Source organism: Lactuca virosa, chromosome 2, assembly GCF_052849685.1.
Source record: "Lactuca virosa cultivar CGN04683 chromosome 2, Lactuca_virosa_CGN04683_v6, whole genome shotgun sequence".
Classification (NCBI taxonomy): domain Eukaryota; kingdom Viridiplantae; phylum Streptophyta; class Magnoliopsida; order Asterales; family Asteraceae; genus Lactuca; species Lactuca virosa.
In genome coordinates, this window is record NC_136427.1 from 187,707,589 (window position 1) to 187,779,677 (window position 72,089).

General features: G+C 38.8%; 2 protein-coding genes and 2 long non-coding RNA genes across 5 annotated transcripts; 2 read left to right on the forward strand and 2 right to left on the reverse strand.

Moving 5' to 3' along the window:
* Window positions 1-19,203: 19,203 nt before the first annotated feature.
* LOC145159866 (uncharacterized) lies at window positions 19,204-21,538 on the forward strand. Of its 2 annotated transcripts, XR_013737952.1 has the most exons (4): window positions 19,204-19,487; window positions 19,790-19,884; window positions 20,915-20,973; window positions 21,401-21,538. It is a non-coding gene; the product is annotated as an uncharacterized LOC145159866 (long non-coding RNA). The 2 variants fall into 2 exon arrangements; XR_013737951.1 differs by lacking the exons at window positions 20,915-20,973; window positions 21,401-21,538 and having other exon boundaries at window positions 19,790-20,090.
* A 2,552-nt stretch (window positions 21,539-24,090) lies between these two features.
* Window positions 24,091-26,317, forward strand: LOC145159867 (uncharacterized). The gene is made up of 2 exons (XM_079078911.1): window positions 24,091-24,431; window positions 25,784-26,317. The coding sequence occupies exons 1-2, from the start codon at window positions 24,192-24,194 to the stop codon at window positions 26,033-26,035; spliced, it is 492 nt and encodes a 163-aa protein (XP_078935037.1). The 5' UTR covers window positions 24,091-24,191; the 3' UTR covers window positions 26,036-26,317.
* Window positions 26,318-26,706: 389 nt separating this feature from the next.
* Window positions 26,707-27,891, reverse strand: LOC145159868 (uncharacterized). Its single transcript, XR_013737953.1, has 2 exons — window positions 27,765-27,891; window positions 26,707-27,249 (listed from the first exon to the last, which is right to left on the reverse strand). It is a non-coding gene; the product is annotated as an uncharacterized LOC145159868 (long non-coding RNA).
* Window positions 27,892-34,313: 6,422 nt separating this feature from the next.
* On the reverse strand, window positions 34,314-39,863 carry LOC145159869 (E3 ubiquitin-protein ligase RKP). The gene is made up of 11 exons (XM_079078912.1): window positions 39,622-39,863; window positions 39,395-39,498; window positions 37,653-39,232; window positions 36,505-37,502; window positions 36,298-36,436; window positions 36,115-36,198; window positions 35,757-36,038; window positions 35,545-35,676; window positions 35,275-35,474; window positions 34,991-35,192; window positions 34,314-34,908 (listed from the first exon to the last, which is right to left on the reverse strand). Exons 3-11 carry the CDS (start codon window positions 39,126-39,128, stop codon window positions 34,597-34,599), a joined length of 3,825 nt encoding a protein of 1,274 aa, XP_078935038.1. The 5' UTR covers window positions 39,129-39,232; window positions 39,395-39,498; window positions 39,622-39,863; the 3' UTR covers window positions 34,314-34,596.
* Between the last annotated feature and the right edge of the window lie 32,226 nt (window positions 39,864-72,089).

Consider the following 72,089-nt stretch of genomic DNA (forward strand, 5'->3'; position numbering starts at 1 on the left):
TCATGCAGGATCACTCGAATCCTGGCATCCAACTCCTCTGTACCCATCTGCACCACCGGCTCAGGTGCTGTCGGCCCCTCCTGGCCTCTGTCCCCTGATCCTGATCCCGAACCGGATCCAGCCACGAAGCGCCTCGTCATCACCATTCTGAAACATACCACAAGATATCAGATAATCCATATAAATCACTGGGAACCAACTCCCTACTAACCCTAGGGATTGTGACTTACTTGACACGCGTATGGGTCCTGTGCTTTCAGTAGTACGGGCCCATACTACCTTCCACACCTACCCATATTTGTCTCAAGCATCATTACAATGCCCTAGCGGAATTCACAACATGGCGAGCGCTCAACCCTTACCCTAGAGGAAAGATATACATCTGATAACTGGCCTCCCGGCCTCACTCAACCCTCCTATCCATGAAACTTCCACCAACCCTGCAGCACTAGTGTATGCTAGCCATACATAACGCTGGACCCTATAGACTTTCGAATATCCAATCCTACCCTAAGCTCCCAATCAAACAAGCACAGAACATAAGGCCAAATCAAACATTCTCAGGCTATAAGATCTTAATTATGTACAACTGTGATGTATACACTAAGCAACTACAGTAATGATTTCAATCTCATATAAAGGAAACCCTAGGCTAGCAGGCATCATGTAATCAGGCAATTCTATCATGCAATTCCTGAAGATCCCTAGCTTAGCACTAACATGTTGTTCTGTCATATCACATAATCAGATAACTCGTATGGTATTTTGGGGTCTACTTACTGGCTCCGGCTGATCGTACGCCCTGCATCCTCCTTTATTTATTTTGAAAACCTTTTTGAAAAATCATTTTGAAAATCCTTTCCTTGATTTGAGACTGGCGTTACACGAGTGTTCCTCCAATTCACTCAAACCAAGGCTCTGATACCAACTTGTAACACCCAAAAATTTCGAACAAATTTAAACTTTCAAAACATGTCAAGTTCATCAAAACATTACAACTTTGTTTTCAAAATACATTCTATCAGAGTATTCCCAGAAACATAAACATAACATGAGGAGCTGTACGATCATGCCTTCGCCTTGCCACGATCCCCTGATGTACCTGAAACAATAAACTGAAACTGTAAGCCCGAAAGCTTAGTGAGTTACCCCCAAAATACCGATACACATACAGTCCACATAACCATGTCAGCAATAACATATCATAGCAAAACTGAACAGAACAGCACATAACGGGTCCACAACCCTACAGACTGTAATACCCCCGAGCCCACAATACGATTCTCCCTCAGACCGTAACTGGAATGCTCCCGAGCCCACAGTACGAGTCTCCCTTAGCCCGTAACTGGAATGCTCCCGAGCCCACAGTACGAGTCTCCCTTAGCCCGTAACTGGCATGCTCCCGAGCCCACAGTACGAGTCTCCCTTAGCCCGTAACTGGAATGCTCCCAGGGTTTGTTGGCTACCGCACGAAGCAGTACAACCTCAACCCATCCCATATAACAATAACATAACATAACATAACCACTGAGCATGCAATAATCATATAACATCACAGGTAGTCCTACAGATCTACCTAACTGGCATAACCACTAGCATGCAACACTAACTCATACCCAACATCTAATACTGCTAGGATAACATATCCAATGGGCCGGCCTTGGTGCCTTAGACCCCTTAGTATAGTGAGGATAACGCACCTCGCAAATGTCGACCCGGAAGATAAAACCCAACTCTCGAATCACTTGGCACAAGCTCCACCACCTAATACCATAGCACAATATACTCATAAGTCCTTAACCTTATAAGGTACTCCATAACCCACTAGTCAACCCTTGGTCAAAGTCAAAGTCCTCAGTCAAGATCAACAGTCCATGTTGACCTTACTCGCCGAGTACCCTCAGCTACTCGTCGAGTTCGTTGAAGCACTATCCCACTCGTCGAGTCATCGAGGTGACTCGTCGAGTTTCCCCGATTCTCGACCCACTCTAAGGCTACCCGTCTAGTTTTCCTTTTTGCACACGACGGACACACACACATTCATAACTTGGGGAAAACTCATCCGACTCGCCGAGTTGTTCTTCAACTCGCCGAGTTTTATGGTAATCTTCATCGGACTCGCCGAGTTGTTCATCCAACTCGTCGAGTCCACGGCCATCTTCATGTGACTCGCCGAGTCAACCTTGCGACTCGCCGAGTCCATTCAGTCCTTTTTCCATACAGACTTGTTTTGAGCCATGCAGCGGCTCCAAATCATAGATCCAAGCTTCTAGGGCATGCTTATCACGTAAAGTTGCAAACTTTACGTGCATGCATGGCTATAAAGGCTCTAAATGCCTATTTTAAGTTCTTAATGGAACCTCATGTTCAAGAGGGACCTTAATCATGACCAAAACTGCGACTTTATGCTTGTAGAATCCAAGGAAGGTCCAGATCTGAAGTTACAACCTCAAATCTAGCCTATAGCTCATCTTTCCAACTTAATATCTCATCAAAAACCCTAAAACTCAACCAATAGAAGAGATTCACAAAGAAAAGGCGATTTGGTTACCTCCAGAAGATGATAACTGAGATAAGAGTTGATTCCCACACTCTACTTGCTTCAATCTCCTTCTCCTCTAAGCTTTCCCCCTCCAAGGATCCTCTCTTCAAGCTTCAAACACACAATGGGCACACACACACGTATTAGGGTTTTATGAGCTCTCAAATGACTGCAAAGAGGCCAAAGGAGGCTTATCATTCCTTAAATAGGGTGCAAAACCCCGGGATTTAGGGTTTCATCTGCCAGCTCCTACTCGTCGAGTCAACCTTAGTGGACTCGTCGAGTAGGTCACTAAATACGCGTTCCAACCCCGCTTCTACTCGACGAGTAGGGCAACCAACTCGTCGAGTAGGACATTAAACCAATTAACCTTTTATTTAAATCCATACCTGGAATCGGGGCGTTACATTACGCCCAGTGTACGTTGAGGATCCCTTGATGGCGCGCACGCAGCAAATACGCCATGCGTACATAATGTACGCCCAACGTACTCACCATCCTTCCACCACCTTAACTTGAATGGAAAAATAAACTAAGTCAAAAACTTTATACCTGGCGACTCGGGTGCTACATTGTGAAATTGACCATTCTCCTAGTTATTTTTATTCCACTCTTTGGTGTCATTAGGTGTGATACCATTAGAGGGATTATGGTTTGGGTCCTCTCCTCCAAGAAACTTCATGGAGGATCAAGATCTCATGCACGGAGATCAAGGGCTAAATAAGAGGTATGTTTTTCTTTTTTATGTTTTATGTTTTCTAGGGTAGATGTGATTAGCATGAAACCATAGATCCATAGGTTGCATGTACACTTAGGTATATCGTAGTTTTGATTTTTCCGCTACCTAGTTTAAAGCGTATTTGATGCGTAGAAAACACAACATAAAGGACCAAGATAACTTGAATGGCTAAAAGGAAAGGCACAAGATCATAACTTTCCTAGTCCATGAGGTCCAAGAAACACTCCAAACTAATCAAAAGGTGTTGAAGTCCACTCAACTCCAAGATCACTCATAAAATGGACCAAAAGTGTCAAAAACCACATACGAAGAGATCTAAAGAACTAAAGAGCAATATTGGAACGTTATACTCACAATAGTCCACAAATGTTGTGCCTTTGATGGATCCAAGCTTGAAGCATCATTCCTTGCAACCAAAAGAACTTCCCTATTCTTTGTGCTTCATCAAAATATCACAAAAAGCATCCAAAAGAGGAAAGAGGAGAGAGGATGGGCTCAAATCTTGAAGGTGAAGGCTTGAGTTTATCCCAAGGGGTCTTAGAGGTGGTGTAGGATGATAAAATGCCCAAAATACGGAAACGTTAAAAAACCTAAAATCATGGGTTGGGTCTGACAGATCACCGCCTCGTGGTACAACTCACCACGTCGTGGTGACCACCACCTCGTGATCCCATCACACCACTCCGTGGTGATGGTTTTTGCCCAAATCATATCCGACTTCAAACAATCATAACTTCTTTGTTTCAACTTTGTTTTCGGCGATCCTAATATCCACGAAAAGGTATTGACTAGCCCCACACGTTTATCTAGTTAATTTTGGATTAACACATGCCGAACTAAAAACCATAATCCATAAAGGAAGCCTGAAACATCACTTTTCCCACTTTCGCTTTCGACTCCAAAACACAAAACTAAGGCTTAGATCACATAATCAATATTATCAACATCCAATATGTTCTAAACCCTATTCCCTTGAAGCCCAAGGCCTTTACTTGATCCATTTATTGTCCACAATACTAAAACAAGAAACTTCTCGAAATTGGATATTACAACTCTCCCCCACTTAAGCTGGATTTCACCCTGGAAATCCCTCTTGGTTAGAATATCTGAAAAGAACGCCAACATATCCTTTATGCTTCCTCTAACCACTTTGAAATCAAAGCATCTTATAAAGAAAAACTCGAGAGACCACTCGGTATCCCATAATTACCAACAAACAACTCAATAACTTGAAAATACTCAACCGCAACAACTCTCTTCTCTTCCTAGCTGAAGGCCCAACTTCCATAACCATACCTTATGACTGATGATCATCAATTTGTATTACCTACCCCAACCCAGACTAGGAATACCACTAACCCATGTAGAAAGGATACTCAAAACATACCGATCATGAATTTCAACCAGGACTGAATCCGGAAATTGTGCCCAAAAGTCTTAAATACACACTCGACTTCCTGCCAAGTCATCACCAACCCGCTACTCCCATGAGAATAATGATGGTCAATCCAAGAATTCTCACATTGCATCCAAATCCCTCATTGGCTCAAGTATACATCCACCTGAAAAAATTACTCGATACGTTTACAACGAACTCCATGACTCAAGATTTTAGAACCGATACCCAACACTAATAACCAAACTCCTAATAAACAATCCACAAGCAAACGTCGTTCATAATGTAAACAACTCAGCAAGTGGCTTCTGATGCACAATTAATACTCCCATCAACCTTTTACTTCCCACGTGATTCTAACCAGCTGGTCACTGAGTCTCCCGACTCCCACCAATGCACTAACACCCAAACATGCCAATAAGACTAACGATCTGATACCTAAGAGTCTCAATCAAATGACTACCGGGTTCCACCCATATGAATCATACATCCACTAGTCCACGATACATCGTGGAACCCTCTACTCGTTAGAACAATAAGCTCACGGTACTACGCCAACCTTGTCACTATTCCATCACTGTCCTGAAGACTCATGACTAGCACCACAAGGGCCTAGAGATACTCAACCGCCAATTCATCGACTTACAGGAACCCAATCAACATCCCCCACAATGCTAACTGAACACAACACGTGCCATACCCTTTTATCACACCTAATTCCTTTTACAGTACAGGCTGTTACCGATGCAAAATCAGACGAAAACATGGTCACATACAACCAGAGAATAAGATAGGCGGTCATACTCTTGTTCCAATTCAAAAGCTATAAACCAAAAAGAACCATGTTAATAATCCAAATCAAGTGCTCTCATGCCATCAGACTCAGTCCATATACATTACCTCGTGACCATAATCGAGGCACTACCACAATGTACACCCCCAAGGGGAGACACATAACCAGCCTTGGATCTATTGCATTCTTTCTTCCTCACAACCTTACCCAAAGGGTGAGGTACCAACAGATCTAACGAAATGACAAACCTCAATCGTTAACAGAAACATCCACATGAACGATCGAAACAAGATCCCACAACTCGATTGAAACTGAACAGATCCTATTATTACGTAACTAGCTCGATAAAACTTCCAAAATTATCCAGATTTGTTGTCAAAAACCCAGGTCGGATCGCTCCAACTACCAAACCTGACAGACCCCAGAATTGGATTCTAAGTTCATCTAGAGTTACACTTAAAAAACTAACGACGCCGCTCGCAAACTCCCAATAACCAAGGACAGTTGTTGAGCCTGAGCCCGCTATGAACAATACCTCCATAATCAACAACTGAGGGTACCTATACCCAGAAACCAGGATATACAACGTATAAAACTGTGCAATAGGTTGACACATCCATTGAGCTTCAACTGATACATATCGAAACCTTCGAAGAACCTCAACTATTGACGATGAACGAAATGACCAACGATCGAGAATGCATTAAAAACTAATCCACTGATCAAATACACTTCTGAACAAAGCGCATGAGGAGCTACACATGCCGAACTCTGAAGTTAATTTACCGATCAACAACTACCCATCCTAGACGATAGATAGCAATCTATAGTACGATCTAGAAAATCCCTCAACTGATCCTCAACCCAAGTGACCCGAATGCCTTTCGATCTATACATCGGCATTCTTGAAAGGAACCACTGGCTACAACGAGCTCACTGACCAACGACTTCCTGTCACGAATACAACTCATGCATTCTTAAGCACATACATCTGATGGGAACTTACTCCGCACCCCCGACTTGACCAACTCTTGAGCCAAAGTCTCGCATACTCGCACCGCAGATTTCTGCGACCCATTATTCTGAAACTAATTGTCTGAACACATCAAAAATCTCTCAGCTGAGTACCCAGTTCTCCCCGACTTAGGGTTCAAACTACCACCAACTGTCATGCAAACCAACCGAAACTCAAATTGACTCAGCCAGATGCATAGCATTCCTGACCCTTAGAATGTATAATACAACGCAAGATGATCTTCTAGATAAAGACCAAGAAAACTCACAGAGATTTCAAATCTCAGATGGAGACCTCAGAAACCTCCCAATCATAATCGCCTCTAATATAAAGAATCCCATGCAGATGCACACACAATAATTGACAGTCCATTCATAACACCGATTTCCTATCCAGGAACAAATAGACTACCATACTCCCCGCCTGCAAATCCCCAACCATTAATTCATCGTGAGGATCATTCGTAAATACAAGGGGCAATGTCCTCATAGTCGGGATACGTCGGAGACAACAAAAGTTGTTGCTCCCAATTCACCTTCCTTGATTACCTGGAACAATCAACTAGCACCCGACCTAACCAATCTCAAAGGAAACAGACCCCTGATCTCATCTCAAAGCCACCATACCACAAGAATTTTGTACCTGCTACTAACAAACTATAACCATCTAGCCCCATGCTGAGTCTACATCCCAACTCTGTAAATATCATGTATGCTCTCTCTTTCTTACGAATACGGGAGGTTGGACGAACATTCCCATCGAAGATAGAGGCATCCCAATCCATCTGTCAATCACTCATCCTCTAGCTGCAACCCTTGAGTCGATCTTCATAATCGTTTCCTTCTTTAGTCCTTCGACTCAACTGGAACTACCTCGAGCAAGGCCCTCGAGAACTCGAAATCAACTAATTCACCTAGGTTTGCACCATTTAATCCTAATATGGCAATGCCACAGAGGTCCAAACAATCACCAGGCCCATCCCTTACTTGAACAACCATGACCGAGAAACCGAATAAGACATAAACACTTGCAATGAACCATGGTACCAAACCATACAATCCACCTTCAATCATCTCCTCAGAGTCCCTAAAATTTTCCTCGATTTGAATACGGATCCTGTGTTTCTAGTAGTATGGGCCCAATACTACCTTCCACACCTATCCATACTTTCCTCAAGCACCATCTTGGGTCCTCTAAGTAACTAATCCTTTCCACATCCGTCCTATATAATCCCATACACCCGTTCCGAAACGATTACACACCGCTAAACAGCACGAGCATCGAGCTAAAGATACTCCCTAGGCTTTCCTAGGATTACCTTCACACCTCTCTCTGCTATCAGCTGCAAAAGAAACTCCCTCTAGTACATACTAACTACCTCACGAATACAACTACATGCCATAGGCACTGGATAATTCTCCGACTGCCAGGTCTCACCCTACATCGGTTGGACTCATACAAGAGTTGCGAAATAGAGTTAAACCTAAACTTCTTAAATTATCTAATCCATGTAACATGTAACCCTACGTATTCGCTTAATAGTTAGCTAATATTAGTGGAGGTCTCTAAAAGCACAAAGCAAGCAGCATTCGAGCATCGAGTTATCCAAACCAGAGCATAACCTAATCAGGCCATTCTATCCACTATATGAATCCATATTAACATGTAGTTCCAAAAGCTCAAATAATATGCATATATAGGCATCTCTCCTAGCATACTATCATACAGTCCTGAGCAGATCCTTAGCCTAATCTAGCATACAATTCTCATATACTCATATCAAACATCAAAATAAAATGTGTATGGGTATTTTAGGAAATACTTACTTGAGCTCGGCTGATTGCATGCATCTCACTCCTTTTTCTTAGAAATCATTTTCTTTTAAAATATTTTATAAATCCTCGATTTGAGTTCAGACACACCCAAGAGTATGTTTGAATCCCTCAAACCAAGGCTCTAATACCAACTTGTAACATCCCAAAAAGTTCAGACAAAAATCTCATTTTAAATTCATTTCAAAGCATCCAATAATCATGTCAAAACAACCAAAAGTGTATCATAGTGAAATAACATCATAGTACAAAATCCCAAAATCACATAATGCAGAAAACATGGGCGGATACGGTACGATCAAGCCGGGCCCTTCCCTTTTAAGTTGGAAGTACCTGAAACATAAACCAAAAACCATAAGCACAAAGTTTAGTGAGCTCCCCCAAAATACCCCATACCATACATAACATAACAGTCAAAACATAATTGGGTCTATTTCACCCCTCATTCGCTCTTTTTCAACCGGTATTGGGTATATTTCAATCCCTTCGGTCTATTTCCACCGGTACTAGGTCTATTTCACCCCCTTCGGTCTCTTTCAACCGGTACTAGGTGTATTTCAACCCCTTCGGTCTCTTTCAACCAGTATTTAGTGTATTTCAATACCTTTGGTCACTTTAAAACGGTATCGAGTCTATTTCACCCCCTACAGCTAGCATATAATCATAATAGTAAAAGTCACAGAGACAACAAGCATATATAGGCAATACAGGAAATTATCACAAAGACAATTATTATCCTACCAACATAATCTAGTGGGCCAGCATTGGTGCCTTCGACCCATGATTATAGTGACGGAAACTCACTTGAACTACTCAACAGAAGCTCACAGTTACCTCAGCAACAGATCAGCCAGCCCAAGCTTCCTAAAGCCAAACTGATACCAGACCTTTGTCAAATACTCCATGCTATCCAAAAGATGAGAGAAGAGGGGCTCAAATCTTGAAGGTGTAGACTAGGGTTTCTCCTAAGGGGTCTTAGAGGTGGTGGAGGCTGATAAAATGCCCAAAAGTCGAGATACTGCTGGTCAACCAATTAATGTGACTTGTGAGGTACAACAATTATTAGGAAACAATCGAGTTAGGGTCGTACCTATGAGTGCTACAGATGGTCTAACGAGAGGGATGGATGTAATTGATACGGGAGCTCCACTAAGTGTTCCGGTCGGTGGAGCGACTCTCAGACGAATTTTCAACGTGCTTGGCAATGTGGAACATTAAGCTTAAATATGTTGAGAACCCTAAAATCATGGGCTTGAGCCTGACAGATCACCACCTCGTGGTCCCGACTCATCACTCCATGGTGATCACCACCTCGTGGTCCGACTTACCACATTTTGGTAACCACCACCTCGTGGTCCCGTCACACCACTCTGTGGTGACGGTTTTCGCCCAAATCCTTTCCAGCTTCAAACAATCATAACTTCTTCGTTTCAACTCCGTTTTCGGCGATCCTTATATCCACGAAAAGGTATTGACGAGCCCCACACATATATCTAGTTAATTTTTACTTAACACATGCCGAACTAAAAACCATAGTCCATAAAGGAAGCCCGAAACATCACTTTTCCCACTTTCCCTTTCGACTCCAAAACACAAAACCAAGGCTTAGATCACATAACCAATATTATCGACATCCAATAGGTTCTAAACCATATTCCCTTGAAGCCCAAGGCCTTTAATTGATCCATTTATTGTCCACGATCCTGAAATAAGAAATTTCTCAAAACCGGATGTTACATTTTGTTCTTGATCATACTTGATTTGGCTGTTTTTAACATCCCATGAAGCTCCATGAGGGTCTTGTCAAGATTGTTCATATTATAGTTCATGATGAACTGATGATACAAACTAGAAATCGAGTTCAATACCATGTCAATGGCCAACTCCTTTGGAAACTCGATACCCAAGTTTCATAGTTTGTCAATGTACGACGTCATTTTCTAAACGTACGCACACACAAGATTCTCATCTTGATGTTTGCATGCTATCACGGATTTGACAATCTCGAAATTTTCTTGTCGAGCCTTCTCTTGGAACATTTCCTTGAGATGCTCATTAATTTTAAACGCCCCATATTTCTTAAAGCTCTTTTGAAGCTCTGATGACATGGTTGCCAACATGATGCATGCAACTTTGGTAGATTCTTCTTCATGTTTGTTGTAAGCAGTTAGATCTTCTGGTGAAGCGTTATCATCCACAAAAGTGAGATCCTCATCAAGGACATACTCTTTTCCCTTTACCTCAAGGCAATCCTTAGGTTACGAATCCAGTCTAAATAATTTTGACTTGTGAGTTTCTCTTTGTACAAGATCGAGATAAGCGAAAAGTTTAAGTTAGGTGTGAGGAGGAGGTGGTGGATTGTTTTCATTCGATATCGACAACATGAAATGAATTTAGTTAATTCGAGTTTATCTTTAAAATAATTTTCAACCCTAAATGAATTACTAACAATGTCAAGATCCGTATTTCACTTTGTAATTTGTAAAAAGCATGTCATAAACACACAACAAGGTTATTTATGTAGGTAAAGCAACTTGACAATTTCAAACTTTTGAAACTCCTAGATCATTCGAGATTCATTGACATTCAATAGCATGTTAATCTCGATTGTGCTCATCTCAAATTTAATGTGGGGATGCTGCAAACCATTAAATAGATGATGAATCAACCATGCAAAACTGCTTGAACCTTGATATACAATTATTCTCATATTAACATGTCGGTTAGCTACACACGCTCCATCAAAAGAATAACTTCACAAGCGACTCATCATTTAAAAATTATATTCTCACAAATGACGTCCCGGTTAACCACACACGCTCCATCATTAGAATATAACCAAAATATGTGTTTTCACTGGAAGCACACGACTCACCTTTTCGAATTACATAAAACGAGAATATTTGGTTTTATTACTTGATTAATACTTTTAATCTTAAAAGACAAAATCCAATCGATCCCTTTCGTTAAGTCCACTTTCAAAATACTATAGGCGGGGTAAGCATGAAGCATATTAAAAATCGACCTCATTATGAATCAAAGAGACCTCCTTAAACCGAGTATTAGAGCGGGTGATTCTAGTCTTGATTCAACGACAATGTCTTTTATTATTAACATGTGAGGACACACGTGGTATTAACGTTTTACGTATAGTAAATAATACCATATAATAAATTTAAGCTTTTAAATTTATGTTCTTGACTTTTCTAATTTAATTTTCTTATTAAGTAAAATTCAAGATAATATTAAAATTTTAATTTCAGTTTAAATAATATTCAAATATAACTAATTAATATTCAAATTTAAATTACAATTTGTAACATCCCAAAATACGAGCCAAAAAAAATTATTTTTGAAACATATTCTTAGCAAAACATTAGAAATAAAACATTCACTGATCATATCATTTCATAAAAATGTCGTGTGTCCGGAAACCATTTTATAAAAACATAATAATGTCAGAGTGCAAATCCCAGAATAACCCATGATGCGGAAATTAATGTGTGTGTATGATGTGCCGCTACCGCGCCAGCTCCTTCCCCTTCGACGAAGAGGTACCTGAAAACGAAACTATAAACTGTAAGCACAAAGCTTAGTGAGTTCCCCCATCATACCACATACCATACAGTTACATAACATACATATATTGTCCGGCATATCTGGGTGCCCGACCTACCCCTTCGGTCCTCCCGACCGGATACTGTCTAGCATATCTGGGAGCTGGCCTCCCCTTCGGTCCTCTCGACCGGGTACTGACTAGCATATCTAGGTGCTGGTCTCCCCTTCAGTCCTCTCGACCGGGTACTGGGGACTATTTCACCCCCTTACTACTACCACATAACACGTTTATCACATAATCTATCTAGCATGTCTGGGCACGACCGCCCCTTCGACCCTATCGGCCGGTAATCTGGGGACTATCTCCCCCTACCGTCACTAGTACATAGCATCATATCATTTTAGCACATATCATATCACAGGTAGTAACAACCCCAGATGAATGTCACAGAGACAATCATCTATCATGCAACTCCTACTGGTGGGCCGGCATTGTGGCCGTAGACCCACCGCTACTGGAAGGTAACTCACCTCGTACAAGTGGCTGCTGATAATCTGTGCGGGAAACCTCCGTCCGCTGCTGCTCCGGAAATCCTCCGGCTACAAACCCCATAAACACTCAGTTAGAAACTGATCTCTATACTTAGGGTAAAATGACCATTTACCCCCAACCAAGTCAAGTCAAAGTCAAAGTCAAAGTCAACTTCCAGTTGACCCGACTCGCCGAGTTGGGCCGTCAACTCGCCGAGTCCCTCACTCTCTGCTCGTCCTCATCCGTGACCCTACTCGTCGAGTTGGGCCGTCAACTCGACGAGTTCTTCTCTCATTCGAACGCCCCATGAAAACTCATCCGACTCGCCGAGTTGATGAACAACTCGTCGAGTTGGCCTTTATCTGAAGAACCAGATCTGTCCTCAACTCGCCGAGTTGATGAACAACTCGCCGAGTTCTAAGGAGATTGCCTTGGACTCGCCGAGTCCGTTCATGCACTCGCCGAGTCCCATGAACTTTCAGCACAATGGCTTAGTCCAGAACGTTGGGTCACTCCCTGGGACCCCCTTAAAACCTTTCCACACTCAACTGGGTTCTTTTGACCCTCAACAGAAAGGGCAAAACCCTTAGACTCGCCGAGTTCAATAGTGGACTCGCCGAGCTGGTCACGTCCATACCCTAAATCTTTGCTTTCTGATGTACATCCTTTGATCAAAAGATAGATCCAAGCTTCTACAATCGATCTAACACGTAAAGTTACAACCTTTACGTGCTTGCATGGGACTTTGAGCTCAAAAGGACATAAAACAAGCTCATATGGCACATGGAACCTTTCATGGGTGCAAAAGCAACCTAGATCTGACTTGTGACTCATAAAACGACATGATACAGAAGCCCAAACCCCCAACCATGTTTGCAAACATGGTTGGCCACCAAAAATGGCTTATAAAAGCCCTAAATCACCTCAAAGAGGGATCTAACAAATGAATGAGCAAGGTTCAGACTTTATACCTTCCAAATACTGCAAATGATGAACCAAACTCGAATCCTTCAGTCCCCTCTTGATCCTTCTATGCTCTTCCTTCTTCCTTGAGGTCAAAACTCACAAGAATCACTCAATAAGTCTTAGATCTTCTCAAAAACGGCTAGGGTTTGATATGAGGGGTTTCTGGAAGCATAAAGGGGCGATGGGGGCTGCATAAGGTTGTTTAAATAGGGTGCAAACCCTCAGATTAGGGTTTTTGTCCAGACAGAGGCTACTCGCCGAGTCCGGGGACCCGACTCGCCGAGTACATCACTTAAACCCCGCGTCCCATCCCGCTTCTACTCGGCGAGTTGGTCCTTCAACTCGCCGAGTCCAAGACCCAAAATGCTAAACATTTAAAGATTTGATAAAAAGAATACGTACCAAGAACCAGGTGTTACACAATTATATAATATGTCAAATTAATTATTATATTTAAATATTCTAATTTAAACGGTTAAAATAATATTTTAAAATTGAGGTTTATCCCCAGATTTTCAAAATCAGTAAAAATCCCAAAAACCATGAAAACCCAATAGAGCACGTCACGCTAACAATTGACAAGTTTCTTTCGATTTTCGTTTTTCACAAAGTTTTGTATCATAACTAAAACAATTAGGCTTTGATACAACTGTTAGGGGTTGTTGACATCAAGTACACATCACATAGATAGCGGAAAAATCAAAACTGATATACCTAAGTGCACATGCAACCTAAAGATCTATGTTTTACTATTATAGCATCATTCTTTGAAAAACGACATAGAGTGGAATTTACTAACCTCTTGATGATTCCATTGTGATCTCATACGTGTCGGCTTAGTTTCAAGATGGAGGATCCAAAAGGAGAATCCCTCTGTTGAAATTAGGCCCACAACACTAAAAGAAAGAAGGAATTAAACCAAACTAGGGTTTAAACGAAATCACCAAACTGTAGGATAGGGGTTTGATTTACATCCAGGGGGGAGGGGGGGGAACGATTTCTTGAGGTTATGATTAGCCTCTAGGGTTTAACCTTGTTAGTCTTTATATATGCAGGCAATGAGTATTCCAAAAGGATACAAACTCTAGGATTTTATCTTGATCATTTCCATATTTCAAACTTGTCGTATCCCTATCATAGGGACACATAAAAGTTAAAACTGTCCACCCCTCTCTCCAGAGGGTTCTGGATTATTCCAGTTAATCCTATGGATTAATTAATATTCAACCTTAATTAATATTCAACCTCTTTAATTAATTAAATCCTTTTAAGATATTTTATTAGAGTCAAATATAAGGAACGGAAAACAAACTTAAGGACCTATAAGGTAAGAAAAAGATTAAGAATTTTGGATTGAACTTTTAATATTCACCAATCAACATGAACTATTTATATAATCCAACATTGTTTGTATTTGTGATCATTCATGGTCAAATGGTTTAAAAAACAAAGACAAAATAAGTTAATCTCATTTGTCACTTTCAATAAATAATAAAAGAATTAGTCAAATGTAAAAATTAGTCGCTCATTTCATAGATACATCTAAAAAAATCAATAAATGAGTTAGAAAAGTTGTTTTGGGCTACGAAAAATGTTAGTGGGCTGTGAAATGGTCTCCATATGGCCTTATACATCTACAAGGCTTATGTTTCTCATCTTTAGTCATTTCTAGACTCAAATTTCTACATTTCTAGGTGAAAATCCTTATAATAATAATAATAATAATAATAATAATAATAAAAACTCCATTTTGCACCGTTTAGTTTTTCTTTTGTGGAAATGTTATTTGAGGATTTTTACCAAAAAAAAAAGGTTCAATATATATATATATATATATATATATATATATATATATATATATATATATATATATATATATATATATATATATATATTATTTTTTGTAGTTTAGATTTGAGAAAATTAAGAATTTGATGATTAGATCTACGAAATTCTCTGAATTATTATTATTATTATTATTATTATATATATATATTAAAGTTGTGGAAGAAAGGAATAGTAAAGTTGTGATACTTTGTCCTTGGTCCCTTCATTTACATATCCGGTCCTTGTACTTCTTTAATTAATTTATTCATGTCCTTTTGTTTGTGTTCCATTCAACTTCTCATTTTTTTGGCAGAATTGGTCCCTGTATTATTGTTGGAAGTTAGGAATACTAAATTTGGATGTTTTTTTGGCAACTTTGGTCATTATTCTTTACCCATTTTCACACTTTTGGTCCTTGCAATCAATATTTTTACACTTTTTTGAAACCTTTTAATATTTAAAGTTTGGCTACAAAACTTTAACGGTTTGACAATTTTGATCCCTTTTCTAAAAAGTTGCTAATTCCTACCCCTTTAATTCTTTAGCCATTTTCACACTTCTGGTCCTTGCAGTCAAAACTTTTACATTTTTTGTCCGGGGCAAAGCCCGGACTTTTCATCCTTGCACTTTCTATGTCTGTCATATTTATCAATTCGGAAACAACATTGAAAGCTTCTGGCCCCCGCGTAGCGGGGGTAACCTTTCTAGTTATTATTATTATTATTATTATTATTTGTAATTTTTCATGTTAAAACTACAATATAAAATTTTTGTTGTTGAAATGATCATTGAAGATTTTTACAAAAAAAAGTTTTTTTTTTTTTTTACCTTTTCATAGGTAAAAGTTCTATTTCCGCAGATGACATATATAAATTTTTCTTCTTACTAAAAACGATGTCGTTTGGTGATTTCTTAGCTCATTTATTGACGATCAGAAGAAACCATTTATCAAAATATCTGAAGAAATAACTGTGACACCATTTAACCTAAGGGCGGACGGAATGTACAGCCTTAGTTCGCTGGTGGTGGTATCGTCGGCTACACCGATCCTTGAAAAGAGGGTACGCCAAATTGGAAATATCACAGGTTATCCAACCCATTGCTCTCTCTCTCTCACACACACACACACACATTTGACCATTTGACCATTTGTCCAACAACTATTTTAAAGAAAAAAATTACCAATTATATATATTGCCCTCAGCAACTTCCAAAACTACACCTTATTTTCGTTACATTCCACCTTTCTCTAATCTTATTACAATTCTTTCTAATTCCATTTTCAAACGGATTATAGTCGTTCAATCTCATCCCATCACCCAAGCCCAAAATGGGAATCAAGCAACAAATCAACAAAATATCAAAAATCCATAAAATAGTCTAAACAATAAGAAGTAGTGTTAGTAAAGGCTTATATTTGGCATTTTGGAAGATAATAAACGTGGAAATCAACAAAGAGATGATGTTTTTTAGGTGTGAGTTATGGAACATTATACTACAACTTGGGGGTTCGGATTACGCCTAATATTAAGTTTGAGCTCGGCTTGGGCTCATTTAAAATCGGTCTTGAGCCGAGCTTTCATCGAGCCGATCTCAAGTAACTTGCGCGTAGCTTGGCTCATTTGCATCCCTATGTGGAATGTAGATTATTAATTATAGAGATTAAATTACACGTTTCATCCTTGGTTTAGGTGTTAAGTTACGCGCTTCGTCCTCATTTTCAAAAAAAATTAACTCGAAACATCCCTTATTTCCAAAGTTGTTGCATGCTTGCTCACTACGACATATAAAATACTATATTTTCCTTTTCTATTTTTTTTAAATTTATTTATAATTTAGCTTATATTTTTTTATAATTTTAGATAATAAAATAGCTTATATCATTATCATCTTTCTCTTCTTTATCCTTTTTCAAACCTCTAGGAACCACCTTTTTTCTTTTAAACTTCATCTCAGTCACCGGAGTCGGTAACCACATCATAGAAGAGACACACATACATATACCTTATGTGTGTGCATGTGTGATACCGAGAGAGATGGCAAGATAGAATGAGAGTTGTCGATGTCGGAGCTGCAAAAGAGGGTTCCAAATATGCACTCTGGAGAGAGTGTAGCAAAGAAACACCTCCCATCCTCTCTTATCTCTACTCCGTTCGCCATCATCGCAACTTGTGTGCCACCATCGTTGCACCATATAGGGTTAAGATCTTTGTTCGACTATCGGCTCCATCCTTTATTCTCTCTTCTTTGTTTGTAGATCTACACTATGACAACAACCCTTTTACTCTCTCGTTTTTCCGGCAAGAGAGTTGCAGATCCGGAAATTAGGGGTGGCAACTATCGACCCAACCGGTAACCTGATACTGACCCAACCCGAAAATAAACGGGTTTGGGTTGAGATTTTTACCCGCCAACCCGTTTATGTCATGGGTTGGGTTGGGTTACCTGTTTGGGTTCGCGGGTCAACCCGCCAACCCGTATATATATATATATATATATATATATATATATATATATATATATATATATATATATATATATATATATATATATATATATATTAATGAAATCTAGTTGCCTTCCATATTCGTACTAGGGATGGGTTGTTTGGAGAAAAAGGTAATATTTAATAATTTTCTTTTTTTGTATTAACTAAAATTTTGTATTAATTATTCTTTTTTTTCTTTCCTTATGCAGTTGATTTGAACGTGGCTATTGACAACCTAACTCAAAATTTAATGAATTTGAACATCAACGAAAACAATATGGAGGCTACAAATTCCATCATACTTTAAGTTGTCATTTGGTGAGTTTTTTTAGTAGAAATAGTGGAAAGCATAAAATTATTTATGTAGCTTTCAAAAGATCATAAATTTAATTTTGCATATTGTTTCTATTTCAAGGTCATCATGAAGAAGTCGGTGTTGGAGGAAGAAATGAGAATTCTAACATGAATGAATTATCAAATTGGTTTTTGGATATTTTTGAACAATTTCACTTTATATTTATATGAATGTTTTTATTTTTCAATTTTATTTGGATGTTAATGACTTTATGACTTTATGTTGAAAACCTTTTTTTTATGTTAATGACTTTATGTTGAAAAAGCATCATTTTTTTAAAACATGTTGTTTATTTATTAAATGAGTTATGCGGGTTGGGTTTGACCCACTAACATGTGAACCCACGAACCCATATACTTAAACGGGTATATAGGTTGGGTTGGGTTGAGGTTTTCAACCCGCCAACCTGTAACCCGCTAACCCAAATGTTATACGATTTGAGTTAACTTTGAGTTTTTTGACCCGTCAACCCGAACTCAACCCAATTGTCATGCCTACCAGAAACAACAATGGTCAATTTCAAGATATCGGGTTCTAGCATCGATATAAGGAAAGAGGATGGGTGTGGTAAATCTCTTTCTGAACGTGTAATAAAAAAGAAGGTATATGGGTGGTCTGACAGTGGAGGTCTAGCGATGGTGGTTCGACATGGTGGTACGACTAGTGGCGAAGGCAACCGATTTTAGTGGGGTGCATGGACCCCACTTAGAGGAGAGTTCTACCCCATTTATTACCAAAAAACCTCCAATTTTTACTATTTTTACCAAACGCCCCCTCTAAGTGGGGTGCATGGACCCCACTTAGAGGAGGGTTGTAACACCCCGTTTATTTAGTAAATAAATAAATAAATTAATAAATGAAAATAGCCCTAAAAGCAGAATAGTGCAGCAAAGAGTTAGTTTTGGGGGTTAAAATGTAATTCGTACTTAATTTGAAGAGATGTTGGGAGCTAAGGGTTGAATGGTAAGTATTGGACTAAAGTTGAAAAGATTTTATGGGGTCAGGGGCTAAAGTGTAAGTCTTGGGATTGATTTGAAAGGAATTTCAGGGGGCAGGGTTGAATTGGTAAATTAAGGACTATGTTTGAAAATGAATCTGGTGAGGGGGACTAAACTTGTTAAAACAATTAAAAGTTTGAAGGAAGAACACGGGTGAAGACCCGTCATTCCTCCCTTGTATGAAAACATCACCCAAGCGAAACCCTAAACCTAATCCTTAGCAGCCGCCACCACCTTATGACTCCCCAGCCGCCATCTCTTTCTTCTCCTTCGTTTGATTTCCCGATCAGATAAGCCGCCAAGCAGCCACCCCCGCCATTAAAGTGCCGCCACTAAAAACCTTGCTGTCGGAGACGTCGGGACAGTCGGATGAACCACCAAGAACGATTACGGGAGCGGGGTACGTCGATATGCAGATCGTAAGCGAAAGGGGAGCTCTCGGTAAGGTAAATCACCACTCATTTAACCCTTTTTCTTCGTTCTTCCTGTGGTTGCCGTCGAGTATGACGACTGTTGCCGCCGGTGATGGCAGCCACCTGTGAGGTGGCTGAATATGAGGATAGGCGAGTAGTAGGTTGTTTACGGCATTGGTGGTGTTATATGCAAGTTAATTGACGAAAAATCCACCACCACCTCAAGATGGTGGTTGTCGCCCCTGCCACCGCTCTCTGCCTCCACCAGCCACCGTGAAGGGTGGCTGTGTGTGTGATTTATTGTGTTTAATTGTGGGGATTTTTCTGTCATGTAGGAGTCGTGAAGAACCACCATGGCGGCCGTCCATGGTGGTTGCCGCCGTCAACACCGCCATCATCCGCTGCTGTTGTCGCCGCCGTACACCACCAGGTGGGTGGCTGGAGTGTAGTACGCAATTTGAAGTATATGCGTGTGTGTTTTGTCTAGCCGGAAATTCGAGAACAGCCACCGCAGCCACCGTGAGGTGGTGGCTGCCACCACATGCCACCGCCGACCACCACTAGGGTGGTTGTGTGTGTGTGTTTAGATTAGTTAGTATGTGTGTTTATTTTTGGATTAAAGCGTTGTAATTGTAATTAGCAAAAGAATAATGAAAAGAACCAAATCACCACCGTGAGCTGCCATTGACCACCACTACCCGAAGTGGTAGTGGTTGGTGCCCGACTAGTAAAACCCTAATGGGCTTAAAGATTTAGTTTTGGGCCTATTGGGTTATGATTGGGTGAGAAACCCTAATTAGGGTTTAGAAAACCCTAATATTGGATTATGGGTCTTGGATTTATCGGGACCCACATTTTGGGCCATTGGAATTGGACTATATATTAAGCCCGATTACACCATATGATTTATCTAGTAGAGTAGTGGACTTAATGGATTAAGTCCTTAATGGGTTAAGTGAGAAACACTTAACCCTAATTGTCATTTTATGTGAAACCCTAATTTCACTTGGGCCTGAAGTTGGGCCTTTATATTGGGCTTTGGTGATTGGGCCAATAATGGGCCACTCAAGGACAATCATATGGACTAGAATAATTTAATGGGCTTAAGGGTAATGCCCATGTAAGGGGTTTGGGCCCAATTTGGAAAATTGGGCCATAGATGGGCTATAGTTTGGGCCTTGATGAGCATGAGATATTGGACCATCAGAATGTCAGGTATTGGACCAAGAACAAATGGTTGGGCCTTAAGGCAAGACCATGTAGAGACTTGGGCCCAATTGGGAAAAATTGGGCCATGGTTGGGCCTTGGTTCATTATTAGACTTTTAGGCCTTTGGGATGGGGCCTTCGGCTTGAATCAAGCTAAGATAGGGGTAAAGCAGTCTTTTACCCCAAGCATGGGCTTATGAGTATATGTGATGGAACCCAATTGTTAATTGGGTGTTATTTTGATGTTGACAGATTTGGGAATCTGTCATCCAGCAGCTAGGGTTTTGTCAGCAGGACTTCAGTAATGTGAGGTGAGTTTCCTTCCAGTAGGAACGGGTCTACGGCCACAATATCGGCCCGTTAGATGATAGTAGTTCCGGATTTCGGTCCGATGCCGGGGTGGTCCCGAGAAGTAGTTATGTATGCTTGATGTCTTCGTGATTCATGCATGTTTATGATATGTGTTATATGTTCTGGACTTCGGTCCGATGCCGGGAAAGCCCGATGCAGTATATGTGATTATGTTATATGTTCATGTTTATGTTATGTTCAGTTTATTCCGGACTTCGGTCCGATGCCGGGCGGGGCCCAAGTTATGCCGGACTTCGGTCCGATGCCGGACGGGGCCCGATGCAGTGGGCAAGGCCCATTATGTGTTATATGTGTTATTGTATGGTATGTGGTAGTTTGGGGGAGCTCACTAAGCTTCGTGCTTACAGTTTTCAGTTTTGGTTTCAGGTGCTTCAGTTTTCAAAAGAGGAGCTCGGGAAGATTGCAGTGCACACACCATTTGTTTAGCCTGGGATGTTTATACTCTGATATATTTGACAGATGTTATGATATTCTTGCGATACACGATTTAGGATTTTTATATGTTGAAAGATAATTATGATTTTATTATTGAGTTAAAACGAAATTTTTTGGTCATATTTTTGGGATGTTTCAATGGTTCATCCCTTTTATTACCAAAACAACCTCTAAATTTTCCTATTTTTACCAAACGCCCCCTCTTTGGCACCCATTTTTACAGAAAATAGGCCCCATAGAAAAACAATTTGCTTAAAAAACCCAAAATACTCTAAACTTTCAAAATATTATACTTTTATATATTTTTTATGTATAAGACTATTGGTTGTCGAGGCCAACAAAATTAATAACCCTATATCTGTTACACTAAAATAGTGTATAGTGGTAAAGGGGTCGAATCCGCGGAGATTGGTTCGATTTTATAACTCTATGAAAAATCTCTTTGTAAAAGCACTTGTAAAATAACAATAAAAATAAAAATGGGGCTTTTGATCTTTTTAAAATACTTGAAATAAAATTAGAATTAAACTAAGATTTAAATGGACAATTCAACAAAAATAAGAGTTTGATGTAAAATCAATAAGGGCAAGATGGTTGACTTAAGGTTTCCTCACTTTGACTTTTGATGAACATATCATTAGAATCCAATGGTGTAATACTTGTTTTAAATCCTTAATTTGGCTATAGTAATCCAAGAAGCTTGAGATTACCTAGAGTTTTCTTAGTTTTTAAAATGGTTAGAGAAGCTCATAACAATTTCCTTAGTCAAAGTCACAATTTCCATTAAGCATGTAATTAGTGAAAGTCAACTAGCATTAGGAACCAAAAAGTCACCAAATCCAAGAGGAGTCAAATACTTTCACTACCACGTTGGAGAAAATCTTTTTATGATTGTATGAAGCAAAACTAACACAAAAATCATTTGTTGCTTGCTAATTTGAGGATCTTTTACTTAATCAAGAAATTATCCAACTAATCACCACAAACATATTTAAACTCATGAATAAAAACATACAAGTGGTGATAAGATGTTAAAACACAAAACATTCTTATAAAGATTCAAGAACTAGTTCATGGAGTCTTCAACATTCAACAAAAGTCAAAGGATTTCACCAAAGTCAACCAAGTTTTGTCTAGCCAAGCATGGCTAAACTTAAGAAAACAAAGTAAGTAAAGATTATACCAAACATTTTACAAGATTCAAGAGCAAAATGATGAAGTTCTTGAGGGTTCTTGGCCTTCAAAGTCTCCAAAAACTCCAGAGAGAAAGCTTCAAAATCGGATGTGCAAGTTTACAAAAGAATCCCACCAAACTTCCTCAAATAGAAGCCAAAAATAAAATCACAAATTTTCCCCTGCAGGAACTCATGCGGGCCGCACAATGGTCGCGTGAACTGATAGAGAATGGGCCTTTTTCATTTGTTGGGTCTGCACTGCTTAGTCCACTAGCCCAATTTGAGTCTGATCAGCTTCTAGGCTTTAGCCCGTTTTTCTTCAAGTTCTCTTCAATTTGAGCCCAATTTGACTTTTCCAAATCCTCCAAAGCTCTCGTAACCGCCCGATCATTAATTCTCACACACTTGAAAATTTCTTCCATTTTCGTTTAATTAAGAGACCATCTTCTTCCATGCTCCATCCATCTAAAGCCCAAATTATGCATCACCTCAACTAGATATTAAGCCCAAGATCCTTGTTGTCCTCTAAGTCCAACCGCTTTTCATAAGTCCCGAACATTCCCGCTCCGCTAGACTCCAAAAACCTACAATTATGCTCACGAAATTCGAAAGTACCCGAAAGTGGTCATAAAATAACAAAAAGGAAAAGATGCATGGAAATTAACTAAAATATGAATGAAATATGCTAAAATAAACTATAAAAAAAAAGTAAATGAAATGAAACTATCAAAGACCCTAGGTTTTGTTCTGGATCCGCCACTAGGTACGAGAGACCGAAGTTGTGGTGATGGTGATAGTTTTGGGAGTATAGAGAAAAAGAGGGAGAGATATATATTAGGTTGGAATTTTATAGGAGTGAGTGGGTAAGGTGAGGTTAGATTTATTTATTTATTTTTGTATAAATATAAAATAAATTATATGTAAATTAAAAATAAAATAATATAGGTAATATAATCATTTTATGTCTAACAAAAATTAAAAAGTATAAATTTAAACTAAAAAAAGATGAATCAGGTTTAAAACAAAATGAATAACAATTTAAATTTATTTTTAAAATAAAAACTAAGATTATATTTGACAGACGAGCTGAAAAGCTAGCTGCTAGCTTATCAGCTAACTAACAAAAAATGACGTTTGATAAAAACTAGCTAGCTGAAAGATATAAAATAACATAAAATGACATTTAAAAGAATATATTCTTTTTATTAATTAAGTGTATATTTGAAAAAAAAATAAAAACTCTTAAAAAAATACTCAAAGTAATTTTTTAAAAATTTATTTAATCAATTATTTTTTGTTTGACAACATTATAATTTAAAAAAACTCAAAAAATAAACTAATTGTACACGCCAAATACACCTAATTATACAATTTAGCATCTAAGCCAAGACCATGTCCCGTAATCCACAAATCCACATACTAATAAGCTAAATATAGCTAACAAGACGGCGAGAAGCTGTTGAAGTATTTTGGAATATTTGAAGTCGATTTCGGTCTTTTCTCTGTCTCTCTCTCTCTCTCTCTCTCTCTCTCTCTCTCTCTCTAAGATGTTTGAGTTTGGGGATGAACTAATTATTGACAGCTACAGGATTCCATGGCTGATTTGGATCCAACTACTAGCTATGTTTCTTCTCGTTATCCTCCTTTATATTTTCACCACCACCCCTTCCGATCTACCCCTCCATTTCTCCACCGCCACCTCCTCCGCCTCCGCTTCGCAGTCATCCCCCGCCCTATCTCGCTCTTTCATCACTCCCGCCGCTGCAAACACTTATCAGAATTACAAGGTATGCTATGAGTTCTTAGCTTGATAGTATAATATTTCACCACTCCTTATGTCATAAACATTGATGTTGTTGAAGTTTAGATACTGTTACCGTAGTTGATTTTTCCAGAATACAATTAACGCCTTTCAATTTCCCAAGGAGATGAAACCGAATGTCTGTTTTGCCTTATGACGTTTACATTTGAATGCTTTTAGAAATTTAAATCGCCAAAGATTCTTATACAAATTTGGCACCAATAAATTGGGGATTGAAGCGATTGTTACAAGTTCTAATGAATCTGTCCAAAATTTTCAAAAACCTAGAGGGTTGTTGAGATTAAGGAGTACTGGACCTTAAGAAAGTACATCCCCCAAAGAAAATTAAGGGTATAATACTCATCTTTCTTGTAAACAAAGAGATTCCTACTTAAGAAATAATCAGTAGCCTTTTATACTTTAAATAGGAAAAGGAAAAAAGAAGGAACCAAGGAGTTGTTATTAAGCTACAACCCTTTTTCTTTAAGCATGTTAATTCGTGTTGGCTTACATTCATATTGAGCATATGTTGTATTTCCCCAAATTCATATCACTATATCAGTGTCTAAAGATGTTTTCAGGGATATGGAGCATGATATCCATTTAGTTTGGAGGTTTAATATTTTCTTTTTTGTCTTCTTTTGCCTTCAACATTATCAAAAATAATGATGCCAAGAGAGCTTGCCAAATTTCTGATGAGACAAGCCAGCTCATATATATAACATTGCTGTAGCCTGAATGCTTTATATTGTGTGTGCAAATATCCAACATGTCAATACTTTATTTTGTTGTTTTGTTGTCAGCAAAGTATAATTTTAAGACTAGCATTCATATATCTTTATGATGCATTCAATAACATAGAAATATCTTTTGATTGGAGAATCCGTTTATTCTTTAAAAGAGTCGATCCATAAAAATAAAAAATAATAATAATAATAATAACTACTAAATGACCATTTTCCCCCTATCTTCTTCATCTTCACCCTCTAGAAACCCTAAATTCAAAACAGATTCAACCAAACCCCAAAAATCAATCCTAAATTCAAACTAAACAGAATCAAAATAAAAAGAAAAAAAAAAATCAACCCTTTTCAGAGACCATATCCGTAAAAGTTGAATTGTTTTTGAGTTTAGGGGCAAAATGGTCATTTGTACAAATTTAACTCCCGAGCCTCAAATCATGAATTTACCCAAATATTTATTCTAGAACTTTTTTTTTTATGGTTTGTAGTAGAGGTAATTGGTATCGAATCCCATGTTTCTTATCTTTTTGTTTATACTGCTAATAGGTAATTAGGATCATTTGGTTTAATTAGTTGAGAATGATGATATTTGTAGGTTACAGAAAATGAAATAATAAGGGAGACAGGAACAAGCACAAGTGAAGTAGCACAAAGGGCAAAGAAACCGAATGTTGGTGAGGGCCCCACCGCAGTAGATGAGGAAAACAACATGATATTGGAACATTCATATCATCCTTGTCATCTTTTTGGGCTTGCAAAACAAGCTTTTCTCAAGTGTTTAGGGATAGATTCTGGACCTGATAACTCTAACTCTACCAGAAAAAGACACAAAGAAAAAGATGAATGACATGTATACTCTTCTTCTTTCTCCCTTTCTTTCAAACTTCTTGTGAATGTATAGTAATCTTCTCTTCTTTCATCTATTGTTCTCATGAGCTATATAAACTCTTTTTAGATTAGTTGATTTTGATACTTGATTTGAAATGGTAGAAGTTGGTTTAGAAGTAGTTTTGATGACACTCTTATTTGGTTTGATCAAGGAACAAGAGTGAATATCACCATATAAACTCAGTCAATTATTGATGAGTTAATGAAACGTGTAAAACAAGCCTTGTTGATTTTGTAGTCACTGCCTAAATGTTACATGCATTTTGTGCATTTATGTTGTCACTGCTTTGACACATGGATTGTTAACAAAGGTAAAACTCAAAATCAAAAATGAAAACAGGAAAAGATGACAACTGGAAGTGTTGACGGCATATAGTAAAACTGTAAAGACTGCTTTGGATGTGAGAAAGGAATACAAAATAAATACATCTTTTAAAGAAAGAAAAAACGAAAAAACTACATGTTACGTGAAGGGCAATTTTTGTTAGGAGGACTTTATTTGCAAAAGCAAGTTAGAGATGAAGAAAAACGTGAAAAGATGAGTTTGGTTCCAAAAAAGGATTTGTTAGATTATGTTAGTAAGCAAATCAACATATACAACCAATAAAATACAATTTTTTAGCAACAACCTATTACAAACAAAATTATACTCCGTATTATAGTAAATTACAGAAATGGTCTATGTGGCTTGGCCAATAACACTTGGAACTCCCAATAAATAATACATAAGGTTGCTCATGATTTCATGTAAAGGATATCCGAATTCAACTAATAAGAGGTTGCAATTCCACATTAAAAACAAGATGTTGCAATCACGATCGTTGGTAGCTTCCACTCTAAATCAGTAGCACAAAGCCAATGAAGATGCCCGTTTTGGCCATCTACACAAACTTCATGTGTATGCCTAATCAGTATGATGTGCGATGGAAGCCTTTGACTTATTACCTCTCATGAACCCTTTCTCATGCTATACACCTCGACTTCCGATGCCATGTTGCGTGATTGGAGAAGGCTTGTAAACTTCACAGCTTTGTAATCATCGGTTTTGGGATCAAACCCAAACCGAAAATGGTATTTTGGCAAAAAATCACCCGAGGGCATAGAACATGGGGGAGAGTTAACATCACGGATAGAGAAGGATTCCAAATGTAAACTGCAGCGTAATCACGGGATCTGTAATTGAAACATATTAATCCATTCACAGATCCAATGACATTGCCATAAGTATTATGTGTAGATTGAGGATTAAGCGAGTGTTGCAGAGGTTTCTGCTTGTGTAGGATCGTGTAATGGTCATTGGTGATGATGTTCTTATTTCTGCCCTTTCAGGTTTGTCATCACTGGTTTATATTTTATTCAAATTTTGGTAGCTTTTTAGGGTTTATTCGGTGATCGATGCTTGTTACTTCCCAAGTTAAGAGGTTTTGAGTTCAGTTTTAGGGCTTTCCCCAACTCAAAGCTTGCTTTTTGATGACAAATTCATCAACTGACATTGGTTTAAGAGTTAAATTTCTAGGATTTCACCAATAACGATGGACTTGAAGGACAATATTATGTTGTTTTTGGTAAGAATTCTGCAAATTTTCTTTTCTTTTGGCGTGTCTATTTGTTTTCTTTACTTGCTGGATTGATTGATTTTTGAAAATAACCATAATGACCATCGCAGTGAGAGTGTAAGAGAGACATACAGGTAACGGTGGTGACAACAAGAGTCCGTGCAATCACTGTCGCAGAGCCGCGGCAAGTGGTGAGAAATGGCGGAGAACAGATGTTCACTTTTTCGTCCTGTTCTTTGAGTCAAGTAAAAGGAAAGGAAAAAAGAAAACTCGTTTAGGAAATGAATTGTGAGTTTGAGTTTGTTTATTTTTTTTTGAACAAATTACACGGATGGTCCTTTAACTTTATAGTTTTCCCTGATATGGTCCTTACGAAACGTTTTTCCCTGAGATGGTCCCTACGGAGTAAACTTTGCACACAAAAGGTCCTTATGACTAACTTTGTTAAAAGATCCTGTTAAGTATATGTGAAAAGACGAAAATGCCCTTTGTTTTTGTTTTTTTATATTTATTTTAATATGTTGTTAAATTGAAATAAAAAATGAGGCCTTCTCTCTCTCTCTCTCTCTCTCTCGTTATATCACTCCTTCTCTCTCTACCCTCACCTCTCTCCCCTTCCCGTTTTTATTCACCACCGGCCAAGGAAGAGGCTGCCACCAGAACTGCCTCTTCCTTCCTCTTTCTGTCGCAATCCAGCTCCACAAACACTCCCTATGGCTGTTGTTGTCCCCCTCGATCTCTGCAGCCCTGCCAAAAGGTTTGGTCGCCGGAAAAATGAACCAGAAGAAAGGAGGACGTTGCCTCCGATTTGGCCCCCTCCACCTCCTTCTCCAGTCGAGTAGCATCACTCCAAACACCCTATGTTTCTGTTTTGCTCGATCCCCGCCTCCCCTTCTCCTTGCTTTCTATTGTCTGGCAAAGAAAGAAGACCCGATGAGGGAGCTGCCGGAGCAGCCCCTCGCTAGCACCATCGTTGATCCAGCTGCTTCCTTTTCCCCTCGATTGGTGGTCGCCGACGACAAGAAAAGAACCACAAAGGGTCGTCGGAGGTCGACTGCTCCTCCTCGCGATCTGCTTGACCACCAGAGCTTCCCGATCGTCGCTTTCCATTTGTGTTTCTGTGACAACCGTCAAATTCAAGTCAAAGTCAAAGTCAAAGTCAACAAGTCAAACTGGTCAAACTTAACTAGTACTTGTATGTTAAAAGTTATTCTACGTATAAAAATGTGCATCTTTATGTCAAAAATTCAAGTGTCTCGAAGAATCTATGTGTTAATAATGTAAAAACCCTAAAAAGGGAGTTAAACGCATCAAAACACGACTAAGGACCCTTTCGGGGACTTAAAACGATCATTAACGAAGCATAACGGGGTTCACGAACCTTGCATTACGAGATTATACGATAATAATGACTAAGATTAAATCTCTCCCAAATCTCTCCAAGTATGTGAAATCTCTCCCAAATCTCTCCAAGTATGTGAAATCTCTCCCAAATCTCTCTAATTATGTGAAATCTCTCCAAGTATGTGAAATCTCTCCCAAATCTCTCTAAATATGTGAAATCTCTCCAAGTATGTGAAATCTCTCCCAAATCTCTCTAAGTATGCGAAATCTCTCCAAGTATGTGAAATCTCTCCCAAATCTCTCTCAAAATCTCTCTCAACTTTTTATAATCATCCCGACCCTTAACTTGGCCAAAAGCCGCTCGAAACGGGGAGTTATATCGAAAAACAGCTAAATAGGGCCGAAACCCCTCTTAGGAACCGAACCTCTTAGGAACCGAACCTCTTAGGGCCGAACCCTCTTAGAGCCGAACCCTCTTAGAGCCGAAACCCTAAGAAGCGAAACCCTAAGAAGCCTCCTAGATCGAACTTGCAAGGACCGAAACTTCTGGAGAACCGAACTCGCATAGACCGAACCCGAACTACCCTTCGCTTCTAGCCTACTTCGCCTTCGGTCCCTCTTCCGTGTTCGCCTGCGAGACTGCTCGGACCGAGCCCTCCTCTCGGTTCTAATGCATCAAGCGAACCTACCTTCGGTTCTAAGCTCCTAAGACCGAACCTCCGGCCCTGAGTTCGCAGATTCGCAACTTTTACCCGGTTTTCGACCACGACTTCGTTTTAAGCCCGTTTTTCATGATTTTAACGTGGGATTTTCACCAAAATCCATATTTTACCATTTAAAAACCCCAGAACTCTTATTTTAATTATTTTTCAAGTATTTATTAATTAAAATGGCTTAGATTACCAAGTGGGTCAAGTGTGCCCACTTGCCCTTCCATGTGTCATCCTCTCATTTGCCACCTTATCCACATCACACAAACCAAGGCACACATCACTTCAAACTCTCAAGTTGCTCCAGCAACCTTCTATATAAAGAAATCCTTTGAGGATTTCTTGATTTACTTGCTCATTTCAAACATACACACACTTCTCATACCACCTCAAGAAAGCTTCTTTTCTCTCAACTTTCAGCCACACTTTTGATGTATTATTGAGTCATTTATTCACTTATTGGTAAGTATTTCCTTCTAACTCAAGTGTTATTACATGTTTTCATAACTCTCTTGGATCAACGACTCATATCTTCACACCAAAAATCGTTCTTAGGATCATCCAAAACTTCGTGTGTTCATCAAGTGATCTAGACTTGAAAACTCATCATCTTCAACCTTCCACTCTTCAAGAAATCACTCAAGGTGAGTTCATACCCCTACATTTTCTAGTTTTCTTCAGTTTTCAGGGGGGAATACAAGTTAAAACACCAAAACATATTCAAAACTCAACTTGACAGCTTACAACAGAAAAGTTGTGACCCGTTCACGAACTGTTTTACCCAACTTAAACTTAATATCTTTCAAAACTGTATAATATGCAAATAGTTCAGGTTTATACCTTTAAAATGACTACTTGCACATCTCCATATAATTTTTCTACGATTTATGGTGATTTTTACAAAACTGCCTAGCATTTCAGAAACGAATTCGGACCAGTCTGTGATTATGAACACTTTCACATAAGTTAGAGGCTTCTAAAAATCATAATAAAAATTATGAATAAACTAGACACATTTTCTAAGCTCTCAGAGTTTACGGAGTTAGTTTTCGACTTCGTATGATTTTTCTATGATAATTTCAAAACAGTGCAGAAAGGATAAAAATTAGTTGCATAGTTTACCATATTAACAACACTTTGTATTATGTTGAGCAAAGTGCATAACAATAAGTTTCTCAATGTTTGGATGCATTCTTGTTAGTTTATCATCATAAACAGAAATTAGTCATTCATGTTAAGGATTTTCCTCCATTCATTTCGAACACATCTAATAAACTACATTAAGTATAGTTTATGAATTTTCGATAAAAGCATACTACATGGAAAAGGTTTTACTCTCAAAACAAATGGGTTTTTCATATACTACTTGATAAACTATAATAGTAATAGTTTATGGATTTATATCACAAATGTATTTTCATAAAAGGTGATTTCACTTCCTCCACGGAAGAGGTTTTATACTCAAAACTATATGTAAACTAGTTAACGTAAGTTGTGAGACATTCTCCTTCGGGGTACTCTTAAGTACCACAGAAAATCCTGAATTAGTTATAACCAGAGTCTCTTGTAAGGAGAGCGTGATAATTGTGTATAGATATATATTGGGATTGACAACCCACACCCACGCTGCTTGCATAAGTCCGATCGGCTGATCGGGGGTGACGAGTGTCATTTCGATTCCGACGCCTGAAGAACGTCGCAAGCAGGTTATTCTGTCGTAGTATGGTTATAACGACTCACATAGGGAGTTAACAATCTTTCAAGTTTACATGAAAAATTCTACTTTGAAAAGGGGTTTTACTTCTAAATTAAACGAGTTTATGCCGATTTAAACTTGCATGAATTACTCTAAGTATGGAAAAATACTTGTAGATTCTCGGTCTTGACGCTTAAGGCTACATGACTTTTTATAAGGAAAATATTGGATTTTCTTTGGAAACACATTTCCATTATGAACATTATAAGCACAAAACACACACATACTCTCTGTCTTAACAATTAGGACTACATGACTTTTATAAGGAAAATATTGGATTTTCTTTGGAAACATATTTCTATCAAAACTACATTTCATCTAGAATTGTTAGACTTCAGCTATAATTGCTAAGTGTATATGCTAGAGTTATATAAGAATCTAGTCGAAATCGACCTAGAATTGGTGGGCCCGCCTTACTTCCTGTTCCTTGTTTAGTTGTGGACCTATGGCAAACCCATTATATTGACGGTTTATTTAAATTAAATTTTATATAACTTATATACACTGGGTGATTATAGAAGGAATCTACGGGTCTTTCTAGGGTACATTATTGCATAACATAGGAAAATATTAAATTTTCTAGAATCATATTCTATCGCTTTCTACAAGGAAAACGACTTCTTTCTCAAATAAAACTCTTATGAACTCACCAACTTAATTGTTGACGCTTTTTCAAACTACTTGTATTCTCAGGAATTCAGTGAAACAGGAAATCAACCGCTTTTGAGGATGGGACGTTAAATCGCCAAACATTTCATTTTTATCATCATAAGTGTAATTGATTGGAAACAAGTAAACACATACTATTGTATAACTTTTTCAATTATATTTATGATGGTTGTATTTACTTTGGGCACTATTATACTCGTTGTTGTGATATTATACATGAAGTCCTCCACCCCCGGACGTTTCCGCCATCCTTGGTTTGGGGGTGTGACAGTTTCTTTTTCTGCTTCTCCGGCCAGACAATAAACGAGGAGCATTTCCCCATCGTTTGTGTTGTTGGATCTCTGGTGGATCTACAATCGATGTCTGAGCTAAGGTTGAAGAGAGAGAGAGAGAGAGAGAGAGAGAGAGAGAGAAGGATCATTTATGTACAAAAAACAAAGGGCATATTCGTCATTTACAATTACTTAACAGAATCTGTTAACAGAGTTAGTCATAAGGGCCTTTTACGTGCAAGGTTTGCTCCGTAAGGACCATCTCAGGGAAAAAAGTTTCGTAGGGACCATCTCAGGGAAAAACTATAAAGTTAAAGGATCATCCGTGTAATTTGTTCTTTTTTTTTGTTTTGAAAGGAAGCCCAAATTGGGAAAGATTCCTTATTTTTCTTTTATTTTCTTTTATTTAAAGACCTGAACTTCCAAGACTAATAAACGACGGGTCCAAGACTAACCTATCTAAAAAAACGGAAGCAAAGTTGTATAAATATCATTTTTATATTAATTACACATTTCTAATTATACAATATCCAATTTCTTCTTTTTTGTTCTTTCATTAAATTTTAGTTTATCATTTTTAGTAAATGATCGGTCCAAGTCCAATATATGACGCAATACATTCTGAGACCAATACATGACCAGTCCAAGACAAACCCCAATACTAGTCTCAAAATAGACAAAGAGCCAAAATTTGTATAAATATCATTTTGTATTCATTACACATTTTCTGATTTTTTTTCTTTTATTAAGTTTAGTTTATCAATTTTAGTAAATGTTAATATATAAATTTTGGAGTTAATCACCCATTTGTTTATGGAAAAACTCAAAACCGCAACCGAACCAAAAAAGACAAAGACCACAAGAACAGATCGTTAGTAAAAGACAGATCCAAGACAGTCCGAAAATGACCGATCCGAAACCGTCAATGTGCATCTTAAATGGGTAGTCTAAGGCTACCCGGTATTGGGTAATCTCATGTGTCTTGGGCTGATGTGGCAGCCTCTCCCACGCGTGAACACCGCCCTCAAGTCCGGTGGGCTGCGTGTGGCGTGAGGCGGAAGACGGGCGAAGACGAGATCGTTGATTGGCTATTCAATTTCGAACGTTATATGCAGACCGTTTGAGCATAATAATAATAATAATAATAATAATAATAATAATAATAATAATAAACTTTTTTTTTATTTTTTCAAATTCTGTATATATACATTCACTTTATCTATAATTTCCACTAAACCACACCCACATTTTTTCAAAACAAACACGTACGTTAAACCAAAAAATGGATAATTTTCCACCTCCGATTTCTTCGTCTTCCGATGATAACGATTTTGATGAAGATTTGATTTTGTATACGCTGTTATCCGCGGCACGAGACGTGACGACGAGGCGGATGATGCCAGTGACGACAACGACGACGATTAGAATTATTCTATGTTTTTTTTTATGTTTTTTAATTTTTATTTTATTTAGACAATGTAATGTTTAATTTTAGTAATTTAAGTTTTAAATTTCTATGTTTTTAATTAATGAAATGTGGTTTTATGTTTTTATGTTTTAAAAAATTAATATATGTTATAAATTATGCTTTTTAATTAATATAATGTTCAAAAAAATAAAAAAATTAAAAAAAAAATTTGTGGAGTGATAACCATTTCCAATGTTTAGTGGGTTGATGTGAAGCTGACGTGACACACATGTGGCAGCACTTTTCGGTGGGGTGGGTGTGACCACTCCCCAAAGCCTATGAATGGACCCATTATATTAAACCATAACTAAAGCCGTGATGCAGTAAATATGACAAGACTTTGCAAGGCCTATTATATTGATTATTTGGAAAGCAATGGTCTTCCATGAGACTTTTAAGCTACCCTTGGCACCATAAGAAACTTCACTTAAGTTTTGCGATCTTTGTTGTGATAGAGCAGCATAAAGAGAGAAGATTGTTTAACCTTTCATTAATATTGCAAACTTACATCCACTCATCCTCACGCACCCTACAAAATTCATAACAATCCTCCCCCCCCCCCTACAACCCACCACCCAACACTTTTGTATATTTCCACAAAATAACGCTTATACCACTAATATATATTCTCTATCAATTTCAACTTTCTATAAATAACTACTCTTTGGTCTTTAACCTTAACTTTCTTCATATATTTTTTTTCCCATACAAACTAAATATAATTCATGTAAGAAACAATGCCCACTTATATTTCACAACTTTTGGCATTGTCATTCTCAACAACTTCAACAACCGTAGCATTGCAGAAGAAGCACCTTTCACAATTGATGAGATGCCGGTTTATGCACCCAAAACACGAAACATGCGTGCATGGCAAGAACTTAGCATCTGCTTCACAACTGTAGCAAATGCAACACACGTTCTCATCACTCTCTGCTTCACCTCCTCCTTCATAGCTCACCCTCTTCACTGTTCTCAATATTAGATTGCTAGAAAAATCCTCCAGTTGCCTCAGTTTCGCTTTCGCCACATGTAAATCACCCTTAAAGCTCCCCGCCTGCCACGTCATCAAACAATGTCAAATTACAATAAATCAAAAAAACCTTTACACGCACACACACAGAGACACAAACACTAACCCAATTGAACTCAAGGAGATATTGGAAACCAGAAATGAGAGTATCAGCACAATCCATGCTTGCGAAAATGCCCACAATATCATTCTGTTCTCTGCTGTTTACAAGACTAGCATCCAACAAATTTAAAATGATACCAACTAAAGGAGCCAGAATCATGCCTCGGTTGACTTTCTCCGGGGTTTGACCAGGTCTTCTAAGTGTTCTGTACAAAGTAGAAACACAATTAATTACATATTGGAAGAGTACAGAAATGATGGAATATCTGAAAATTTTAGGAGACTTACAAGTCGAAGAATTCAGGGTCAGCAACTGAGGTCAAATGGTTGAGAACAAAGACAATCAGTTCTACTAATCTGCGCAAGTTCGTATCTGCCCCTGACAGAAAAGCTTGAGGGATTTCACATGTGCAAAACTCTAGTACCCTTGCTAGGTTGCTTGACAGATCAAATATAACACTGCATTTCCTTTGTTGAAACTCTATCATCTGCAAAAGGGCATTTTGGTCATTTTGACAATTATATATGGCTGTTTTTGTGAGTCCATATAATTTGTACCTGACACTTTTCTTGCATTTCCCGAATGGAAACTGAGAACTCTGTCATTGACCAGCTGAGGGTATTGAAAAGACGATTGAGGAATGCTGAAAATAACTCTTCGTCTTTGACACAAGCATCACGTAATAGTTTCTGTCAAAATATATAAAATCAATAAACTAATTTGCTTATTGGAATTACTAAATAATAGATACAAAATATAATAAATTTACCTGAAAGATGCTAGAAGTCACTGAAGACTCTCCATGCTTTGAAAATCCAAATCCACAACCTTTACATAACCGAATAAGTATATTGGTTACAGGAATCCATGATCGATTATCAAATGCTGATAATAATGCTGTTGGGAGACTATGAGTGGCTGCTTTATTGCTCTCAAAAGCAGCCAAAAACTCCTTGTATTGAACCAATACAGAAATCGACTGCAAAAGTAAGTCTCTTAATTCTGCACTTGATATCCTCGGGTCACTGAAATGTGTCGCCACAAAAGTAACCTAAACAATACAAAATACCAAAAACATTATTTTATTTAACTTTTCATATTCTAAAAAGGAAAGAAAAAAAACATACAAATGATGCAAGTCCTTGTTTTATAAACATTCCAGCAGGTACAAACGGGGGATCACTCTTTCGCAATACATGGAAACAGTCAACCTGAAAGCAACATCAAAGACTAATTAGGATTTAGGAATACGGGATAGAGGATGAAAGTTGTGGTATTTAAATATTTATTAAGAGTTTATATTAGTTTACCAGAGTTTCCAAATAAAATTCTGGAACATAGCTGAAAACAATATCCATTTTGCTAAGAACAAGAAGCAATTGGACAATCCATATACATGCTGCATACATCCCTCTTTGTTTCCATCTAGCAAAAAGAGAAATCCGATACCTACAGTTTGTAAAAACAGTTAGATTCAGTAAAAAAAAATGGCAAGATTTACAAACAATCTAACTTACCAAGCACAATGGCGAACACAATCTATAACTTCTTCACGATAAACACTTCTGGCCTCCTTCAACCTTCTTAACTGCTCACCACTACCTCGATCTCTAATCTGTCTATCAGTTTCTTCTAACTGTGATATTGAATGTGACTGATGCGTCATGTAAGCAGATGCCTGTTTAAAATTTGGTGCGAGACCTAAGTGATACAACAGAAGCATGGCGTCCAGAAGTTCTTCTTCTACTAATGTTGAAGAAGATGAAGTGCTTTCTAACGCTACAACTCTCATTTGCTGAACTGGACGATTGTAAAACTCGGAATCTGATTGGTCGCTTGTGCTAGGTTTATCCGCCATGTCATCATTCAAGTTTCCCGCGCTACATTCTGCAGCCACCTGTGCAGATCTCTCTGGAATCGAGCTGCAATGGCTCTGAGAAGCTTTCGTTGTGTATCTGAACGGAGTTTTTGAAATTCGTGAGAAGTTCACATCCAAACTTAAGCAACAACATGGCTTCCGGTTTCCTATATGTGTTACTCTGCTTTCTTCACTTTCTTCATCGTCGATGCATCCTTCCTCCCACCTAACCACTTCTGATTCTGGATCCACGTTTACAGGATGAGCATTTGAAAGATGACTGTAGGACCCACCAAGCCTCGGGATCTCAACTCTATGGGGATCGTTTTTGAGAATCAGAGGAAGGGGGAAACTCTGTTGACCACCTCTATGAAGAAACCCTAGATTTGACGCTTTACTAGTTCCAGATCCCATCATCCAACCACATCCTCTTGTCGCAAATCCTTCTGATAAAAAATGAAGTATAACTGTAAACAGAGAAACAAGAACCGAATTGCTTGAGACTCCGGGAGGTGGTATATTCCGATCTGCTCCTCTGTTTCTCAAAATAATATTCTGTAAAAATGTTCTGAAAACTGATCCAGGTAACTGTGGAGGTGTTACGGGAGGAATGAACTGCATGACTAAGCTACAAAGGTCCCTATGTTTCTCCTCGATCTGCAAAAGGTAAAAGCAAAAAAGTCAAACAGTTTCCTTTCTTTACTTTTTCTGAAACTATGTCATGTCAAATCAAACTTTTTCTGTAACTATGTCATGTCAAATCACCAGACCTAAACAAAATATAGCTGTAGACAGAGAGAATCAAACCTTATCAATTGCTTCGGTTAACGTTCTAGTGGTCAACATCATGCTGCTTTCGTAAGAAATGTCTTCCCACGAACCAGGCCACCATACAGAAGGTATCATGCATTGAAGATCTTGTTTGTTGGGACTTCTTTGAGATAGAAATCCTTCAAATAAAAACTCAAAATCCGACATCTTCCACCAAACCACCATCAATTCTTCACGTCTTAACATATGGCATGCCAATGCGAGATATAGATACGAACCTGAATATGGACTCTCTCTTAACACAATAGATGCAGTCTTACAGTAATACGATAGTGCAGAAATGAGATGTTGAAACAACAATGTTGACCCTGGGAACTTGAGCAAGGTATCAAGTACTCTATCCAAGCTTTCATAGTCATGAGGTGCTTGATCATGGAAAACCTCCATCAGAAAAGATAACAGAGGGCCCCAACTTATGTATTCTACACTTTCTGGATTCGAATCAAGAGCATTGAAGAACTCCATGCATATTCCATGAGAAACAGGTTCATAAAGCTTCTCAACAGGCAGAAATCTCTTTAACTTATGACTGGTTCTCTCACCCCTCCACATATTCAACAACTTTGAAAAGCAATGAAGCAAACGAATCGCTAACTGGTTTGTTGAAGGTGGAGCTTGAATCGGTTGGAATCCTTCAACAGAATGCCTAAAAGGGCGGGCCCCGAAGTTTAAATCACACCTTTCACCTTGAGATAAAGAAATTGCAGGATAATACCCTAAACCAGGAACCCTTTTTCTTATTCCAGTAAATGCAACACCAAGTGAAACACCATTTCTATAATATGAAATATCATCATTTTCTAAATCTATGCAGCATCCAATAACATCACCAACTACCCATGACTGACCATAAGGTTCAGCGTTCAAGTTCCATTTAATTACCCTTTTGCCATCGAAAGCATATGAATCTTCTGCATCTCCTACACCTGTGTGTTCTGTGAAAGGGCAGGAAACAGTTGCCCATCCAAGTTGCTGTAATCCAGAAGTTTCTAGAGTTACTTCATACATCCATTTCCCTTTCCATACACATGAACTTGCTCTTGCACTTGTGAATACTCCATGGCTTTCGATCAACAATGGTGGTTTTATAACTTGAAATTCACCACATACACTTGATTCTTCAATTTTGACAACATAAGGTCCAGAACAACTGTCAACAATGGCATACACTCCTTCTGTAGAAGTATCAAGTAACATTCCATGATGCTTCAAGTAATCGCTCTTTATGATGGAAGAAATTACATCAGCATCAACATGAGAAGTTACAAGATTGATTGTTTTGAATGGAAGTTCAAATATGTGTTCAAGAGTTCGTTCAAGTGATTGTTCACCAAAATCATCACAGTAAGAAATAAGCCGGTTTTTTTGACAGGTATCTTTCCTGTTTTCACCATCCAATATTACAGCTAACCCAGAAGCAAGACGATTTTTGCGTTTGCTTTCATCAGCCATTGATGAAACAAGAATAAAAAAGGTCACTCCCTTGCAAAGTGACTCCTTAATTACCACCCATCAAATAAGAACGGAAATTCCAAACCTAAGGTACCAATTTCACCCTGAAAATTTAAAGAAGGTAATCAACAAATAGAAGCCAAAATTTATAGAACTTATATTGGTATATTAATTAGGGGATTTGGGAAACTGGAATTGAGATTGAGATTAAGTGTATTGCTTAAATTCAAATCACGGACAACTAAAAATGGAGTTTGCTAACATACCTTTCACTAGATTAGCGGTTTTCCTTTTAGATAATAAGCACCTAACAACGCTAGAACTTTCGATCAACTGATATTCAACATCTTTGCACGGATTTCCATCGAAACTGAAACAAATAAACAAACCAACAATCACTTACTCCTTTCGTATTGGGGAAAAATACGAGAAACGCACAACAACTTCAAACTTATCTATCATCCTACAATAAACCCAAAATCAAACCACTTACGAATCATAAAGCCGTAGATACCATCATCGTCATGTACCAAAGAGAACGCAGCAAATTCAAAAGTAATAAACTACAGACTCCATTTTTTTCAGTCGAAGAGGAGAAAAATTAGGGTTTGGATTAGTAGGATTTGACCTGTGCCAGAATTTGGGAGGAAAGGAAAGGAAGAGGAAGTCAGGAAGGGAGAAAGGGAGAAAGGAAAACAAAAGAAGCTGCTTCTGGTGCGTGACGCAGGCTGACTGAAATGAAATGTAAATGCAACCCTATTTGATTATTTACCGACACGTGGCGGTTTCATTGACCGATCGGGCGGCGGCTTCATCCACAGTTCCGCTTGGTTACTAGCCACCAGTAGGCTCCTTGGCCTAAAATAATTTGGTTTTCAATAATATATTAGATTTAGCATATTATCTTTTGTTTTTTTTTTCGATTAATTTTACAATATTCGGCTATGCTACCATGTGTGATAAATGGGTAAGTTTTTAAAGATTGAAAATTTATACAATTAAATTTGGACAAAATAGACCGATCAATAAGAAGATAAAATTTTGACCATTTTATTAAAGTGGGTTGAGTAGCCAATCAATGTTTTTTTTATTCCTTATGCCAAATTACTCTTCTTTTTTTTTGGAAGGGGAACTTTTCGGACCAACTTTCATGTACCGACTAATCATCCGCTACAAATATGAGGTTTTGACTCATGTCATGGAGTCACTGCAGGCGAACATTCATGACCACAAGGGTTGAATAGTGTCATAATTTGAACATGAATCATGTGACATCCCCATTTTTACGGCCAGAAAAGACCGATTTTTGTTTATGCTTTATAAAAATCAAAGTACTTCTTTTAATAAAAATGTTGCGGAATTTGTTCCCAGAAAAACATGATAAATACGTTATCAAAGCATTTCCGAACAAATGTATTTTTATTCATTTAAAACATTTGGGATGTCATCGTCAATACAGAAACATAAGCATAAATAGAACTTACATTCATTTACACTAGTGATCTACATCTCTTTTAAATCTCTCAGTGCAAAGTAGCTTCGTATCGACACCTGTGATACAAATAAGCTGGAGTGGGTCAGGTTGGGATACCTGGTGAGTACATAGGGTTTTCAACCCACAATAATATAATTATTATATTTAAACATCAAACAATCAACCCGATTACCCATCCCCGTTATCTTCTTTAATATTCCTTAAAGAATTATCTTAAGGGTCATCTCCTATATCATATTTACCTCTCATCTTTCTACCTCACATTTCCTTATATGCTCGTTCCTAAGGCATGAATACGTAGTTACAACGTCGCCTGAACTCGTAATTCATAGTAAGGGTTAGAGTATCATCGCATGAATATACAGTCACCACATCACCTGGACTCGTAATTCATCACCTACAGGTTATAAGTCTGTTGGTGTTTCCACGGGTTGTCTAGAATATTCCGTGGTCGCCATCTATACTCTAGTAGATGACTACATCTCCAAATTGTCGGACAAGGTTATAGTATCTTTCATCCTACATCACTGATTCATCATCACCTATCCATCACCTAATTAACATCACCTTCCTATCATCACCTATCTCTCATCATTTTATTTCATCACACACCAACTATTTCATCTACCCATGTTTTATCCCAACGTATTTGTAGATATAAAATAAATATATATTTAAATCATTTAAAACATGTATAAAATCATTCATCCATCATAGACAGCAAGTATTCAGATAATATGCACACATAGCACGTAATTTATATAAAATACTTCATATCTATGTGTAAGATGAAAGGGACCATGCACTCACCTGTTAAAGTGATGATTCCAAACTTAGACAGCGCTTCGTTACTCTTAAAACAATTTCCTTCGACAAAACCTAGTATCAATACCACTAGGGTTTAGTCTAACGTTAACCGCAACTAATTAATAGTCTAACTATTATTATTATTATTATTATTATTATTATATAAGCGTTAAACAACACTCTTATATAACTCATAATAATATCCCAAATAATTGTTTTAAGGTCCTAATAATGTTACTATAATTAATTAGAAGTTATATTAAAAATAGCGTAGGCGTAGCTCACTTACAGCGAGTTTTTATTAAAAATCAGGCTTCGCTGGAGCAGCGTTTCCGAGCCGAAAGCTTTTCTTCTCGGAGCCGTCGGGCGCTCCGGGGCTTTCTTCTCGTGCTAGGGAGGTTCCCTAGACTTGGGAGGGGTTTAGGGAGGTTAGAGAGAAGTTAGAGAGAGAAAGAAAGGTTTGAAGGTGTGAGGAAATTATGAAGAGTTCATCTCTTATTTATAGGAATTGTATAGTAAAGTAGTCTCCAAGCTTCGTCCGTAACTTTCGCATACGAGCTCCGTTTTTGTCTGTCTTTTTACCGTTGAGTTCCTATTAATGAGATCTTCAACTCTCATTTAGACCTCGTTGGCTAATTTTCATTCTATCTCGGATTTACAAAACTGTATCGAATTCGCCGCGCTCGAAAAGTAGAGACTAAGTTTCGTCCATAACTTTCGCATACGAGCTCTGTTTTTGTCTGTCTTTTTACCGTTGAGTTCCTATTAATGAGATTTTCAACTCTCATTTAGACCTCGTTGGCTAATTCTCATTCTATCTCGGATTTACAAAACTTTATCGAATTCGCCGCGCTCGAAAAGTAGAGACTAAGCTTCGTCCATAACTTTCGCATACGAGCTCCGTTTTTGTCTGTCTTTTTACCGTTGAGTTCCTATTAATGAGATCTTCAACTCTCATTTAGATCGCATAAGCCAAAAACCGCTCGAACTATAATTCGAGTTTCGGGCTGTACACTGCTAAGCCGAAACTTCGAAAAATCATAACTTCCTCATACGAAGTCAGATTTGGGCGTTCTTCTTATGGACGCTCTCGGTTTAACGTTTTCTACGACTTTTGTTTAGATCACTAAGGCTAAAAGTCGCTCCATCGTAAATTCATTATTTACGCTTCCCGGTGTCGTGCCGGTTTTGCCGTAAAACTTCGACGGGCCATAACTTCTTCGTTATAACTCGGATTTCGGAGTTCTTTATATATACGGAAACCTTGATAAATATTCTACAACTTGGTTAAGATTATTTATTATAAATAATCTTTTGCCGAAAATTCGTTTTCGACACTCATTGCCTCTAAATTGACTAGCCCGGATCTACGGGCGTTACACTTATCTCCCCCTTAGGATGATTACGTCCCGGAATCATCAACGAAACAGGGTTGTATAATGACTCCATACGTTATCTCTTCATCCTAGGTATTAATCGTAACTTCTATGTTCTTTCAAATGTGTATCTAACTGTTGGTCTTCTTGACTGCAAGCGGTGCTCGAACTTGCACCTGCTCGTTAGACTCCAAACTATGACATTCGAGTCACAATCTCGATCCTTGATGGAGACTCCTTCTTCTTCTTAGAAAGCTTAAGATAAGCTCCTCTGTTACTACAACGTACCGATGTGTCATATTCTAATGACCTCTCATCGTGTGCTTAAACTCAAATATCTTAGAGTTAAATTCCAGAACAGACTATACCTTCCTTCATGTTCTAATGTGACATAATCACATCTTAAAGCTTAGTATCTCTAGCTACAAGCCTTTTTAGTGACAATCGCGATACTTCTATTGATCGCTTTGATTTCAATCTTTTGGTTTAAGTCGGACGCTACATCAAACTTGGTTCTCTGAACCACGTAACCTACTTATCGTAGTCGAACTCAATTTGATATGACCACTAGGGTCGGAATAACAATCATCTTCGATGGTAACGACATACTCGAATAAAACGAAATCAATTACTAGCTTCTTGGTAACCTTGTGACTTTCCCTGATCTAAGCGTGAGTCCTGTGCTTCCGGTAGTATAGGCCTCTACTACCATTCACACCTACTCATACTCGTCCCAAGTATTGTCTCGCAGCTTTCCAAGTTACTATCATAAAAACAATTTAACACATAAAAATGTGTCCAAACAATCATAAAATTTCCCATAGACTCTACTATGACTTCTTCCATGCGTATCTTTAATCATCAATTCTGCTTCAACTCGGTTGGTGATGGAAATGTCAGACGATGGGATAACTTCATGGATTATACAAAAAATCTTTCTTTCTGCTAATCGAAAGTGTACTTCTCCCGTACTAGACGTATTATTTCTTAGACGCGTTCTAAAGGCAAGCTATCTTTCTTACGATATCTTTTGATAGGTACCACTCAGTATCGTAAGCCTTCTCATTTCCTCCATTTACTCAATTCACTACGAGTCTTCACCATGATGTTTTGCACACCAAAGCAGTCGTTTGGTGTATCGAGACGAGAATATAGATAGAGGAAGGTTTATACGCGTATTCCTCCATATTACTTCAAAAAAAAATTATATGCCAGTTCTAATATCGTAATTAAACGTTTAGAAATATGAACACATAAAATTTCCAGATCCGGTCGGCAACAGACCATAGATCCGATCAAACGATAGCATAAAGCATCAAAAATTATTAAGCACATAAAAGCAATTTAGACATCTTCCCTAAATGAGCTAGTGCCCGTGTCTATTCAGGTGTACTTGCTAAAATATATTAGACACACTCCTCACGATCATCGCTTAGAATTCTAAGTTTAAGTCTAGAAATAAGTCCTTATTCCTAGTTCGCTTAAACTAATGCTCTGATACCAACTGTGACATCCTCATTTTCACGGCCAGAAAAGACCGATTTTTGTTTATGCTTTATAAAAACCAGAGTACTTCTTTTAATAAAAATGTTGCGGAATTTGTTCCCAGAAAAACATGATAAATACGTTATCAAAGCATTTCCGAAGAAATGTATTTTTATTCATTTAAAACATTTGAGATGTCATCGTCAATACAGAAACATAAGCATAAACAGAACTTACATTCATTTACACTAGTGATCTACATTTCTTTTAAATCTCTCACTGCAAAGTAGCTTCGTATCGACACCTGTGATACAAATAAGCTGGAGTGGGTCAGGTTGGGATACCTGGTGAGTACATAGGGTTTTCAACCCACAATAATATAATTATTATATTTAAACATCAAACAATCAACCCGATTACCCATCCCCGCTATCTTCTTTAATATTCCGTAAAGAATTATCTTAAGGGTCATCTCCTATATCATATTTACCTCTCATCTTTCTACCTCACATTTCCTTATATGCTCGTTCCTAAGGCATGAATACGTAGTTACAACGTCGCCTGAACTCGTAATTCATAGTAAGGGTTAGAGCATCATCGCATGAATATACAGTCACCACATCACCTGGACTCGTAATTCATCACCTACAGGTTATAAGTCTGCTGGTGTTTCCACGGGTTGTCTAGAATATTCCGTGGTCGCCATCTATACTCTAGTAGATGACTACATCTCCAAATTGTCGGACAAGGTTATAGTATCTTTCATCCTACATCACCGATTCATCATCACCTAATTAACATCACCTTCCTATCATCACCTATCTCTCATCATTTTATTTCATCACACACCAACTATTTCATCTACCCATGTTTTATCCCAACGTATTTGTAGATATAAAATAAATATATATTTAAATCATTTAAAACATGTATAAAATCATTCATCCATCATAGACAGCAAGTATTCAGATAATATGCACACATAGCACGTAATTTATATAAAATACTTCATATCTATGTGTAAGATGAAAGGGACCATGCACTCACCTGTTAAAGTGATGATTCCAAACTCAGACAGCGCTTCGTTACTCTTAAAACAATTTCCTTCGACAAAACCTAATATCAATACCACTAGGGTTTAGTCTAACGTTAACCGCGACTAATTAATAGTCTAGCTATTATTATTATTATTATTATTATTATTATTATTATTATTATTATTATATAAGCGTTAAACAACACTCTTATATAACTCATAATAATATCCCAAATAATTGTTTTAAGGTCCTAATAATGTTACTATAATTAATTAGAAGTTATATTAAAAATAGCGTAGGCGTAGCTCACTTACAGCGAGTTTTTATTAAAAACCAGGCTTCGCTGGAGCAGCGTTTCCGAGCCAAAAGCTTTTCTTCTCGGATCCGTCGGGCGCTCCGGGGCTTTCTTCTCGTGCTAGGGAGGTTCCCTAGACTTGGGAGGGGTTTAGGGAGGTTAGAGAGAAGTTAGAGAGAGAAAGAAAGGTTTGAAGGTGTGAGGAAATTATGAAGAGTTCATCTCTTATTTATAGGAATTGTATAGTAAAGTAGTCTCCAAGCTTCGTCCGTAACTTTCGCATACGAGCTCCATTTTTGTCTGTCTTTTTACCGTTGAGTTCCTATTAATGAGATCTTCAACTCTCATTTAGACCTCGTTGGCTAATTCTCATTCTATCTCGGATTTACAAAATTGTATCGAATTCGCCGCGCTCGAAAAGTAGAGACTAAGTTTTGTCCATAACTTTCGCATACGAGCTTTGTTTTTGTCTGTCTTTTTACCGTTGAGTTCCTATTAATGAGATCTTCAACTCTCATTTAGACATCGTTGGCTAATTCTCATTCTATCTCGGATTTACAAAACTGTATCGAATTCGCCGCGCTCGAAAAGTAGAGACTAAGCTTCGTCCATAACTTTCGCATACGAGCTCCGTTTTTGTTTGTCTTTTTACCGTTGAGTTCCTATTAATGAGATCTTCAACTCTCATTTAGATCGCATAAGCCAAAAACCGCTCAAACTAAAATTCGAGTTTCGGGCTGTACACTGCTAAGCCGAAACTTCGAAAAATCATAACTTCCTCATACGAAGTCAGATTTGGGCGTTCTTCTTATGGACGCTCTCGGTTTAACGTTTTCTACGACTTTTGTTTAGATCACTAAGGCTAAAAGTCGCTCCATCGTAAATTCACTATTTACGCTTCCCGGTGTCGTGCCGGTTTTGCCGTAAAACTTCGACGGGCCATAACTTCTTCGTTATAACTCGGATTTCGGAGTTCTTTATATGTACGGAAACCTTGAGAAATATTCTACAACTTGGTTAAGATTATTTATTATAAATAATCTTTTGCCGAAAATTCGTTTTCGACACTCATTGCCTCTAAATTGACTAGCCCGGATCTACGGGCGTTACAAATCAATAAGCTATCCACAATATCTTCAATATGCATTACCATGTCACCACAACCCAAGTGGTTAAATTACTCTATTAAATACAATCTTTTAAGTAACTAAACGTATTTTTAAGACTTTTTTAGTATTTCAACTTTTTATAACTATTTTTTAGCATACTGGTGTATATCGTACTAATAACATACAATCGCAAAAACTTGTATATTTATAGATAACTAATAAAATACAATAAAAAAATTTATATATTTGTAGATAAAATATGGAAAATGGTTATAAAAATCCAACCTATTAGCACTCAACTCTTAAAAAATCATTATATTATCTTTTTAGTACATTTAAACCAATATATTTTATAAATTGTTTAATTTATGTTGTGTAACCAATAGGCTTAAACCAATCGGTTACATTGTTTACATGGCTTTCAATTTAATGACATGTACTACTAAGGTGACAATTACAACAAAAAATATAGGTTAAATATGTTAGTGTATCTCACATCAGTACGACACGGTCTTATAAGTGACTATATATATTGGAGTCCACTTTTCTACAGAGGCTATTTTGGAGAGACAATATTGGGCTTCACATATATTTAAATGGTATCAGAGCAGGCGTTCCGCACCCCCGTGGCTCAACACATCCATGTGTATCATCGTCGAGCCTCCGACTCTAAGGGGGTGTTAGTGTATCCCATGACGGTGTAACACACTCTCACATAATACATATAATTTCTAAGAAGTCGGCCCCCAGTTTCTTCTTTGTCTTTTTCATTTGTTTATGTGGTGCTTCTCAATGGGTGGCCCATCCTATGTTTCAAGCTACAAAAAGAAATTGTATGGATGTGGCAAGCATACCAAGATGTGGAATTCAATGACTGAGTGTAACACCCAGTTTCCAGAACGGGTCGGTGTAGGGCATCAAGGAATCAAGGGCATGACTTTTGGGGAAAATGGGTGTCACGACGTGACCATGAGGAGGTCACGACGTGACACGTTGAAATGAGAGTCACGACGTGACAATATAATGCTCACGTCGTGACGCTGGTTGCAGCCCAAGCCCATGAATTTTAGGGTTTTCTCCATATTTAAGGAACTTAACTCATAACCTAGTGTATCTTCTTCAATCTCCCTTCATTTAAAATGAAATCCTAGCCTTGTCCTTTAGTTCTTGAGCATTTGGTGGTGTTTTGGTGACTTGATGGAGAGGGGATCATCTTTGGGGCATAGATCCAACTTGCAAGCTTCATTTGCATCTTCTAGCAACATCTCTAGACCTTTGTGAGTAACCAAGATGCAAGCTTTATGATTCCTTATTGCTAGATCTAGGGTTTTATGCATGATTATCCATGGTTAGATGAGATAGAGTGTTGGGACTCCATAAAGTTAGCAACTTTATGGGTCCTTAGAGTTCCTTGGTGATTATATGTGGTGGAGTTTGGGTGATGTTTGAGCTCATGCTTAAGCTTTTGACCTCCTTTTCTTCATAAATTTCCTAATTTGAGCTCAAGTCTTGCATTGGATATGCAATACCTTAAAGCATCGATTTTTATCGTTTTTGGGGTGTTAGGAAGCCTTCTGGGGGAGGTGGATTAGTGGCTTAATGGATTAAGGGGTTTTATTCATCAAAATGTCATTCAGACAGTTCTCACGACGTGAGGTTATGCCTTTCATGTCGTGAGAACCGAAGGACCGCGACTATTTTGTTTTTAGTGGCTCACAACGTGACCTATAGATTGTCACATCGTGAGGGGCAGTTGACCTGTTAACCGTTGACTTTTGTTGGCCACTGACCATTGCCTTTTTGACCAATTTGACTTTGATTCAAAATTGAAAGATTTGGGTTGTTGATTAAGGTTATACCATGTTTTGGTGATTAGAAGGTTTATGGGAGCAAAAAGTGCAGAAAACGACGCGATGAAGTGTTTATGGGTTCTTCGATTTAGGTGAGTTTTCCTCACTATACTCGTGGGTCGAAGGCACCAATACTGACCCACTAGATTTGGTTATATATCATTGTGTTTAGGATGTTGCTACGTTGTAGTGAACTGTTAGATATATTTACATCCTTATGTGTTAGGATGCAGTAGTAGTGGTATGTTGGTTAGAATATCAGTAGGCTGGTTACTTATGGATACACATTCCATGGAATTTTGTTGGTAGTAGAGTAATGTGTTGTGAGGGGTCTAGTAGGCGGTAGTGAGTTAGTTGTATGATTGGTGGTTGCATGTGTTTATGTGCCTACTTGATTTGTTGATTGTTTATATGTCAATATATTGTAGTAGTTGGGTTGAGGCAGCAAGCCAACAAACCCAGGGAGCAATGTAACACCTATTTTTTCAAGGTGAATCAAATTAGGGTTTCAAGGAGTTAAATGTTGGATTTTGGAGAAAAATGATCTTCACGACGTGAGGCATGGAGGCTCACGATGTGAGATGGGTTGTATGCAAAAATTTTCCGGGATTGAGCTCACGACGTGAGGAGCGATGCAACCTAATCCCATGATCTTTTAGGGTTTCCTTCGTAATTAAGAATCTCTAACCTCATTTTAGGGTTTCTTATCACCCCCAAACCCCCTTTCACCTTAGAAAAACCCTAGTGCCCATCCTTGCTTGATCTTTGGTGGTTTTAGAGCTTTTCTTGGATTGGAAGAAGAAGGAAAGAAGAAGAAGAAGGCGGTCTTGTGTTGTGGCTTGCAATGAATCATCATCTACATCACCTTACATTGTTTCTAGGCCATTGTAAGTGATAAAGCTCCTACCTTTATGGTTATATAAGTCTAGATCTAAGTTTTTTCCCACTTTTCTTCTTGATTGAGCATGTTGAATGAATGGAAACCATAAAGTTGGCAACTTTATGGGTTTTAAGGGCCTTGAGAGTGTCTTGGAGTTCAGATCTAGGGAATGGTTGAGTTTTAGAGCATTGCATGAAAGTTGAATGTCTTTTCTTCAACTTTGGACCTAAATGAGATCTAGACATGTATTGGATATGTATGTCTTAAAAGCATTGACCTTATTGGGTATTAAGAAGTTATAAAAACCTCTGGAAAGTTGGAGTGCAAGGCTTAATGGATTAAGGACTTACAAGATGGACTTTTTGCTTCAGACTGTTCTCACGACGTGAGACATGGGGGTCTCATGTGAGGGATGAGTGACCCCGTTTCTGGTTATCTTCTTGGAGCTCACGACGTGAGAGAAGGGTTCTCACAACGTAAGGCCAGCTCTGTTGACTTTCCTTGACTGAGTTTGCTAGGTTGAGTCAGGATGAGTTGGGATCTGATCGAGTGAGCTCTCACGATGTGACCAAGGACTGGTCATGATGTGAGATGTGATTTTGGGCTTTTAAGCCTTATTGGACCCTAGTTTTCTGTCTTTGGACCTTCTTGTGATTGGTCCCACTTGGAGCTTTGGGTGTCTTTTAGGAATTTGGGCCTTCTTGGATTAGTCCCATGATGGGTTTTGGGCCCAATTAGGAAGTTGGGCCATATTGGGCTTTTGATGCTATTGGTTTGGGCCTCGACTTTTGGGTGTAACATCCCAATTTTCAGAAAATTTTTAAACTTTTAATTTCATAAACATCATCCATAGGAAGTACAAAAATCCCAATACATATCCATATTATTTTTGAATTCGGAGTACAAAAAGCTAAATATGAAAAATTGGAGAGTGCACGTCACGTCATCAAGCCGGGCCCTTGCCCTTATCAATAGAAGTACCTGAAACATTCAATAAAACTGTAAGCACAAGCTTAGTGAGTTTCCCAACCACAAAAATCATATAATCACATAATGTCATGCTCATACATATACATAAAAGTTTGTCATGGACTCCCTTCATGGTCTTCAATGGAATGTCATGGGCTACCCCCATGGTCTTATATCCTCATGCCATGGGCTCCTCCCATGGTCTTGCCAAGTGTCATGGGCTCCTCCCATGGTATATACATAAACCCATACATAAATCAAATAGCAAACCATTACACATTCCAATACTAATCATCTCATATCAAATAATGGGTCGGCCTTAGTGCCTTCGACCCATGAGTGTGGTGAGAAGACTCACCTCAATACTGCACGGAATCTAACTAGGTTGGGACTCTAATATCCGCTCTACACAACCCTATAACAGAAACAATTTCTTAAATACAACTCAAAATGACCCAAAACCCCTTAAAGGTCAAACTTGGTCAAAGACTAAGGTCAAAGTCAACGTCATGAGTTGACCCAACTCGCCGAGTTGTCCCTCAACTCGTCGAGTTTCACTATCACCCCCACAGATCGGGAAAAATCTCATCAACTCGTAGAGTTGGCTAGAAATCCAACCTCTAAATGTATTAAGTTGATACCATCAAATCTAGGGACTCCAAATCTCAGATCTCGTCCAAAATGATGTCTAGAATGGTAAAGTTTCCAACTTTACCCTTAAGAACCATCCAAAAAGAAGCAAACCCAAACCCTAGGCTCTTTAGAGTGAGTCTTAGTCCATTAAGCCCTTGAACTCTCCCAATATATCCCCAAAACACAGATCTAGAGTCCAAAGGCCAGATAATCACGTAAAGTTTCCAACTTTACGTCCATGCAAACTAGAAATACACTCTAGAGCTTAATAAGGATTTAGTGAGGGACTTATTGCATGAATGGGGCTTGGAACTAATAAATTTTGCAACTTTCAGCCATGAAAAGTCATGAAGGGGTTAGATCTAACATAATAACCCCTGGGACCTTCAACATCTTGGCTAGCCCAACCAAAATCCCAAAATCATGCTAAAACTTCCATTAAAGAGATCTAGATGATAACAAAGCAAGATATCGACTTTATACCTCAAGAAGACTGCTATTGGTGAAGAGTTTATGGATCTATACTCCTTCTTCTAAGCTAGATGCTTCCAACTTCCAAGCTCCTTCCAAAGAACCACCAAAATCAATTCTCAAAGCTCGCGCACTCAATCTTGAAAGGATAAAGGAACTTAGGGTTTCTGGACAAAGGGAGGCTGATAAGGAGGCCAGCCAAGCGGGTTTAAGTCCTTTAAATAGGGTGAAACACCCTAAAATTAGGTTTTCATCTTCAGCCGCCAACTCGTCGAGTTGGAACTCCCCGACTCGTCGAGTTGGGTCATTAAAACTCGCGGCCACAAAATTCTCGACACGGCGAGTTTGAGCTCCCCAACTCGTCGAGTTCCCACAAAATTCCAATATTTTTAAGAAATGATTTATACCTGAACCAAGCGTTACATTGGGTCAGGTGAGGAAATGGTAAAATGGACTTTTACCCTGAGTGTTTGTCAATCAGACTAGGAATTCCAGCTTTGGGTTGTGGACCAATTATTAATTTGGTATTATTTGATGATGTTAGCGTGAGGATTTTCTAGATCGGCAGTCCGAGCTTTTATCCAAGATTTTCAACAGCTTGAGGTGAGTCTCCTCACTATACTATGGGTTGAAGGCACGAATGTCGGCCCATTGGCTTATGTTATATAGGAAGACCAGGGGGTGGCCCTTGGCATTTGTATGGAAGACCCGGAGGTGACTCCTGGCAAGTTATATGCAAGACCAGGGATCGGACCTTGGCAGATAAGTAGATAGTTGTATATATAGATAGTATGCTAGTTGTCTTTGTGATACTTGAATGGAAAACTAGAAGATGGCTCTTGGTACTTGTCTGTAAGACCCAGGGTTTGGTCCCCCGCCTGGCAAGGAAAGACCATGATACGACTTGTGGCATAACGGCAAGACTATGGTTGGCACATAACATTCTCTATTGTATGTATGGTATTTGTGGCATAACGGGAAGACTATGGTTGGCACATAACATTATCTATTGTATGTATGGTATGTGGTATTTTAGGGAACCCATTAAGCTTTGTGCTTACGGTTTATTGTTTATGGTCTCAGGTACTTCCGGTACAAAAGGGAAGGGCCCGGCGTGACCACTGCATCCACCCATGTTTTCGCAACTTTATGATTTTAGGATTGTACTCTAATAACTGTTTTTACATTAATACACTTTTAAAGGATTAGTAATACTAAATGGTGTTTTATGGTTGAATTAAAAATGAAATTTTTACCTTGAAATTTTGGGACGTTACAAGCAGTTGGGTTGAGGTAGCAGGCCAACAAACCCAGAGTGTTGTTGGGTTGAGGCAGCAGGCCAAAAAACCCAGTATGCGTGTTGTATATATGTTTTTGTTGTGTAGGGTATTTGGTGGAAGGAGTGATTGTACACATTCATCAGCATCAATGAAGATTTTGTTTTTACTGCAATACTCTGATTTATAAACAATGTACTTTAGAACAATTGGTTTTCTTAACTTGTATTATGAAAATGAGCAGTTTTACCTTAATTAAAAATGAAAAAAATTGGTTGTAAAAATGGGACGTTACATTAAGATGAACCTATGTCGTCGTTTCATTCAGTGCCCTAATTCTCATGTATATGAAATTACTTTTTAAATTTATGTTTTATCTATAATGTTTAGTCACGTTGTTCATTTCTTATTTTTTTGCAGGATCTTTCAAAAAATATGTTGATTTTGTATGGATTGATAAGGATTTCTAGTTCAGTGGTATAATGATAAAGTTGTTGAGTTGCAAGGATAACATGTATATGTACAAGTGGTATAATGATAAAGTTGTTGAGTTGCAAGGATAACATGTATATGTACAAGAAAAGCAGGTTATGTCGAAGGAGAATAAGGGACCAGACAAGGAGAATAAGACATGGATAAAAAAACTAATGAAAGTTAGGTTAATTGTTATGCTTATTGTTTTTCATTGTTCATTTACAAATTTTCATTATGTTTTTATGATGTAGTAGAGCACGATATTGGTGGAAATAAGTGTCCAATGTCATAACTAGTTGATATAACTTCCAGAATAATAGCAAAGTCCTTTTTGGGTTGCCCTCACAAACAAAAATAACTAGAAATGGTTTTAGGATAATGAGGAAAATGTTTATTATTATATTATATGATTTATATATATATATATATATATATATATATATAATATAATTACTATCTATAAAAGAAAATTTACATGTTCAGTTCAAATCGTTCTAGTTCATTTGTACAGTTTAAATTGCTCTAGCTCATTTGTTCAGTTCAAATCGTTATATTTCATAAGTTCAGTTCAAATCGTTCTATTTCATAAGTTCAGTTCAGATTGTTCAAAAATTGTGATTATGTGGCCTAAACTTTTAGTTATAAAGTTTACTAGACTTATTATTCATTCGTTGTATAAAAACTATAATAAAAGTTTTCTAACAAAAACCGGACAACATAACAATTGTATTTTTATCAAAACCAAATTTTAACCCAATGTAAAACCAACAATACCAAAATAATGTACAAGCTCATAAATCAGTAAAAATATCATTTAGAAGTAAAAATGATATTTAACAACTATCTTGATAGTTATATTTACAAACGATAACATAATTATTATTGTTTATAAATATCACAAAACTATATCTTTAGTTATTTAAAGCATTAAAAAATATAGATTTTTATGTTTTTGTTCGATATATATATATATATATATATATATATATATATATATATATATATATATATATATATATATATATATATATATATATATATGTGTGTGTGTGTGTGTGTATGTGTGTGTGGGGGGAGGGGGGGTCGATTTAGTTCGTTTTTAACAACCATTTGTTATATGTAACATAAACATAAATAATATAAACTTTTAACTAAATATTTAAATTTTATATAAACGTAAAGACGATTTGTGCATGTATTCTCCCCCGAAAACATTAACAGTTTAAAAGGGATATAGAACTCACTTTCGTTGTGTGCTTTACCGTTGCTTTGTTCAAATCTGAAACTGGGATTCGAACCGCGACTCGAGATTTCACGAACAACACTCTTTTTCAACAAAATGACACTTGAAGGTCGTAGATCGGGTAAAAGCGAGTAGGGAAAATTATCTGGATTCGCCGGAAAACTGTTCAGACCGGGAACCAGGATTTTGTCTTACGAATCCTGACTTTTCACCTGAGACGCTTTTACAGAAAAACGACTTCGCAATGTCGTAGATCGAGTCGAGAGGTTTCAAAAAAGTATTTGTGGTCACTGGAAAACTGGCCGGAGGCTCGCTAGAAAACTCCAAAGTTTCCACCGTTGAACAAAAAGATAGTCGAAAAAAGTGGTTTTCCAGCGGTAGATGGAGGTGGGAACATGTGGTGCTAGTCATGGGTGAAGGAGGTTCTTCTAGTCAATTTTAGGGACTTTTGGTGGTGGTGGTGGTGGACGGCGACAGCTGGCGGTCGGTGGCTAATTCCGGTTGTTCTGGGATGTCGAGATGGATGTTTTTCCTCGACGGAGTTACTGGAACTGATGGTGCTACTTAAGGGTGGGTGGTGGTAGCAAGTGGCTTCGGGTGGTGATGCATGACGATGAAAGGTGACGGAGGTGGTGGCCAATGGTGGTCCAGTCACTGGATTTTAGAGAGAGATAGATAGATAAAGAGAGTGAGAGAGAGAGAGAGAGAGTTTAGAGGGAGAGGGGAGAGGTACAATGGATGAGGGTTGAACTCTCTTGTATTTATAGAGGGCAGAGAGGAGGTTGGACCATAAAAAAGCTTGACAAATGTCACCACTTAGGTGGTGACACGTGTCATTGTCTCGAACCGCGTGCCAAAACTCGACGAAAAACGAATTTGTTCCAACTTTCGGAATATGCTCGTTAGATGTTCCGAACGTGGTGACTTCAAATATGTTATCTAAATTTCCGAAAGATAGACGAAAATATGTTGCAATACATTTGAAGTTTCAATTCAGTTATTTTCATTGTTTTCTCGTCGCGTCTAATTTCGTAAAATGGCCATAACTCCGTTCCGAAAATATTTGAATGAAATCAAATATTAGAGTAAAGTCTGAGTCCAAAAACATGTTCATAACTACTTAACGAGATGCGTATCAAACCCAACGAATCGTTTCAACATTCGTTTACAGAAAAATCAGTTATATAGTTGATTTTAGTTTCCTTAAAATGGGCGTAACTTTCGTGTACGATCTCTGTTTTCGATGTTCTTAATATCTACAGAATGGCGTTAACATGTTCTATATTTTTAGAGTTTTATTTGTTCAAGAAAACACTTAATACATAAATTTTATTTTTAACGCATTAAGTCGTTACTTATGTATTGTGATTAGTGTTTCTTTAACGATCAATGTTAATTGGCGAAAAAAAGGTATTTCGTATGCAATTGTACGTATGAAAACTTTATTTGCATGAAAATGATAGAATACAATACCTTAGGTCTATCACCCGGGGTGTTCAAGGTGACTGAGACCGGTGAACGGTGACCTAATTTTCTCGTTTGTTATTACGTCCCTTACAATAAATTCATGATTCTCATTTTTTCAACAATTGTGATAAACGGTTTCCTGTTTCGCCCCATCCTTCTACTTTCCTTTGGATTATAAAACCACCATTCAATGCATGAGAAAACATAATCAGAACTCAGATGATAAAGTTTAGAAATCTCCAAACACGAAATCCTCCAATAAATAATTTGACAAGCGCATTATCCAAATACTCAAATCAGAAAATTGGGTGTTATAATTCTCCCCCACTTAAATTAGATTTCGTCCTCAAAATCTGCCTCAACTAGAATCACAGAAGACAATTCCTTACATACTCTTTATGACTATTCTGAAACACTCATGAAATCAATGCATTCGAGAAAGGGTTCACGAGACCCCTTAAAACCTTGGTCAGGCCACCAAAATGAACTCAATAACCTGAGATTACTCAACTGTCAAAACTACCTTTCTCACCCATGAAGCTCTAACAAAACTCCAACGAAACCACTCAAAACTGGAAACTCCCAATATTGGAAACACAACCTAAGTCCAACGGTAGACTCCCCAGGACCGGAAATCCATCGGTCTGAAACCCTAGGAATCATACTCTAAGACTGATGATCAATCTCCTTATATACCCAACCCATAGTCCCTATGACTAGAAATATTGTCATACCATGCTGAAATGAGCACTCAAAACGTTCTGACCATAACAACCAAACCAACCTCTGCTCTTGAAATTCATGATTGAAAGACCTCAACTGTACACCTGACTTCCCGGCAAATAATCATTAACCCACCACTCCCATGAGCGTAACAATGAACGAACCAAATTCTCCCATCGTGTCTAGACTTCATCCTAGCTCAGGTGCGCAACCACCTGATAGATCATCAAAGAGTCCCACTATGAACTACATCAATGATAACTTAAATGATATGAAACAATTCTCGAATAGGGATCCACTAAGAAGAAACTCAAAATGGAACTATTGATATACAACCATGACCTTTCCAACAAGTCAACATCCTACCAATGTCTGACCCAAACTTGTCGGTTACTGAGCCACCAATAGAATTTCCACATTGCTCAAACACCCAACTATGTCAAAAGACAAATGAACCAAGACCTAAAGGTCTCATCCACCTAATTCCTAACCACATTAGTTCACTATACATCATGACACAGTCTAATCATCGGAATGAGAAGCCCACGATACTACAACGCTCTTGCCATTATTCAACCACGGGCCTGAAGACTCACGACCAACACCTCAGTGGGCCTATAGGCACACAACCATCATCCTAACGATCAACAGAAACCCAATCAACATCCTTCCCAACACTTGCCAAACGCAACACGAGTCATACAATTCTATAACACACAAACCATTCCACAGTCTAGGCTACTTCTGACACAACACCAGAAGAAAACATTGTTGCATGTAATCAGAAAACAAGATAAATAGTTGAATGCTTGTTCCAACTTGAAAGCATTAAATCATAAGATAATCATGCCATAAAGTTGGACCAAAAGTTCTTAGGCTATCTCATTCAGTCCACAAGCAACCATGAAAAAATATTTAAAGAACTACCAAGATTACACACCTTCCAAGGAGAACATGCAACCACTACTTGAAGCCCAATGTATCAGCTACACGAACAAGTTCGATCCAAACATATAAGGGGACCGTGCGAAAAGAAAAAAAGGGCCCATCAAAGACAAATATAATAAAGATTCAAAAAACATCATTTATTCTTCACTATAGACGTGTTAAATTAGCAATAATAAGCAAGTTAAGTTGTTTATCTTTTGAGCTAATTTGAGTTTGAACCAATTTTAGGCCCTAAAAATCATTTAGGTAATATATATATATATATATATATATATATATATATATATATATATATATATATATATATATATACTACATAGCCCATAAATTTTGACCCCCCTGGAGACGTGGGCCCTAGGCGGTTGCCCGAGTTATCCACCGTCTAGTCCGACCCTATACACGAACCGCCTAAACAAATAGATACTACACCTTAGTTTAAAGCTCAAAACCCTTCAATTTGACCAAATACAGACTCATCAAGAAGTCAACTGCCAAAGCTAAGGATCAAAAGTCAACTCTTGGTCAACAAGCATGTCGCGCCCTCCATTGGGCGCCCTGTGCCTACTACATGAGAAATTAGTCGGGAAAAGCTCCAAAATGAGACGTGTTCTAATCTTTTCATAAAACTCTAAAAGACGTGTCACACCCGGGCTGCTTCCAAAGGGTTATTTTTTACTTAATCCATTAAGTCAAGGCTCCATTCCTCAAATCTGGTTCTCAACAATGCATTAATGGATAAAGTTTTCAACTTTATCTATTAAGACATTCCAATCAATCAATATCTAAACTTTAACACTAAAAAATGACCTAAAGGACCATACAGCTTGCATAACTTAATGGGAAGGAAAAAGTTCCCAACTTTCTTAGTCCAAAAGGTCTAAGGGACATTCCAAAGTACTAAAAAGGTGTTGGAGTTCCTTCAACTCCAATATCATCGACAAAATGAACCAAAAATGTGCAAAATACAACAAATAGCAGGATCTACCAAACCAAAGAGAATGGTTGAAGCTTTATACTCACAAAGGTCTATAAATGATGCAACCTTGTTGGATCCACACAAGAAATCCTTCTTAATCTCCAAGCTTCACTAAAATACCCAAATGAGGACCAAAAATGGTTCAATGATAGAAGATAAGCTCACAACACTAAAAAGGAGGATAGGGTTTCTCTCAAGGGACGTTCTAGGGTTGAGGGAGGTTGAGAAATGACAAACCATAGGAGTTAAGGTGCATTAAATGGTCTCAAAACCCTAATAAATCGTTCAACCCATGGGTCGGGGAGCTTCGCGCCCTATAAGAGGCGTCCAACGTCCCTTACGATAAATTCACGATTCTTATTTCTTCAGCAATTATTATAAATGACTCTTGTTTCGCTCCATCCTTCTACTTTCCTTTGGACTGTAAAACCACCATTCAAGGCATGAGAAAAACATAACTGAAACTCGGATGATATAATTTATAAATCTCCAAACACGAAATCCTTGAATAAACAATTTGGCAAGCGCATCCACCAAAATACCCAAATCAGAAATCAGGTGTTACATATACAAACCAAATCAACATAATTCATATTTGTAGGCAAATCTATATGATACTCCATTTTTTTTATTACGCATTCCATATTGTCATTTCTTTGCCATGTATCTTCGTCATGCAGAGCACTTCTAAAAATTTAGCATGCTAGCCCAAGTTTTTTCTGAGCTTTCTAACTTGTCCCACAACATCGTGTTTTTTAAATGGTGAGAAGGTTCTTCAATATTTTGAAGTAGATTTGTCTTTTTCCAAAACATCTTATCGTCTTAAAAAAAACCTTTGAAAATTTATTGTCTTAACAGCCTTCGAAAATTTTGAATTGGTTTTACAATAAAAATTAGTTTTGAAATCAGTAAAATCATCTTGAAAATCAATTTATTTTTAATCTTTAAGCAAAATTTGTACGAGAATAAGACTTTTCATGTTTGCAATCTATAAAATTTTGGAAAGCATGGTTATTTATCAATTTTCGAACCGGTTTGATCATTACATTACAATACAAGAATAAATCCCTATATTGACGATTTTTTTTGACCTAGTGTCAACGACATATCAGTCGTGATAGCTTATGTCAACGACATGTCGGTCGAGATAGCCTATGTCGACGACATGTTGTCGATATTTCTCGGTCGCTATAACTCGAAAAAATCATCAAGTAGATGTCGTCGGGATAAATGTCACTTGTACCAACAACCTGTCGTCTCCAAAGGATACGTTGGGACTGGTTTTCGGAAGAAAAAAAATTATTAAAAACCTATATCGAGGACTTATCGTCGTGACACCCGTGTGTACAGACGACATGTCGTGTCACCTATAGCGACGACATGTTGTCGAGATAGGATAAATATGTTTTTCTGGTATAAGCTATAGTAATGACATATCGTCGGGATAGATCAAAAATGATTTTTTTCCGGATAAGCTATAGCGACTACATATCGTCGGGACAACCCCTGGGTAGTTTTGTTTTTTAGTTTTTATAGATTTTGTTTTATATCATTCCTGTTTTTTTTAACAATCCTAGACAATTAGCAACGTGTATTCGTAATAAATAAAAATTCAACAAATATTACTAAAGAGAAAAAAAGTTACATCAGGAAACAAACTCTATCATTAGTCTTGGATGGCAAAACTAATATAGATGGTCGTTTAACAATTACTTGAGTGTAAGTATATAATATCTGCCAAATTATTCTTTAATATACCATTATGTCACAGAATGATCCTTTTATAGTAATTAATTTAATAAAAGAAAAAGTTGGACATATATGGTGCAACAGAAATGATTTTCAAAGTATCAACATCGTCGTAGATAAATATATTTCAGTATATTTAATTTAGAAAAAATATAAAATGCATTAATGTTTCTATCTACGTTGTCATCTCATTTTTTATATTTTTATTGAAAATTGATTTGTGCTGATTAGAACCTCACCCAAATCCAAATACAATTACTGTTGTAGGAAGACAATATATATCCATGAAACTTACATGCTTGAACTGTTGAACAAATCATGGAACACTATATATATGAGTATATGACTACAACTGGTAACCATTAAAATCCCTACAACTATTTGATGAAATCTTGAACCATTACAAACGGTATCAACATAAATAAAGCAAGATTTTTACAACAAAGCAATTTTCAAATTTCAATAAATAAAAATATAAATTATGAATATCATAATACATATATAAATACTAAATAGTGATAAGGATCACTAGTTTATCCCATCCCCGATCGATGGAGCAACATTGTTGGCAGATAGAGCTTGGCTTGTACTGCCTCCAAGAAGCAAGTGCATGCCACATGTGGAGGCCAAAAAGCACAAAGTTATACCCACTTTAGCCCACAAGACACAAGTGATGGATTCCCTTGGCTTTGGCCACCGCAATCTAGGCCGAGGGTCACTCAAAGTGCCTCATGTGCAGTACTCTTGTTAGTCCCCACTGGCCACCACCTCCAAAAAGGGTCGTTTGGGGAATATATTTTAGGGTTTATTTGGTTCTAACGTCATCTTATCACTTGGGAGCACGTTTGTTTGGGTTGAAATAGCAAAAGGTTCATTTATTATTAGTTAATTGTAGGTCAACTTCATTATACGTTTTATTTAACCGACATTTAATAACTATTTTTAATTGTTTAAACTCGTGTCCTTTATCTTTTCGTAACGTTAAAAGGTTGTAATATAATAAAAGTATGTTTCATAACGATGATTTCATATAGAAAAAAGAAATATGAAGAAACAATCAACGGTAACATCTTAATTTTTTTCTAAGAATTTCTTAATAATTAAAGATTTGAAATTACAAGAATATGAAAGTTCTGTTCATACATTTACCTATCTCTTATCTTCTATTCTACTCTAATAAATAAATGAAAACACATTTCATACTTGTCATTTTCTTATAATTTATATTTATTTTCACTTGCTTCCTAAAAATGACACATAAGTTTTTTCCATTTGTCATTTTCCGATTTTCTGAGTTTTGTTTTTTTTTTTTTAAATAATTAAATCAAATTATCATCCTTCAATTATTCAGCGGTTTTCAATCTTTTGGAATTACAATTACAGTTACCTATATATATATATATATATATATATATATATATATATATATATATATATATATATATATAAAAGCCTAATTTCTGTTCATTCCGATGAACATTATATTTAATATTTTTCAAGTTTTGTAACCCATGCATATCTTCAATAATAAAAGCATTATATCCACTTAATTTATTTTTCTTTGGATCCAATAAAATTATCTCTTTATGCATCAATAATATTTGATTTTTTTTGTCAATGGGTTGTGTGTAATGCCAAGACTACAACTCTACAAGGCAATTTATTATTTTACTTAGGGCTGACAAATATATATTACGGAAAACCAACCAACATGTTATCAACCGAACCAAGAATATCGGTAACCAATATGTTTGGTTGGTAGTACCATATCAATTTTGAAATCATGGTACAATAATGATACAAAGTTTTCAATACTACGGTGGTACCATACCAACCAATTCAATATATATATATATATATATATATATATATATATATATATATATATATATTGTATATTTAAAATTTTAGTATGCTTGGTGCTTATGATTTAGGAGTTTTGATATTAGCATTTACTGAATTAGTAAAGTTTAAAATCTTAAACAGATATTGGCATGTTCAATATTCCTCCACCGTTTTAACTTATAAACTCATTATAGAAAATAATAATATCATTTTGGAATGAATTTTCAATCTCAACCATTAGAAAACTTTTATTCACAAAACCCCCCATTGAAATTTCACAATGTTAAAGAACACATAAATGGTCATTCACAAAACCCCCATATATCTTGGTATATACCATTACCAACATGTATCAACCAAAATTATTGGTAGCCAAACAAATTGGTACCAATTATACTTGGTACGGTAGTGGTAGAATTTTTTTTGTATCAACTATAATTGGTACGGTACACGGTTTAGTGAAAAAAAGAATTGATACCTACCAATTCCAACCTTAATTTTCCTGCTAGCCATTTTTATTTTCTGCAATAATAATATTTTATTTTTTCTTTTGATTAAAACTTATTGAGTGAAAGTTCTCTTTAAATCATAAAAAGTATATAAAAATGCAAATATAAATAATAAATATTAGACATTTAAAATGTCCTTCCAAATAAATGTTTAAAGTATGGACCGTATAATATTGGCTTTAAGTTTTATATTTAGTATTTATTTATGTTATACTTTCCTTATAATTTGTACCCATTGTTTTCTAAAACTTGTAGATATTAACAAATTCTGAAATGTCCTAAAAATTAAGACTAAAAATTTCGATTTTTATATTAATAAAACCATTATCCCAAAACAATATCATAACACCATAATGAATCAGAGTGTAACAATAAACATCCAAGTACATAAGAGTCATATAAAATGCGAAACAATGTGGTGTGTGCAATGCTGTCATCCCGAGCTCTTCCCATTCGAACCAGAAGTACCTAAAACATAAACTGAAAACCATAAGCAAAAATCTTAGTAAGTTCCCCAAAATACCACATATCATACATAACAAGCATATACTGCGCCCTGTCCGGCATCGGGCCCCACCCGGAACAGATCTGTTAGTCATCAGGCCCCGCCTGCAATCGGGCCCCGCCCGGTATACATACAAACACATAAACATATTTAAAAATCACAAATATAAATAACATACAATATAATCATCAGGCCCCACCCGGTAAACATGTAACTTCCCAAAAATAAGACCAAAAATTTTCGATTTTTAAATAACCAAAACAATTATCTAAAACATCTTAATCCAACCATAGAAGAATAAAATGTGTCTAATACATCAAGAAACATCAGAGTAATCATAAAATGCGGAACGAGGTGGTGTGTGCACTGCAATCATCCCGGGGTCTTCCCTTTCAAACCAGAAGTGTGTGAAACATAAATTGAAAACCGTAAGCACAAAGCTTAATAAGTTCCCCAGAATACCACTGTAACAACGTAAATTTTCAAAACAATTTTTCATTTTTAAAACATAATTTCATTCATAAGATATCATAAGAATCCATTGTATCACATGTCATCATAATAAAACAAATCCCAAGATCTCTAATACATAAATCCCATCAGTGTGTACAGATCATGCCGACGCCTTCCCGCGATCCTCACTGGTACTTGAAACACATCACACAAACACTGTAAGCATAAATGCTTAGTGAGTTCCCCAAAATACCACATACGCACATACGCCACTCAAGGCTATAGCTCTGCAAGACCTTCCAGTCCATGTGTCTCAGGAGACTTCCGTCCCACAATCCTGGTAGACCTTCCGGTCCTACCCATAATGACCTTCCGGTCCATATCATAATGACCTTCCGGTCCATACATACTACTCATAACATAACATAGCACCTACATATCAAATAACAGCATACATCACATACTCCTCATAGCACATAAGACCTTCCGGTCACACATGTTACCACTCTAGGTAAGTATAGTGAGAAGACTCACCTCGTACGATGTCGGATGATCTCTCTTGCTTGACCAAAACCCTAGGGTCAACTGAAGTCAAATCCAGTCAACAGTCAAACTTTGACCCGACTCGTCGAGTGCACTCGGGTGACTCGGCGAGTCCAAGCGTGTCCTCCGAATCCTTCTAAGTCTTTACTCGACTCGTCGAGTGAACCTTCCACTCGACGGGTTACCTCTGGTCATGAATCGCGAGGCAACCCCGACTCGACTCGTCGAGTTCCCTATGGACTCGGCGAGTTCCTTCCATAGACATACTCAAATGACCTTCTGAGGTCAGATCTGCTTCTCTAACTAATAGATCTGACCTTTAAACACTCGAAAGTCACGTAAAGGTCTGACCTTTATACTCATGCAACACTCATAAGGCTCTTTTTGGTGAAATAGCTCCTAAAATGGCAACCTAGGTTCAAAACTCCATTGGAAATGCATAAAGCTGGATGCTTGGGACTCCCTGGACCCAAAAGGGTCCAGATCTCTAACACAACTCGGAAGGGGGGGGGGGTTTGAGGCATCCAAGACCCCAAAAGGAATGATTCAAGCCCTAACCCAAATAATGAAATCCATACAATAGAGAGAAAGAGGAGTCCGATTTGGTACCTCAAGATGAACTTCTTGCTTGGCTAACTCAGAATAGCAACCTCCTTTGACCCTTCTTGCTGGAGCTCCTCTCCTTTCTTGCAAAATCACACCAAAAGCTCAAATGACCTTCTCTCTCTCGCTCTACACACTCAAGCTCGATGGGGGTTCTCTCTCTGGAATGGTAGCCGCAAATGAAGGCCATAAGTGCCTTTAAATAGGGCACAAGCCCGAGGATTTAGGGTTTCCACCCACAGCGCCTACTCGGCGAGTCTACTCTTGGACTCGTCGAGTAGTTCATTAAACTCACGTGGCCACCCCGCTTCTACTCGACGGGTTATAGCACCAACTCGTCGAGTAGATCAATGATTCACAAAAATAAATAATTAAAAATAATATACCTGGAAATCTGGGTGTTACAATTCTCCCCTACTAGAATCAGACTTCGCCCTCGAAGTCTCGCTCTGCAAACAGCTCTGGATGCTGCTCCCGCATCTCCAACTCCGACTCCCAAGTCAACTCGGACCCTCTCCGATGTTGCCACTGGACCTGAACCAGGGGCACCTCCTTGTTCCTCAGAACCTTGATCTTCCGATCTAAGATCGCGATCGGCTTCTCAACATAATTCAGGCTCGCGTCCACCTGAATATCCTCTAGTGGCATTACTGCCGACTCGTCGGCTATACACTTCCTCAACTGAGACACGTGGAAGGTATCATGTATCTGGCTCAACTCCGCATGTAGCTCTAAACGATACGTTACCCTGCCTACCCTCGCGGTCACTCTGAAAGGACCAATGTACCGGGGCCCCAGCTTGCCCCTCTTCCCGAATCCGATCACTCCTTTCCAAGGAGATACCTCCAGGAGTATGAAGTCTCCAACCTGGAACTCAAGCTCGGATCGTCGCCTATCCGCATAATTCTTCTGGCGACTCTAGGCTGTCAACAATCTCTGCCTGACCTGCTGTATCTGCTCAGTCGTCTGAAGCACTATCTCAGTGCTACCCATCACTCGCTGCCCCACCTCTCCCCAGCAGATGGGAGTCTGACACCTCCTCCCATACAACAACTCGAAGGGAGGCATACCAATACTCGAATGGTGGCTGTTGTTATAGGAAAAATCAGCCAATGGTAAGTACATGTCTCAACTTCCTCCGAAGTCCAGCACACATGCTCGGAGCATGTCCTCGAGCGTCTGAATCGTCCGCTCACTCTGTCCATCCGTCTGTGGGTGGTAAGCGGTGTTGAAATGCAACATCGTACCCAACTCCTCATGGAATTTCTTCCAGAATCTGGAAGTGAAACGTACATCTCGATCTGACACAATCGAAATTGGTACTCCATGCCGCGATACCACCTCTCTCACATACATCTCTGCCAGTCTTTCTGCGGAAGAGTTCTCGCTGATAGCAAGGAAGTGAGCGCTCTTCGTCAGCCGGTCAACAATAACCCAAATTGCATCGACACCCCTCACGGTCCTCGACAATTTGGTGATAAAATCCATGGAAATCTGTTCCCACTTCCACTGGGGAACCTCGAGTGGCTACAACTTGCCATGCGGACGTTGGTGCTCGGCCTTAACCATGCGACAGGTCAAGCACCTTTCAACAAACCACGCCACATCCCTCTTCATACAGGGCCACCAATACTCTCTCTCCAGGTCCAAATACATCTTAGTGGCCCCGGGATGGATCGAGAACCTCGATCTGTGCGCCTCCTCCATCAGGATGGTACGTGCCCCGCCCGTAAACGGCACCCAAATCCGACCCTGGAAGGTCATAAGCCCTCGGCTATCGGTAACAAACTCAGATACCTGCCCAATCACCCGCTCTCTCTTGCGGTTCTCCGGTCTCACAGCCTCTGCCTGGGCCTCTCGGATGGCATCCAACACCGGAGTCATCACCGTCATCCTCATACAAATATCTCGTATCGGAGCACTCTCTGCCCTACGACTCAGGGCATCGGCTACAACGTTAGCCTTGCCTGGATGGTACAGGATCTCGCAGTCATAATCCTTTACCACATCCAACCATCTCCTCTGGCGCATGTTCAGGTTGGACTGATCCATCAAGTACTTCAAACTATTGTGGTCCGTGTATATGATACACCGAACCCCATACAAATAATGACGTCGTATCTTGAGGGCAAACACCACTGCCCCCAACTCCAAATCGTGGGTGGGATACCTCGCCTCGTGAGGCTTCAGCTGCCTTGATGCGTATGTTATCACGTGCCCTCTCTGCATAAGCACCGTACCCAACCCCGATATCGATGAGTCACAATACACCGCGAAATCCTCCATTCCCTCCGGAAGGGCTAACACCGGGGCTTCGCACAGCTTCTGGCGAAGAGTCTCAAACGAGGTCTGCTGCTCTGGACCCCACGTAAAAGCAACGCCCTTCCGGGTCAACCTAGTGAGTGGCACGACAATCTTGGAGAAATCCTTGATAAATCTCCGATAGTAGCCGGCCAACCCCAGAAAACTCCTGATCTCGGTGGGGGATCTCGGCACCTCCCAACTCATCACCGCCTCAATCTTGGCCGGATCGACCAATATCCCATTCTGATTAACGAGATGCCCCAAGAACTGAACCTCTCGTAAGCAGAAATCACACTTGGAGAATTTGGCGTAAAGCCTCTCCGATCTCAAAACCCCGAGGATCTCCCTCAAATGCTCCTCATGCTGCTCTCGGGATCTCGAATACACCAGAATATCGTCGATGAACACGATCACCGATCGATCCAACATCGGCCTGCACACCCTGTTCATGAGATCCATGAATGTTGTCGGTGCATTGGTGAGCCCAAAAGGCATCACCACGAACTCGTAATGCCCATAACGAGTCCTGAACGCCGTCTTCTGGATATCCTCATCTCGCACTCTCATCTGGTGATATCCAGACCTCAAATCTATCTTGGAGAACCAAGACGCTCCCTGTAACTGATCGAACAGATCATCGATCCTTGGTAAGGGGTAACGGTTCTTGACCATCAACTTGTTCAGCTCCCGGTAATCAATGCACATCCGGTGTGAACCATCCTTTTTCTTGACAAAAAGGATCGGCGCTCCCCACGGCGAGCTACTCGGTCGAATAAACCCCTTCCCCAGCAGCTCCTGAAGCTGCGAGGATAACTCCTGCATTTCAGGCGGCGCAAGGCGATAAGGCGCCTTGGCGATAGGCGCTGCCCCTGGAACCAAATCGATACGGAACTCCACCTGCCTCTCGGGAGGCACACCCGACAACTCCTCGGGAAAAACATCCGGGAACTCACGCACTATTGGAACATCATCAATCAAACTCAATCTCTCCGCGGCCACTCGTGTATCCATCACATAAGCTACAAACCCGCTGCAGCCCTGCTGTAAACTCTGTCTTGCTCTGGCAGCCGAACAAAATGCTGACCCACATCGGGTACCTTCGCCATATACAGTCAGCACTCCCCCACTAGGGTCTCGTATCGTCACCGTCTGCTGCTCGCAGTCTATAATCGCCCTAAATCGGCTTAACCAATCCATACCCACTATAACACAAACGTCCCCCATCGCAATCGGGACCAGATCTATCGGGAACTCAACACCGAAGATCTCGAGTACATACCCTCGAATCACGTCTGTAGCATATACCGCTCGCTCGTCAGCTATGGAAACTCGTAGAGGTCGACTCAACGCCTCTCGTCGAATACTGATGTGCTGACTAAACGCTAACGACACAAATGATCGACTCGAACCCGAGTCAAATTACACCAAAGCAGGTACAGAACTCACAAGAAAACTACCTACGCATATCATAATATAAGCACAATATCTCAACTCAGCATAAATAAATGCATGAATACATACCAGCCACGATGTCGGGCGCTACGCGGACCTCCTCCGCTGTCAACTGGAAGGCTCTCCTGTGAGCCTTTGGTGCCTCGGCCTTCACTGGCCGACCCTCAGTAGCTCGTGCAGTAGTAGGGGCAGATCCCTGCGCTGATCCCTGTGACAGCTATGGGCACTCGGCCCTCCGGTGACCCGTCTGGTTGCAATGAAAGCAAACCATAAATCCCTTGGGGCAGTCCTTGGCTATATGCCCCTCCTTGCCACATTTGTAGCAAGCACCCGCCCGACACACTCCATCATGTCCCTTGCCGCACTTTCCACAAGTGCGGCCCTTCTGGCCTCCAGATCTCGTATCAGCGGGCTTAGACCGCTTGGCTGCCGGCTGTACCTGTGCCGGTCGCCTGTCACTCCTCTGAGACTCGGCCTCCTCCCTGGCCTGAGTCTCTAGCTCAATCTCCCTCTTCCGGGCATTTGCCTGAAGCTCGGCAAACGTCCGGTACATCGAGTTCGCCACGAACTCGCGAATGTCTCTCCTCAGTATGCTCAGATACCGGCTCATGCGTGCCTGCTCGGTAGACACATGCTCAGGGCAAAACATCACCCTCTCATGAAACTTCCTGGTGATCACAGTAACAGAATCAGTACGCTGCTTGAGGGACAAGAACTCCTGGGCCAGCCGTTCCCTTTCCACCGGGGGAACGAACTCATCACGAAACATAGTGGTGAACCTCTCCCAGGTCACCGCAGTAAGCTCAGCAGGGGTGAAATCTGCCGACACAAACTTCCACCAGTCCTTCGCCCCCAAGCGAAGCTGGTTCAGCGCGAACCGTACTCTCAGATGCTCCGGACACGAGCAGGTGTAGAAGCATCCCTCAATGTCAGAAATCCATCTCATCGCAGCAATCGGATCCTGCATCCCATCAAACTCTGGTGGCTTCGTGTTGCTGAACTCTCGGAACAACAACGAGTCACCCCCCTGAGGTCTAGCAGCAGCAACAGCTGCAGTAGCTGCAGCGGCTGCAGCTTCAGTAACCGCTGCGTATCTCTCATCAAACGTCTCAATCAGGGTGGTCTTGATAGACCCAAACATCTCTGGTGTCTCTGCACGGATAGCCGCAGCCACCTCATCGTGGATCATCTGACGAAGCTCTTCATCGCTCACGCCGTTGGTCTCTGCTCTGTGGCGTGTCCCAACCATGATGTCTCTGAAATACAACATAAAAATATCAGAGACTCGCTCGAGTATGCACGCACTCGATAAGCCATCCCTACTTGTTCCTTAGTACCCTAAGGATTCTTTCTTGGACTGCGCACTGATCCGGTGTTTTCAGTAGTACGGGCCCTATACTACTGTCCACACCGCATCAGTATTCACCCCAAGTCCTCCTCCTAGGATCCCAAATCACAAGTACTCTACTTCTCGCTAAGTACAGGCTACCCTTCGGTATGCCCCTCATAAGCTCCTCACTGCTACCTACTCACTCTCAAGCATCTCATAGCAGCAGTAATCCCCTAGGCTAAGGCATCACAAATCAGGCCACTCTAGTCCTAACATGAATACCTAGCCTACTCTAGCATACATAACATATCATATCATATCTCATAACACATAATGTAAGGGTATTTTGGGAAATCACCGTTCGGGCGCTGACTGATTGTACGCACTGCTTCTTTCCTCTTTTCTCAAATCCTTTTACTTTTTAGAAAAATTGTTTCTTTTATGAAAAACTTTCTCAAATCCTCAGTTTGAGTTTAGATACGCCCGGAGGTGCATCCGAATCGCTCAAACCAAGGCTCTGATACCAACTTTTAACAACGTAAATTTTCAAAACAATTTTCATTTTTAAAACATAATTTCATTCATAAGATATCATAAGAATCCATTGTATCACATGTCATCATAATAAAACAAATCCCAAGATCTCTAATACATAAATCCCATCAGTGTGTACAGATCATGTCGGCGCCTTCCCGCGATCCTCACTGGTACCTAAAACACATCATACAAACACTATAAGCATAAATGCTTAGTGAGTTCCCCAAAATACCACATACGCACATACACCACTCAAGGCTATAGCTCTACAAGACCTTCTGGTCCATGTGTCTCAGGGGACTTCCGTCCCACAATCCTGGTAGACCTTCCGGTCCTACCCATAATGACCTTCCGGTCCATATCATAATGACTTTCCGGTCCATACATACTACTCATAACATAACATAGCACCTACATATTAAATAACAACATACATCACATACTCCTCATAGCACATAAGACCTTCCGGTCACACATATTACCACTCTAGGTAAGTATAGTGAGAAGACTCACCTCGTACGATGTCAGATGATCTCTCTTGCTTGATAACCCGACCTAGCCTCCTCCTATTAACATAATAACATTTCTAATCAATACCTTCTCATGTCCTTACTTCTAAAGGATGGGTAGAAGACCATTCTACCCCTCCCTGATCTCTCATGAACCAACTTGACCAAAACCTTAGGGTCGACTGAAGTCAACTCCAGTCAACAGTCAAACTTTGACCCGACTCGTCGAGTGCACTCGGGTGACTCGGCGAGTCCAAGCGTGTCCTCCAAATCCTTCTAAGTCTTTACTCGACTCGTCGAGTGAACCTTCCACTCGACGGGTTACCTCTGGTCATGAATCGCGAGGCAACCCCGACTCGACTCGTCGAGTTCCCTATGGACTCGACGAGTTCCTTCCATAGACATACTCAAATGACCTTCTGAGGTCAGATCTGCTTCTCTAACTAATACATCTGAACTTTAAACACTCGAAAGTCACGTAAAGGTCTGACCTTTATACTCATGCAACACTCATAAGGCTCTTTTTGGTGAAATAGCTCCTAAAATGGCAACCTAGGTTCAAAACTCCATTGGAAATGCATAAAGCTGGATGCTTGGGACTCCCTGGACCCAAAAGGGTCCAGATCTCTAACACAACTCGGAAGGGGGGGGAGGGGTTGAGGCATCCAAGACCCCAAAAGGAATGATTCAAGCCCTAACCCCAAATAATGAAATCCATACAATAGAGAGAAAGAGGAGTCCGATTTGGTACCTCAAGATGAACTTCTTGCTTGGCTAACTCAGAATAGCAACCTCTTTTGACCCTTCTTGCTGGAGCTCCTCTCCTTTCTTGCAAAATCACACCAAAAGCTCAAATGGCCTTCTCTCTCTCGCTCTACACACTCAAGCTCAATGGGGGTTCTCTCTCTGGAATGGTAGCCGCAAATGAAGGCCATAAGTGCCTTTAAATAGGGAACAAGCCCGAGGATTTAGGGTTTCCACCCACAGCGCCTACTCGGCGAGTCTACTCTTGGACTCGTCGAGTAGTTCATTAAACTCACGTGGCCACCCCGCTTCTAATCGACGGGTTATAGCACCAACTCGTCGAGTAGGTCAATGATTCACAAA

Coding starts and splice junctions, on each gene's coding strand:
- LOC145159867 (XM_079078911.1), top strand. CDS start 24,192: ATGTTTGAGTTTGGGGATGAACTAATTATTGACAGCTACAGGATTCCA. Junction 24,432..25,783: donor ACACTTATCAGAATTACAAG/GTATGCTATGAG, acceptor TGATATTTGTAG/GTTACAGAAAATGAAATAAT.
- LOC145159869 (XM_079078912.1), bottom strand. CDS start 39,128: ATGGCTGATGAAAGCAAACGCAAAAATCGTCTTGCTTCTGGGTTAGCT. Junction 37,503..37,652: donor TAACCGAAGCAATTGATAAG/GTTTGATTCTCT, acceptor TACCTTTTGCAG/ATCGAGGAGAAACATAGGGA. Junction 36,039..36,114: donor AACAAGGACTTGCATCATTT/GTATGTTTTTTT, acceptor TGTATTGTTTAG/GTTACTTTTGTGGCGACACA.